The following is a 72,089-nucleotide window of genomic DNA, read 5'->3' on the forward strand; positions in this document are numbered from 1 at the left end:
ATGTTTTGCAGGGAAACCATACTCAGGCATATGAATATGAGAGCGGTTCATCAAACCGCCATGTTCATAAGACCAAGAACTATTCTGCTTATTCTTATGAGTACTATTGTCCGCCTGCAAGACTGTTTGCTAGGGCTCCAAAGCCAAAGTTCTCAGATGCTGCACTTAGACTTATTGCTTCTAAGCCACCCTTGAAGATGTGGGTGGCTAAGAAAGCTTAACTCTCTTTTGCAGGGAAAGGTCTCCAGCAGAAAACCAAAATCGTCTGACGCTATTGCTGGGGACCTTAAACATCTTATAGGGTGCAAGATCAAATACCCGAATGGTCTTACTATGTACTTCATTCCTGAATCGCTTGCTACTCTCCCTATTAGTCCTAATCTAGATCTAAGCTTTCATAACCCACTGGTTCGTCAAATGTTTTTGCTTCACAATGCTCTTCGTGAAGCCTATCCCCCTAACTGCACTGTAGGGTACGACACCAGCGTCTTCAGAATGGATTATTGATAGTGGGTGTACAAATCACATGACTGGCAAAAGAAGCCTTCTTATGGACTCAACCTTACATCCATCCGACAAGAGCCACATCACATTTGCTGACACTGGTAAAAGTAAGGTATTGGGTCTAGGTAGAGTTGCAATCTCAAGGGATCAACACATGGATAAAGTCATGCTTGTTGAATCCCTTGGCTTCAACTTAATGTCTGTCTCAATGCTTTGCGATTTAAACACGATCGTAATATTTGGAAAATATCGTTGCCTTGTTCTAATGGAATCTGACAAGTCTCTAGTATTTGAAGGGTATCGAAAAGATGATTTGTACGTGGTAGATTTCTTAGCAGGACCACAGCTTGCCGTATGTCTTCTAGCAAAAGCTTTAGAATGTTGGCTCTGGCATCGGAGGCTTGGGCATGCTGGCATGAGGAACCTCCACACCCTGGCAAAGAACAAGCATGTCATAGGCATCAAGGGCGTCAAGTTCAAGAAAGATCACTTATGCGGTGCCTGTGAGGCAGGAAAGATGACGAGGGCCAAACATCCCTCGAAAACAATCATGACCACTACTCGACCCTTCGAACTGCTTCACATGGATCTTTTCGGTCCCACTCATTACTCAACTCTTACTACTACTGCTTGTCTCTATGGCTTTGTCATTGTTGATGATTATTCTAGATATACTTGGGTGCACATAATCCTTTACAAGACTGAAGTGCAGGATGTCTTCAGACGCTTCGCTAATCGAGCAATGAACAACTATGGTGCCAAGATAAAGCATATCAGAAGTGACAATGGCACTGAATTCAAGAACACTGGCCTTGATACATATCTTGATACCTTGGGCATCACACATGAATTCTCATCCCCGTACACGCCACAGCATAATGGGGTCGTCGAACACAAGAACAGAACACTCATTGAGATGGCCAGAACGATGCTAGATGAATACAAGACTCCAAGAAAATTCTGGCCTGAAGCCATTGATACTGCATGCCATACAATCAATCGTGTTTATCTTCACAAGCTTCTGAACAAGACATCTTATGAGCTCCTTACTGGCAAGAAGCCAAATGTCAGTTACTTCAGAGTATTTGGCGCCAGGTGCTGGATCAAGGACCCACATCACACCTCAAAGTTTGCACCAAAGGCACATGAGGGTTTTATGCTTGGATATGGAAAGGATTCGCACTCCTACAGAGTCTTCAATCTCTTTCATTACAAAGTGGTTGAAACAGTGGATGTGCGGTTCGATGAGACCAACGGTTCACAAAGAGAGCAACTGCCAAATGTGCTAGATGAAGTTCCATCCAGTGAATCAATCAAGCTAATGGGAACTGGAGAAATTGTACCTTCTGAAGCTCATCCTGAAGAAGATCTTATCATCTCAGCACCTGATCAACATGAAAACACTGCTCAGTCTGAAGACATTCCTTCTAACAACGACAATGATCAGCAAGAGCAAAATCTTCGCCCTGTACATCCTCGCATTGCCAATGAAGTGCAGATTGAAAGAATAATTGATAGCATCAATGCACCCGGTCCACTCACTCGTTCAAGGGCAACTCAGCTAGCAAATTTCTATGGGCACTTCGCCAAGAAAGTTGAAGAAGCCTTCATGGAACCTGAATGGATTCAAGCTATGCAAGACGAGCTTCAACAGTTTGAGCTGAATAATGTATGGGAACTGGTCAAGCGTCCCGATCCTCGGAAGCACAACATAATAGGCACCAAATGGATATACCGCAACAAGCAAGATGAGCATGGTCAAGTTGTCAGAAACAAAGCTCGTCTCGTTGCTCAAGGATATACTCAAGTGGAAGGCATTAACTTCGATGAAACATTTGCTCCTGTGGCTAGACTTGAAGCCATACGCATACTGCTGGCCTATGCAAATCATCACAACATACTTCTTTATCAAATGGATGTGAAGTGCGCCTTCCTCAATGGCAAGATTGAAGAAGAAGTGTATGTTGCACAACCTCCTGGCTTTGAAGATCCAAAACATCCTGACATGGTATACAAGCTCAACAAGGCACTGTATGGCCTCAAACAAGCCCCTCGGGCCTGGTATGACACACTCAAATACTTCCTGAAGAGCAAAGGCTTCATACCTGGTTCTCTTGACCCCACTCTCTTCACGAAAACATATGATGGTGAACTATTTGTGTGCCAAATATATGTGGATGACATTATCTTCGGCTGCACCAATCAGAAGTATAGTGAAGAGTTTGGATATATGATGCAAGAGCAATATCAAATGTCTATGATGGGAGAGCTGAAGTTCTTTCTCGGTCTTCAAATACGACAGCAATGCAACGGCATCTTCATATCTCAAGAGAAGTATCTCAAAGATTGCCTGAAGAAGTTCGGTATGCAAGACTGCAAAGGGTTCACGACGCCAATGCTAGCCAAGCATCATCTGGGTCCTGACGACAATGGTAAAGAGTTCGATCAAAAGGTATACCGCTCCATGATTGGTTCTTTACTTTATCTATGTGCATCTAGGCCAGATATTATGCTTAGTGTTTACATGTATGCTCGATTTCAAGCGGCACCAAAGGAGTCGCATCACTTAGCTGTGAAGCGAATTCTTCGATATTTGGCTCACACCCCAACTCTAGGATTATGGTATCCAAAGGGCTCAGAGTTTGATCTGGTTGGATTCTCGGATGCTGATTATGCTGGTGACAAAGTTGATCGCAAGTCTACATCAGGCACATGTCACTTTCTGGGATGATCACTTGTATGTTGGTCTTCAAAGAAGCAGAACTGTGTATCTCTCTCCACTACTGAATCTGAATACATTGCTGCTGGATCTTGCTGCGCTCAGCTTCTGTGGATGAAGCAAACGCTCAAAGACTATGGCATTCATCTGAAGCAAGTGCCACTCTACTGCGACAACGAAAGCGCCATCAAGATTGCCAACAACCCAGTTCAGCACTCGAAGGCAAAGCACATTGAAATTCATCATCACTTTCTCAGAGATCATGTTGTGAAGGAAGATATTGATATCATACACGTCAACACTGAAGAGCAATTGGCAGATATCTTCACCAAGCCCTTGGATCAGAAGAGATTTTGCAAGTTACGGTGTGAGCTAAATATCCTGGAATCCTCAAATGTCCTGTGATCAGGCACACATCCTAACCCTTACGCATATTGATGACTTAGATGTGCAACACACGAAGTAAAGTATATCTTCAATTAATGAAGACATACATTCTAAGTGTGAATACATTAATGTGGAATTTGACTTCGGAGCGCCACGATAATTGTGCGCCGTGTCTGGGTCTAATACTTCCTATACGATGGGTAACGCCACCACCAAATGTTCTATTTTGAAGTGTTTCACTGATGGCGTTACCTTGCTATGTCTTCACATTTGGTTTGGCTTCAATCCCAACATGTCTTCATGATTATCTTCACTATGTTGATTATATATATATACTAGTGTTCTGTCCTCTACACCATTCACTTATAGCTATGTCTTCTAGTTGAATCTTCTGAACTAAGTGAATGTGATCGGACCCTAACCTCTCTATGCTATCTATCTCAAACTCTATCTCTCCAAATCATATGCATTCTATTGAAACTGTCGAATGTCTTCTCTGCGTCCTTGTCAGCAGAAGATACAAAGACAAACCTTAAGTCCACTTTCAATGCTCATTCCTCCACATGAAACCCGGAGAAGTAGGAACGACCACCCGACAATCCAGGCGTGTGTGGGACGTGGAACAAACCCCAAAATTCTGTATGATGGCCACGTGTTCCTCAGATGTGAATCGCCAGGGGCACCTGTGTAATAACGCAGTGCCGCCCCTGTACCTATAAATACACACTTCACGGCGGTCATTATCTCTTCTTCCACTCTCGCACGAACCCTAGCGCCACCGCTAGCCCTCGACGACGCCGGCGACGAAGCGCTTCGCTGCCACAACCTCTCCAATGCCATCTTCACGCCGACCGCGGACATCGTCCTCTCCGCCGTTGCCGTAGGTGTCCTCCGTCGCCAAGTTAGGGCACGGAAGATCGAACTGCTCGGCCTCATCTTCCACTCCGTCTAGCAGTTCTTAGTGTGGTAAATAAAACTTCCTTTTTACGGCGCCGTTGATCCTATGGCTTTGTCACTTTCTACCACAAGCAGTTTCTATTCACACAAGTTAGATCTCTCTCATACTGCATCTCATAACATGCCTAGTATATTCACTTGTACTTCACAAAGTAGTTAGATTCCTCACTTGTACTGATCTCTGGATTCGTACAAATCTGGAACCAACTCCTTATCTATGAGTGAATGTCTTCGCACAATGAGGGCAATGTCTTCTAAACTGATTTATATTCAAAATCTTCTGAGAGTGCATATGACCTCTTCCCCTTCCCTCGCACCTTAATGCTGTCACAGGTACATGTCCGTGGGAGAATCCCTTGGTTCTCATAGTCTGCATTCATTTGTAGAATTATTACAGCATCATATAAATTCTCCCGAAGCAAGTTCCTGTTTGTCCAGCAAGCGAAAATCTTTGAAGCCTTTGAACATGTTGAAGCCTTTCAGTTTAAAGTTCATGGCTTCAGAGAAATCAGCAAGGAAGGGTGGCAGAAAGCGTCGTGGAGAAACATCTAGAGATCTGCCAGATGACCTCTCAGAACTGTACAAGACAGATCCTGAAGAGGATTACAATCAGCGCAAGACCCGAATCCAATGGATTCGAAGATATTGGGCAGAACAATGGTTCAAATACCGATTTGTAACCCAGGAATATGCTGAGAAAAATGCCATCAAGAGACCGTGGGGAGACATCCTATACAAGAATCTTCAACCCAGGTCCAGAGATGAAGCCATTGAACAAGGCTTCTATCCCTGCATGGTCCGTGGGCCACAACCTGTTGATGCACACCCATCGTCACTACTATGGTGTCGTGATGACATTCTGTTCAAGCGCAACTTCCAGTTTGCCCAGAACTCAGCGAAGCAAAACAAGAAGACATTGGGACTAGACTTCAACCCTGGTCCCTCAGCTCCAAGGGCTGATGGCACACGAGATGCAGAACCCAATGTTGTCGATCCTTTCTACAACCTTGAAGGCCTCATCACCCATATCTTGGTTCAAGGGACTGTAGTGAATGAGCCTGCAGCTGACGCTGAATCAGATGAAGCGCCTGCAGCACCGAAGCCAAAGAAGCAGCCAAAAGCTTTAAAGCCTGCCTCTGCTCCAAAACTCTCACGAGCGAAGCCACTGGCAACTGCACCTCATGAAGACAGTGCGCAGTCTGAAGATTTGTCACGCATCTCCAAGCCCCAGAAGGTCAAGATGCCTCTGCCACACACCGGCCAAGAGCTAACAGTTGCTGCCATTCCGCGCAATGATGCCATTGATCTGTCAAGTGATGAAGATCTTGCAGATGACGCTCTTGAGCAACTCATCAAGAGCAAAGAAGAAGCAGAAATCTTCAACGATCTGCCTCTCTTTGATGTAACAATCATCCACAACTTCATTGATGAATGGTTTGACACGCCAAACATCAGCTTCGAAGATCTGCAACTACCCATTGGCCTCAGTGTTGCCTTCCATGGCGCCATTGCTTTAGAGTTAGCTATCGCCCAGCGCATTGTTGAACTGAAGCAAAAGATTGACTATGAAAAGGCTCAGTTCAAGAAGCATATGGCCAAGCTCAGCGTGCAAGAGGTAAAGAACTTCAAGATTATGCTGCACGAGCTCAAGGAAGCCTTTCTAAAGAAACGTGCAGAAGCTCAGGGTTCGCGTGAGCGCATGAAGGTTCTGGCTGACAGATGTGTGCAAGCCTACAATGAGGCTGAGAAGCGCAACGCCCTTGGGCGTCCTGGCATCGACCCCAGGATGGCAGCAAAGAAGATGAAGAAACCCGCTACGGCTGAACCTGATGCACCAAGGCAGGAAGCAGATCCCATTGTCTTCCCAACTAGAATGACTGGCTCGAAGCCAAAAAGCCGGTCAACCGCTTCAGAGCTCAAGAAGACAAGGACTGCTAAGGCTGAAGCCAGGAAGAGGAAACATCCTGAAGCCTCTCCTATTGCCCCCTCCAAGAAGAAGAGGAAGACCAAAAAAGATCGGGCTGCTCCCACAGAGCCTTTGATAGTTGAACCCATTTCCATGGTTCGTCCTGACGCTGAACGCCAACTGACAATCCATGAGCCTGCTTTCACAGAGGCTCATGAAGCTGAAGACTTTCCAGCAGCTGATCCCATCGCTGCTGAAGACATTGGTCAACATGACCATGTTGAAGATGATGCGGCCCTTCCTCAGCTAGAACACCAACAGGTATCATCGCCTGTGCTAACGCACAATGAACTCATCAGCATTGGTCGTCCACTGACGCCAATTGCACAGGATGCTTCATGGGCGGATCACCCACAAGCACAAGAGGAAGATGACTTTGAGGCCCAGCCAACTCCAACTCCACAAGCGTCGCCTGCGTTGCGCAGGCTTCGCAAAGGACCAAGGCCTCCAGTCTCTGCGTCTGAAGCTGAATCTGCTGAAGACATTCCGGCTGCATCAGCCGATGAAGAAGAAGTCCCACAAGCTGCTACTCCCCTGTCCCACCAAGAAGCGGTTCTCAAGGAGAACGTGATTGTGACCGACCCTCCAGCTCGTTAAGTGGAGGTTGAAAATCTTGAGGCTGCCACCGCCAACACCACTGAAGCCACTGACGCTGTCATGGCTGAAGCTAATGTGGAGACCTCACCAACAAAAGCACCAGAAGTCAGCGAAGCCACTGATCCCACTGCTTTTGTTCCTGCGCCTGCTGCCGGTCCTCAGTTCGACTATCATGTTGAGCACAGGCCTCAGGCACAGAAGCCAATCCCAAGATTGCCAAGGTTCCCAGGTCCTGCATCAGCACCTGGCTCCTTCAATATCAATGGCTTCAGAGCAGACAACACATTCTTCAACAGCTCCAGGAACCCCTACTCCAGGGAAAGAATATCATCTGATCGGTTCTGGAGTTATCCGCAGCGAAGCTATTACTCATGCGTTCTTTACAACCAAGGTCGCATCTTCCCACATAAGAGCCTTGACATTGAAGCAATAGCTGGTCTGCCCTGTCTGGAAGAAGCTCTGGATTGCTTCAAAGAGGTTGGACTGCTGCCGTTCGTCACTGACCAAGAGCATTGGAATGAAGAGTTGCTGCTCCAATTCTATGCCACACTTCACATCCGCGGGTATAGTAGAGATCCAAAGACTTGGGTCCTGGAGTGGATGACAGGAAACGTTCATCACGAAGCCAAAGCCTTTGACATCATTGAGCTCACTAGTTTGCCCACTCCTGGCGATCTCTATGAGCATGGCTGTCAGCTTCATAGTCAAGCTATTGAGAGCATCTTTCAGAAGACTGAACCTAATATGAGTCAGATTCTCAGTATGATGAAGCCATTGCCCCAAGACGCTGCTTATCCCACGGAGTTCTTCGTTGAAGACCTTGAGTATCTGCCAAGAACCATTTATCACATCATAAGGCGAACTCTCTGGCCAATCAAAGGACATTCTCCCCATGCCAAGCTGGAAGGTGCAATGAAGACTTTGGTCTTCTACATTCTTCAAGGAAAATGCTTCAATACACAGGATTTCTTCCTTCGCCAACTTGCTGCATCTGGCTCTGATCTATTTGGTTTGAAGTTCTACGCCCCTTGGGTGATGCGTCTGATCAAACTTCACTCCGCTATCTCATATCAGCCCTCGGCCCGCAACCATCAGATCTTTTTGCCTGATGTGGATATGTCTATTGAAGCCATCTATCCTGAGCCTGCCAAGGAACCTCTCAGTCTTCAGAATGCAGAGCATCAAAGTTTCACTCAGAACGTTGAAGGCGTGGAAGCCGTAGCTCGTGTGTATCCTTTGGCTGGCACTACACGTGCACCGCATCCTGCTCTCACTGAAGCCACTGACAGTACAACTGCTCCACGACCCAAGAAGCGCACTCGTGTTCTCAACGACCGAGAGCTTCTTGTGGCTCTTCATCAGAAACAGGATAGGCATCATGACTGGCTGAAGCGTCAGATGCAAAGCCTCTTGGTGGATGTTAATCGCATTCGCAGTCTTGCCACCAAGAATGCTTTTGTTGCCCATGAAACCTCTCGCCGCACATGGAAAGGGCTAACGCTAATGTGTTCTAAAGATGATCTTCAAGAGGATGGCTTCACTGAGCGATTCAAGTTTGACTCCACACCTCCTCGAAGGGCAGTGCTGCGACGAACTCCATCTCTTGAAGACTCTGAGTTCTCTTCCTGTGCTGCAACTGTGAATGCCAGAGTGATCGAGGATGAAGACGATGCTACTTCACCGCCACCTCCTTCAGCACACTTCGACTCTGCTCCAAGCTCTTCAGCACCGCCAAACACCACCAACGACCCTGCTGCTTCACCTACTCCTCATGGGAACGAGTAGATGCTCTATGTCTTCAAACCTTTTTGGTCCTTACTGACAAAAGGGGGAGAAGCATATGAGGTTGATAGTCTTCAAGCGGGTCCATATGGGCGGGTGCTTTATATTTTGCTTCGTGCTTACAACTCTTGTTTTGCTACATTTGGTTCTTCGAGTTGTAACACTTAAACTCGATGGTCGTCTGCTACTTATCTGCCACCTTGTGTTGCGATGATAAATTCCGCATATGCGACGATAAATTCTGCACTTAGATCATTCTGCAGACGTCCATTTTCCATTATGCATGTCATTATCTTCATATACTTTCACATGCATAGTGGACTGTCATCATAAGTTGAAGTGGATCTCCACAAGTACAACCTGCCATGTGCATTTGCATTCCAAAAGCAAATTACTTATATGCACATCTTCAGGGGGAGCCCTTGCAACTTATGAAGACAATTCCTTATCCTTTACAATTTCACAGATTATATTCCCCGTTGAAAACTTCAACTAGTTTATCATCAATCACCAAAAAGGGGGAGATTGTAAGTGCATCTAGTGCCACCCCTAGTTGGTTTTGGAGTATTGACGACAAACCTAGTTGAGGGACTAATGTGTTTGTGAGAATTGCAGGATAACACAGGTAGAAGTCCCTCATTGATTCGGTTTTCCTACCAGAGATGACCCCTAAAAATGTATGAAGACATTGAAGTTAAAGGTGGTATATGAAGATATTCACATTGAAGACTATGACAAGAGAAGACACTGCATGAAGCCTATGGAGCTCGAAGACTTAGATTGTTCGTAGTTCTTTTTCTTCTGTGTTGAGTCATAGGAACCACCGTACTGTTAAGTGGGGTCCAAGAGAACCAGTCAGAATGACTGAAGTGATGCTTAAACAAAACCTATGTCTTCGGGTGAAGACTTTGAGAGCGAATCTTATCCAGAGTCGGACAAGTCAGCTTTGCTTGTAGCCCAAGTAAAGTTGCCATGTGAGTTTGAAATCTGACCATTGGAACACGTGTCAATTCCTTAGTGACCTAGGGTCATTTCGGACAAATCAGGTCGGGTTGCCAAGTGGCTATAAATAGCCCACCCCCTACAACCATAAACGGTTGGCTGCTCAGATTCAGAGTACGGCTTTTGTCGTTTGAGAGCAACCCACCTCGAAGCCTTTGAGAGAGAATTCCTTGCGAGGATAAAGCCCTAACCACCCAGAGCCAAAGAGAATTAGGCATCACTTAAGTCTTCTTGTCTGTGATCTAAAGACTTATTACACTTGAGGACTGTGCATCCTCCAGTTGGTTAGGCGTCGCGTTCTGAGCATCCAAGAGACATTGTGGATTGCCGGTGAACGAAGTCTGTGAAGGTTTGGGAGTCTACCTTGAAGACTTACCAGAGTGATTGGGCGAGGTCTGTGTGACCTTAGCTCAAGGGGAATACGGTGAGGACTGGGTGTCCTGAGCTGCGTGTTCAGGACTGGGTGTCCGGGACTGTGTGTCCTAAGGTTTAAATACCTAGCCGCCCTAACCAGACGTACAGTTGTCACAGCAACTGGAACTGGTCCAACAAATCATTGTCTTCAGCGAGTCACTAGTTTCATCTTCCCTTCCCTTTACTTATTGTTACTCCTTGTGAAGTCATTGTATGTTCGCACTATCTTTTGTCTTCACTGAGTGACTGCGTGTTCTGTGTGGCTTCACAATATCTTCCTACCTGATCCTTACTACATTGCTGCTATTAGTCATTGTGCTTTCACTCTGTTGAATACTTGACTATGGCTTGCCTAGTGTAGTCTACCTTCCGCTGCAGGGTAATAGGTTTATTTCTATCGTTTGTCTTCATAACTTCCACGTTTTGAAGACTTTCATAAAAATCGCCTATTCACCCCCTCTAGTCGATATAACGCACTTTCATCTTGTTTAGGCAGATTGCTGTTATGTTTGCATTGTTTGCATATGTTTGCTTCTTTAATGATTCTATTTGAGGATAGGACTATTAAATATGCAGAGGCATTTAGTATGCAATGTTGAATAATAATTTTAGTGATTTGCTACAGTAGAGTATGATAAGGTTTTGGCAATGGTTTATACTAACTTATCTCACGAGTCCTTGTTGAGTTTTGTGTGGAATTAAGGAGACAAAAAAACTCAAGCTTGGGGATGCCCAAGGCACCCCAAGATAATATTTCAAGAAGTCTCAAGCGTCTAAGCTTGGGGGTGCCCCGGTTGGCATCCCACCTTTCTTCTTCAACAATTATCTATTAGTTTCGGTTGATCCTAAGTTTTTGCTTCTTCACATGATGTTTGCTATTCTTAGAATGTCATTTTCTTTTGCTTTGCTTTCTGTTTGAATAGAGTACCAAGATCTGTAATTATTAAATGCTAGAGAGTCTTCACATAGTTGCATAATTATTCGACTACTCATTGATCTTCACTTATATCTTTCGGAGTAGTTTGTCATTTGCTCTAGTGCTTCACTTATATCTTTTAGAGCATGGTGGTAGTTTTATTTTGAAGAAATAGATGAACTCTCATGCTTCACTTATATTATTTTGAGAGTCTTAAATAGCATGGTAATTTGCTTAAAATCCTAATATGCTAGGTATTCAAGAATAATAAAATTCTCTTATGAGTGTGTTGAATACTATGAGAAGTTTGATACTTGATAATTGTTTTGAGATATGGAGATGGTGATATTAGAGTCATGCTAGTTGAGTAGTTGGGAATTTGAGAGATGCTTGTGTTGAAGTTTGTGATTCCCGTAGCATGCACGTATGGTGAACCGTTATGTGATGAAGTCGGAGCATGATTTATTTATTGATTGTCTTCCTTATGAGTGGCGGTCGGGGACGAGCGATGGTCTTTTCCTACCAATCTATCCCCCTAGGAGCATGTGCGTAGTACTTTGTCTCGATAACTAATAGATTTTTGCAATAAGTATGTGAGTTCTTTATGACTAATGTTGAGTCCATGGATTATACGCACTCTCACCCTACCACCATTGCTAGCCTCTCTAGTACCGTGCAACTTTCGCCGGTACCTTAAACCCACCATATACCTTCCTCAAAACAGCCACCATACCTACCTATAATGGCATTTCCATAGCCATTCTGAGATATAATGCCATGCAACTTCCATCATCATCATATACATGACTTGAGCATTCATTGTCATATTTGCTTTGCATGATCGTAAGATAGCTAGCATGATGTTTTCATGGCTTGTCCGTTTTTTGATGTCATTGCTACGCTAGATCATTGCACATCCCGGTACACCGCCGGAGGCATTCACATAGAGACATATTTTGTTCTAAGTATCGAGTTGTAAATCTTGAGTTGTAAGAAAATAGAAGTGTGATGATCATCATTATTAGAGCATTGTCCTAGTGAGGAAAGGATGATGGAGACTATGATTCCCCCATAAGTCGGGATGAGACTCCAGACGAAAAATAAATAAAAGAGGCCAAAGAAGCCCAAATAAAAAAAGAGGCCAAAAAAAGAGAAAAGGCCCAAATATATATATATATATATATATATATATATATAAAATAGAGAAAAAGAGAGAAGGGACAATGCTACTATCCTTTTACCAGACTGGTGCTTCAAAGTAGCACCATGATCTTCATGATAGAGAGTCTCCTATGTTGTCACTTTCATATACTAGTGGGAATATTTCATTATAGAACTTGGCTTGTATATTCCAATGATAGGCTTCCTCAAAACGCCCTAGGTCTTCGTGAGCAAGCGAGTTGGATGCACACCCACTAGTTTCTTTTGTTGAGCTTTCATACACTTATAGCTCTAGTGCATCCGTTGCATGGCAACCCCTACTCACTCACATTGATATCTATTGATGGGCATCTCCATAGCCCGTTGATACGCCTAGTTGATGTGAGACTATCTTCTCCCTTTTTGTCTTCTCCACAACCACCACTCTATTCCACCTATAGTGCTATGTCCATGGCTCACGCTCATGTATTGCGTGAAGATTGAAAAAGTTTGAGAACATCAAAAGTATGAAACAATTGCTTGGCTTGTCATCGGGGTTGTGCATGATTTAAATATGTTGTGTGGTGAAGATGGAGCATAGCCAGACTATATGATTTTGTAGGGATAACTTTCTTTGGCCATGATATTTTGAAGAGACATGATTGCTTAGTTGGTATGCTTGAAGTATTATTATTTTTTATGTCAATATGAACTTTTGTCTTGAATCTTTCGGATCTGAATATTCATATCACAAGTAAGAATAATTGCATTGAAATTATGCCAACTAGCATTCCACATCAAAAATTATCTTTTTTATCATTTACCTACTCGAGGACGAGCAGGAATTAAGCTTGGGGATGCTTGATACGTCTCCAACGTATCTATAATTTTTGATTGCTCCATGCTATATTATATACTGTTTTAGGCAATATTGGACTTTATTATCCACTTTTATATTACTTTTGGGACTAACCTATTAACCGGAGGCCCAACCCAGATTTGTTGTTTTATGCCTATTTTAGTGTTTTGAAGAAAAGGAATATCAGACGGAGTCAAAACGGAACGAAATCAACTGGAGAAATTATTTTTGGAAGGAAACACACCTGATGGACTTGGACCCCACGTCAAGGAAGGAACGAGGTGCTCATGAGGGTGGGGGCGCCCCCCTAGGGCGCGCCCCCCTGTCTCATGGGGCCCTCGTGCTTCCCCTGACGTGCTTCTTCCGCCTATATAACTCCACGTACCCTAAAACTTCCAGAACGCACAATAGATCGGGAGTTCCGCCGCCAGAAGCCTCCGTAGCCACCGAAAACCAATCTAGACCCGCTCTGGCACCCTGCCGGAGGGGGTAATCCCTCTCCGGTGGCCATCTTCATCATCCCGGTGCTCTCCATGACGAGGAGGGAGTAGTTCTCCCTCGGGGCTGAGGGTATGTACCAGTAGCTATGTGTTTGATCTCTCTCTCTTTCTCGTGTTCTTGAGATGATACGATCTTGATGTATCGCGAGCTTTGCTATTATATTTTGGATCCTATGATGTTTCTTCCCCCCTCTTCTCTCTTGTAATGAATTGAGTTTCCCCTTTGAAGTAATCTTATCGGATTGAGTCTTTAAAGACTTGAGAACACTTGATGTATGTCTTGCCGTGGATATCTGTGGTGAGAATGGGATACCACGTGCCACTTGATGTATGTTAAGGTGATCAACTTGCGGGTTTCGTGACATTGGGAACCTATGCATAGGGGTTGGCACACGTTTTCGTCGTGATTCTCTGGTAGAACTTTGGGGCACTCTTTGAGGTCCTTTGTGTTGGTTGAATAGATGAATCTGAGATTGTGTGACGCATATCGTATAATCATACCCACGGATACTTGAGGTGACATTGGAGTATCTAGGTGACATTAGGGTTTTGGTTGATTTGTGTCTTAAGGTGTTATTCTAGTACGAACTCTAGGGCTGTTTGTGACACTTATAGGAATAGCCCAACGGATTGATTGGAAAGAATAACTTTGAGGTGGTTTCGTACCCTACCATAATCTCTTCGTTCGTTCTCCGCTATTAGTGACTTTGGAGTGACTCTTTGTTGCATATTGAGGGATAGTTATGCGATCCAATTATGTTAGTATTGTTGAGGGAACTTACACTAGCGAAAGTATGAACCCTAGGCCTTGTTTCAACGCATTGCAATACCATTTACGCTCACTTTTATCACTTGCTACCTTGCTGTTTTTATATTTTCAGATTACAAAAACTATTATCTACTATCCATATTGCACCTATATCACCATCTCTTTGCCGAACTAGTGCACCTATACAATTTACCATTGTATTGGGTGTGTTGGGGACACAAGAGACTCTTTGTTATTTGGTTGCAGGGTTGCTTGAGAGAGACCATCTTCATCCTACGCCTCCTACGGATTGATAAACCTTAGGTCATCCACTTGAGGGAAATTTGCTACTGTCCTACAAACCTCTGCACTTGGAGGCCCAACAACGTCTACAAGAAAAAGGTTGTGTAGTAGACATCAGCTGGCTTCTCCATCCTCCTGCTCTAAATCTTGCTGGAGGGGATTGTTGTCGCCTTCGGCACTGTCCGGAGTGCTATTATCTCCTGTGCCGGTGTCACCGCTTTTGCTTTGGCGAGACTTAGAGCGGCGCCACTGATGTCGGCGCTTGGGTTGCTTCTTGGAGGGGTCATCCTCCGCTGTCCCGTCGTCATTGCCTTCTTTGGGTGTGTCCACCATGTATATATCATATGATGAGGTGGATGTCCAGTGCCCTGTGGGCAATGGTTCCTCTTCGTCTCCCGCATCGTCGTCCATACCGTCGATGTCTTCAGAGTCGAAGTCGAGCATGTCGGTCAAATTGTCTATAGTGGCTACTAAGTGGGTGGTGGGTGGGCGGCGAATTTCTTCGTGATCCGCATCCCAATCCTGCCGAACATAGTTCGGCCAGGACTCTCCTGACAGGGAGAGAGACCTTAATGAGTTCAGCATGTCGTCGAAGGGCGAGTGCCGAAAGATATCCGCGGAGGTGAACTCCATGATCGGCGCCCAGTCGGATTCGATAGGCACGGGCGCAGGCGGTTCGGAGTCCGTGGCCGGGGAAGAATCTGGCAGTTTGGCGCCACGACTCTCGTGAAGGGTAAGGTCGATACTCGGCTCAATCGCCGCTGAGAATGCGGCCTCCATGGCGGGGTCTATCCCCTCATTCGTGGATGGCGCAATCGGCTCCGAATTGAGGGTCGGGGCGGTTGCCGGTGCGATCTCCTACACACTGTCCGACAGTAGAGCTAAATCATGCTCACCGTGACCGTGCAGCGTACTCGGCAGGGGCTCGAATCCGTCGAAGATCAAGTCTCTGCGGATGTCGGCCGTGTAATTTAAGCTTACTAACCTGACCTGGTGGCCAGGGGCGTAACTCTCGATCTGCTCCAGATGGCCAAGCGAGTTGGCCCGCAGTGCGAAGCTGCCGAATACAAAGATCTGTCCGGGGAGAAAAGTCTCACCCTGGACTGCATCGCTATCAATGATCGAAGGAGCCATCAAGCCTAATGATGACGACACAGAGGAACTCTCAATGAAAGCACCAATGTCGGTGTCAAAACCGTCGGATCTCGAGTAGGGGGTCCCGAAATGTGTGCCTAAGGCGGATGGTAATAGGAGGTAGGGGACACGATGTTTTACCCAGGTTCGGGCCCTCTTGATGGAGGTAAAACCCTACGTCCTGCTTGATTATTCTTGATAATATGAGTAGTACAAGAGTTGACCTACCACGATATCAGAGAGGCTAAACCCTAGAAGCTAGCCCGTGGTATGATTGTATGTTGTCCTACGGACTAAAACCCTCCGGTTTATATAGACACCGGAGGGGGCTAGGGTTACAAAGAGTCGGTTACAAGGAAGGAGATCTACATATCCATATTGCCAAGCTTGCCTTCCACGCCAAGGAGAGTCCCATCCGGACACGGGACGAAGTCTTCAATCTTGTATCTTCACAGTCCAACAGTCCGGCCAAAGGATATAGTTCGGCTGTCCGGATACCCCCTAATCCAGGACTCCCTCAGTGAGCATGAGAATTTGTAGCTTAACCAACAAATATGCCCTCATAAGCTCTAGCCTCAAATTTAGACAATCGAACACCTTTCTTGAGAATGAAACACTTACACTCGAATACCTGGAAGTACTTGAGGTTAGGCTTGTTACTGGTGAGTATCTCATATGGAGTCTTGTTCAAGCCTTTGCGAAGGTAGAGTCGGTTGGATGCATGACACGCGGTGTTGATGGCTTCGGCCCAAAAGTTGTATGGAGACTTGAACTCCGCCATCATGGTCCTTGCCGCATCCATCAACGTCCGGTTCTTCCTCTCCGCTACACCATTTTGTTGAGGGGTGTAAGGTGCGAAATATTGATGCTTCATCCACTCATCACTAAGAAATTCATCCAAGGTGTAGTCCTTGGACTCGGTGCCATTGTCACTTCTTATTGTCAAGATCTTTGCATTGTGTTGACGTTGAGATTCATTTACAAAGTCAATGACGGTTTGTTGGGGTCTCACTCTTCCTATTGAAGAAATATACCCAAATGTATCTTGAATAATCATCCACAATCACCAAGCAATATTTCTTACCCCCAAGACTATCAAAATATGGAGGCCCAAAGAGATCCATGTGAAGGAGCTCTAAAGGCCTGTTCGAGTAAATTATAGTCGTGGGAGGGTGAGCCTTTTCATGTAGCTTTCCTTCAATACAAGCACTGCAAGCACGATCTTTAGCAAAACTAATATTTGTTAGTCCACGGACATGGCCCCCCCTGAGAAGACTTTGCAAAGATCTCATATTGACATGGGCTAAACGGCGATGCCAAAGCCATCCCACGTCAACTTTAGCCATTAGGCATGTCGCGGTCTTAGTGAGTCGCTCCGAAAAGTTAATCACATAGAGACCGTTTTTGACATGCCCAACAAAGGCTACTTTAAGAGTCTTGCTCCACAAGAGGGCCACGGTATCAACATAAAAGAAAGTGGCAAAGCCCATGAGTGCAAGTTGACGAACGGAAAGTAAATTGTATGCAAGGGACTCAACAAGCATGACCTTCTCGATCGTGAGATCATGAGAAATGACAACCTTGCTGAGTCCCAATACCTTAGAGGATGAGGCGTCACCCCACTCAACGTTGGTGGGCATGGATGGAGTCTTTTGCACTTCCACCACCAAGTCCTTGCTTTCGGTCATATGATTAGTAGCTCCACTATCGAGCAACCATGATCCCCCACCGGAAGCAAACACCTACAAGAGATCAATGCTTGGTTTTAGGTACCCATTTTGTAATGGGTCCTTTGATGTTAGTAACAAGGGTCTTAGGAACCCAAATAGACCATTCAATGTACTCATAAGGAGAACCAACAAATTTGACATGAACATGCCCATCACTAGCACGACACAACACATAAGAAGGGTTAAAGTCGCTGGCTTTGTTGGGAAGGGAAGTGTTGCCCTTCTTGGCATCACTACCATTCATGGTGTTCTTCTTCTTCTTCTCCTTAGTAGCACCCTCTCCCTCCTTCACAAAGGTTTGCTTGAGAGGGGGAGGTCATTTGGCCTTGTCATTCTTCTTCTTGCTCTTGGACTTGGGCGCGTACCAAATCCCTTCCTTGGCCACAACTTCCTTTTGATTGCTTAAAAGGTCGTTGAGGTTCTTCTCGCCTTGTATGCAAGACACAAGACCTTTCTCAAGTTGCTCCTTCAACTTAGCATTCTCCTCAACAAGATGCACATGCTCACAACACAGGTTAGTAGCATTTGCATTATCAATTAACATCATATGAGGAAATGTGGCTTTCTCCTTGGTTAGCTTTACTTGAAGTTGATCATGAGACTCTTTGAGGCTAGCATGAGCACCCTTCAAGACCTTGTGAGACTTGTCAAGTAAGTCAAACTCCTCTTCGAGTCTAGCAAGATCAACCCCAAGCTTGGCCTTCTCGGAGTTTAGCACACGAGAAACAACAAGAGCATGATCAAGATCTTTCTTTAACTTAGCGTGATCATCGTTGTGCGACTCCTCAAGAGCCAAACAAAGACTACGCTCTTCCTCAAGAGCATTGGAAAGATCCAAAATCTCATCGGCATAGTCACGACTATGCCCCTCCATCTTAGAGATAGTATCTTCGTGAGCCTCGATCATGTCATTGGCTTCACCAAGTTGTGCCAAGAGAGCAACGAAGTGCTTCTTGGATTTACCCTTAAGTTTACCCATAAAAGACTCAAACTCATTCTCCTCCACATTAGATCCCTCATATTCATCAATGCAATCCGTCAAAGAAGGATTATTAATGATGGTAGTTTTGATGTTGGGGGTTACCTTGTTGGTGGCTTTAGCCATGAGGCACTTGGCAGTGATGCTCTCATTGGGTGAGTCAAAGAGTGACACCCGTGGAGTTGTCGCAATGGCAACGGAGGGAATGGCAACCGACTCACCATCTTCATCATCATCATCATCATCATTGTACTCTTCTTGTACCACCAACGCCTTGGGAGGAGTCTTCTTGGTGAAGTTGCTCTTGTTGGGGAAAGACTTGGCTTTGTACTTTCGGATGAGCTTGCCACCATTGTATTCCCTCTTCTCATAAGGGCATTCCTCAATGAAATGACTCACATTGCCACAATTATAGCAAGTCCTCACACATTGCTTGACCTTCATGCCACTTGAGTTGTTCTTGTTGAAGTTGGGCCTTGAGTTCTTCTTGCTCCAAAATTGCCTTGAAGCAAGAGCCATGTGTTCATGATAGGCATACTTTGTATCTTCGGGGTTGCTCTCCTCTTCTTCCTCTTCGTCCTCTTCTTCCACACTAACCTTGGCTTTTAATGCAAGGTTGTGCTTCTTTGCTCTTTGAGAACACAACATCGCGTTGTCGGCGGTCTTGTCCAAGATGCTCATAGCCACAAACTCATCCAACACTTCACTTGAGGACAAGGTGTGGAAGTCCGGCCTTTGACGAATGATGGAGGACATGGCCTTGTGGTAAGCCATCATTGCCTTGAGGAATTTGCGCTTGATCCAATTTTCATCCATGTCCTTGCTCCCATGATCTCGGAGTGAGACCGCGAGCTTGGTTACTCTTCGATAAAGCTCACGAGGTTCTTCATCTTCTTTCATTGCAAACTCATCGGCTTCATCTTGCACCACTTCATAGTTGGAGCATTGAATGCTTACGCTTCCCTTGTAGAGGGAAACAACTTGGTGCCATGCATCTTTGTCCATGGTGAAGGGCCGGAGGTGAGGAAGATCTTCGGGTGGAATTGCATCTTGGATGATGAAGAGAGCATTCTCATTGAATTGATTATCCGCGGCTTCTCTAGGAGTGAAGTTGCTTCGGTCATGCGGATAGAAACCTTCTTCAATGATTCTACAAAGATTAGTATTCACATGATTTAAATGACGCTTAAAACGATAGACCCAAGAATCAAAGTCCTCATTTTTCACAATCTTAGGGGGAGGACCGGCATGATTCAAATGAGTGGAAGGAATCGGTCCACTATAAACAAGTGGAGGTTCCACATGGGCAAAGATGTCGATGCCATTTTTACCACTAGAAGAAGGAGCCTTTTCACTAGTAGCTTCCCCCATGTCGGAGTTAGCATCCATCACCTTGTTAGTGGGATCACCCACTTTCAACGGTGCGGTGGATAGTTTAAGCCCTTATAGGAATTTATTAAACATGCTTTCAACCTCGGTCGTCATGGAGGTTTTCAATGTGTCCAAAGCCACATTGAATTCCTCACGAGAGACCGCGGTTCCCCCAACGCCCGTAGACGAGATCAGATTCACACTGAAGTGCTCCTCCACACTGTCTACAATGTCAACCATACTCTTCGGACGACAAAGTCCTTAGTAAAGAGACAAGGCTCTGATACCAATTGAAAGGATCGATATAGTTGACTAGAGGGGGGGGGGGTGAATAGGCAACTAACAATTTTTAGCTTTTCTTTACCAAATTAAACAAACATCCCTGGCAACTTCCGTTGAGTTTCAAACAATGCAAAAATCTGACACGGTACTACCGCACAAGGCACGCAGTACTACCGCGCAGACAGCGGATGTAAAAAATTACATCCGCCCCTACTTCCGCTCATGTTGTTGTTCCCTCGTAAACCGTAAGCGGAAACGTTATGAGAACGCGGTTGATGTAGTCGAACGTCTTCACGATCCGACCTATCCAAGTACCGAACGCACAGCACCTCCGAGTTCAGCACACGTTCAGCTTGATGACGTCCCACGAAGTACGATCCAACAGAACTTCACGGGAGAGTTCCGTCAGCATGATGGCATGATGACGGTGATGATGTTGCTACTGACGCAGGGCTTCGCCTAAGCCCGCTACGATATGATCGAGGTGGATTATGGTGAAGGGGGGCACCGCACACGGCTTGGAACAATCAAATTGTGTGTGCTAGGGTGCCCCTGCCCCCGTATATAAAGGAGCAAGGGGGGAGGCCGGTCGGCCCCTGTAGGGCACGCCAGGAGGAGGAGTCCTCCTCCTAGGAGGAGTAGGACTCCCCTTTCCTACTCCTGCTAGGAGGAGGTAAGGAAGGAGGAGAGGGATAAGGAAGGAGAGGGAGGAAAGGAGGAAAGGGGGCCCGACCCCCTAGTCCAATTCTGTTTGGGATAGGGGGGGCCGCGCGCCCTGCTTCCTCTCTTCCACCACTTGGCCCATGAGGCCCAATACTTCTTCCCCGTATTCCCGTAACTCCCCGGTACTCCGAAAAATACCCGAATCACTCGAAACCTTTCCGATGTCTGAATATAGTCGTCCAATATATCGATCTTTACGTCTCGACCATTTCGAGACTCCTCGTCATGTCCCCGATCTCACCAGGGACTCCGAACTACCTTCGGTACATCAAATCACATAAACTCATAATATCGATCATCCCGAACGTTAAGCATGCGGACCCTATGGGTTCGAGAACTATGTAGACATGACCGAGACACGTCTCCGGTCAATAACCAATAGCGGAACCTGGATGCTCATATTGGCTCCCACATATTCTACAAAGATCTTTATCGGTCAAACCGCATAACAACATACGTTGTTCCCTTTGTCATCGGTATGTTACTTGCCCGAGATTCGATCGTTGGTATCTCAATACCTAGTTCAATCTCGTTACCGACAAGTCTCTTTACTCGTTTTGTAATGCATCATCCCGCAACTAACTCATTAGTTGCATTGCTTGCAAAGATTATAGTGATGTGCATTACCGAGAGGGCCCAGAGATACCTCTCCGACAATCGGAGTGACAAATCCTAATCTCGATCTATGCCAACTCAACAGGTACCATCGGAGACACCTATAGAGCACCTTTATAATCACCCAGTTATGTTGTGACGTTTGGTAGCACACAAAGTGTTCCTCCGGTAATCGGGAGTTGCATAATCTCATAGACATAGGAACATGTATAAGTCATGAAGAAAGCAATGGCAATATACTAAATGATCAAATGCTAAGCTAACGGAATGGGTCAAATCAATCACATCATTCTCTAATGATGTGATCACGTTAATCAAATGAAAACTCATGTCCATGGCTAGGAAACTTAACCATGTTTGATTCAACGAGCTAGTCAAGTAGAGGCATACTAGTGACGTTCTGTTTGTCTATATATTCACACATGTACTAAGTTTTCGGTTAATATAATTCTAGCATGAATAATAAACATTTATCATGATACAAGGAAATATAAATAACAACCTTATTATTGGCTCTAGGGCATATTTCCTTCATGAACTTGCTCCAAGGTTCATCTTTCTTGTCCAAGCTAGGCCCTTCATTTGTAAGCAAAACAAATGTATCCAATTTAGGCAGCATCATATTCTCATGAACAGTAGAATCGTTACCAAGAAGCGAAAGTACCTGGTAATTTAATTGGCGTGCGCGAGCTCTAGTAATTGGTCCAGTATGTATAGCAGCAGGGGCTATGGGTGTAACAATGGTATTGATGTCCTCATCATCCTCCCCTTCTTGAAATGAAGTCATCCTCGACGGAAGCTCATCTTCCTCACCCAAATAAGGCTTCAAATCTGTAATGTTAAAAGTGGGACTAACCCCAAAATCTGCAGGCAGCTCAAGTTTATATGCATTATCATTTATTTTCTCTAACACCTTAAAAGGACCATCAGCACGTGGCATTAGCTTTGATTTGCGCAAATTAGGAAATCTATCCTTACGTAAATGTAACCAAACCAGATCTCCAGGTGCAAACACAACATGTTTTCTACCCTTATCTCTAGCAAGTTTATATTTAGCATTCATACGCTCAATGTTTTCCTTAGTTAACTCATGCATTTTTAAAATCAATTCATCATGTTCTTTAGCCTCAAAATTAACCTTCTCCGAAGATGGAAGAGGCAACAAATCAATAGGTGCACGAGGTAGGAAACCATACACAATTTCAAAAGGGCACATCTTAGTAGTAGAATGCAATGAACGATTATAAGCAAATTCAATATGAGGCAAACATTCTTCCCACATTTTCTTATTATTCTTCAAAACAGCCCTAAGCATAGTAGACAATGTTCTATTGACTACTTCAGTTTGTCCATCAGTTTGGGGTGACAAGTAGTACTAAAAAGCAGTTTACTCCCCAATTTAGCCCATAAACATCTCCAAAAGTGGCTAAGAAATTTAGTATCACGATCTGAAACAATAGTATTTGGCACACCATGCAAGCGAATAATTTCACGAAAGAACAAATCAGCAACATTAATAGCATCATCGCTTTTATGACATGGTATAAAGTGTGCCATTTTCGAGAATCTATCCACGATAACAAATATGCTATCCCTCCCCTTCTTTGTTCAAGGTAAACCTAAAACAAAGTCCATATATATGTCCTCCCAAGGAACACTAGGTGTAGGCAAAGACATATATAAACATAAGGATTGAGTCGTGACTTACCTTTTTGACATGTAGTGCAGCGAGCAACAAAATGCTCAACATCCCGTCTCATCTTTGGCCAAAAGAAATGTGTAGCAAGTATATCCTCCGTCTTCTTGACGCCAAAGTGTCCCATTAATCCTCCTCCATGCGCCTCCTGCAATAACAAAAGACGAACAGAGCTAGCTGGAATGCATAGCTTGTTAGCACGAAACACAAATCCATCGTTAAGAACGAATTTTTTTCCAAGTTCTCACTTCCTTACAATTATGCAATACATCTTTAAATTCAGCATCATGCACATATTGATCTTTGATGGTCTCCAAACCAAATATTTTAAATTCAAGTTGTGAAAGCATAGTATAACGAGGAGACAATGCATCAGCAATAACATTTTCTTTACCCTTCTTGTGTTTAATGATATAAGGGAAAGTCTCAATGAATTCAACCCATTTAGCATGTCTACGGTCAGTTTTGCTTGACTTTTAATGTGTTTCAAAGATTCATGATCAGAATGTATAACAAATTCCTTGGGCCATAAATAATGTTGCCATGTTTCTAAGGTCCGAACAAGAGCATATAATTCTTTATCATAAGTAGAATAGTTCAGACTAGGCCCACTCATTTTTTCAGAAAAGTATGCAACAGGTTTGCCATCTTGTAATAACACACCTCCTAATCCAATTCCACTAGCATCACATTCAAGCTCAAAAAGTCTTATTAAAATCAGGAAGTTGGAGTAAAGGAGCATGTGTCAACTTATCTTTCAATACCGTGAAGGATTCTTCCTGTGCGGTATCCAAACAAAAGGCACATCCTTCTTTGTAAGCTCATTGAGAGGTGCAGCAATGGTGCTAAAATCTCTCACAAAAAGCCTATAGAAACCAACAAGTCTAAGAAAACTCCTCACTTGTGTGACCGTTTTGGGTTGCGGCCAACTCTCAATAGCTTGAATCTTGGCTTTATCAACTTCAATTCCCTATGGAGTAACAACATAGCCAAGAAAATATACTCGGTCGGTGTAGAAGGTGCACTTCCCAAGGTTACCAAACAAACGTGCATCACGTAGAGCAATAAAAACAACACATAAATGTTCTAAATGTTCCTCCAAAGATCTGCTATAAAGAGTATATCATCAAAATAAACTACCACAAATCATCCAATGAAAGCACGTAAAACTTCGTTCATTGATCTCATGAAAGTACTAGGTGCATTAGTTAACCCAAAAATCATGACTAACCACTCATATAATCCAAACTTAGTTTTAAATGTTGTTTTCCATTCATCTCCCAATTTCATGCGAATTTGATGGTATCCACTACGCAGATCAACTTTGGAGAATATTGTAGAGCCACTCAATTCATCAAGCATGTCATCTAGACTAGGAATAGGATGACGATGATGAATAATAATATTATTAATGCCTCTGCAATCAACACACATACGCGACGTACCATCCTTTTTAGGCACTAGCATAATAGGAATAGCACAAGGACTAACAGATTCACGTATATAACCTTTGTCGAGCAGCTCCTGTACTTGACGCATAATATCCTTCGTCTCCTCTGGATTGGTACGGTATGGTGCACGGTTGGGTAGCGATGCACCGGGAATTAAGTCAATTTGATGCTCAATCCCTCGAATAGGTGGTAATCCCGGTGGCACGTCTTGTGGGAAGACATCAACAAACTCCTGCAAAATGTTAGTGACAGCAGGGGGCAAAGAGGAAGGCACGTCCTCGAATGAAAATAATGCCTCTTTGCACACAAAAGCATAGCAAACAGATTTGCTAAAATCTAGATCATCAATATCAGATTTGGTGGCAAGTAAACATGCGCTTTTCAATTTAATTTCAGAAACAACACTAGATGATTTATTATTAGGCTTCATTTGTTGCTCAAATTCTTTTGCCACAATCTGATTTTCACTCCTATGTTTTTCCTGTTTTACTTTATTAGCTCTATTAGTACCATCTTTCAAAATGGAATTAGGAGTCATAGGAAGCAAAGTAATATTTTTGTCCTTATGAACAAGAGTATACTCATTGTTTCTATCATGGTGTATGATGTCTACTACACAACCTTCTTCTTGTAGACGTTGCTGGGCCTCCAAGTGCAGAGGTTTGTAGGACAATAGCAAATTTCCCTCAAGTGGATGACCTAAGGTTTATCAATCTGTAGGAGGCATAGGATGAAGATGGTCTCTCTCAGGCAACCCTGCAACCAAATAACAAAGAGTCTCTTGTGTCCCCAACACACCCAATACAATGGTAAATTGTATAGGTGCACTAGTTCGGCGAAGAGATGGTGATACAAGTGGTATATGGATAGTAGATAAAGGTTTTTGTAATCTGAAAATATAAAAAGAGCAAGGTAACTAATGATAAAAGTGAGCGTAAACGGTATTTCAATGCGTTGAAACAAGGCCTAGGGTTCATACTTTCACAAGTGCAAGTCCTCTCAACAATAATACATAATTGGATCATATAACTATCCCTCAACATGCAACAAAGAGTCACTCCAAAGTCACTAATAGCGGAGAACAAACAAAGAGATTATGGTAGGGTACGAAACCACCTCAAAGTTATTCTTTCCAATCAATCCGTTGGGCTATTCCTATAAGTCTCACAAACAACCCTAGAGTTCATACTAGAATAACACCTTAAGACACAAATCAACCAAAACCCTAATGTCACCTAGATACTCCAGTGTCACCTCAAGTATCCGTGGGTATGATTATACGATATGCATCACACAATCTCAGATTCATCTATTCAACCAACACATAGAACCTCAAAGAGTGCCCCAAAGTTTCTACCGGAGAATCACGATGAAAACATGTGCCAACCCCCATGCATAGGTTCATGGGCGGAACCCACAAGTTGATCACCAAAACATACATCAAGTGAATCACGTGATATCCCATTGTCACCACAGATACGCACAGCAAGACATACATCAAGTGTTCTCAAATCTTTAAAGACTCAATCCGATAAGATAACTTCAAAGGGAAAACTCAATCCATTACAAGAGAGTAGAGGGGGATGAAACATCATAGGATCCAAATATAATAGCAAAGCTCGCGATACATTAAGATCGTATCACCTCAAGAACACGAGAGAGAGAGAGAGGGAGAGAGAGATCAAACACATAGCTACTGGTACATACCCTCAGCCCTGAGGAAGAACTACTCCCTCCTCGTCATGGAGAGCACCGAGATGATGAAGATGGCCACTGGAGAGGGATTCCCCCTCCGACAGGGTGCCCGAACAGGTCTAGATTGGCTTTCGGTGGCTACGGAGGCTTCTGGCGGCGGAACTCCCGATCTATTGTGCTTCCCGATCGTTTTAGGGTATATGGATATATATAGGCGAAAGAAATACATCAAGGGAGCAACGAGGGGCCCACGAGGGTGGAGGGCGCCCCCCTTGCCTCGTGGCTTCCTCATTGATCCCCTGATGTGCACTCCAAGTCTCCTGGGTTGCTTTCCTTCCATAAATAAGTTCCATGAAGTTTCAGGTCAATTGGACTCCGTTTGTTTTTCCTTTTCTGCGATACTCTAAAATAAGGAAAAAACATAAACTGGCACTGGGCTCTGGGTTATGCATATAAAACATCCAAGGTTGATAATATAATAGCATGGAACAATAAAAAATTATAGATACGTTGGAGACGTATCAGTGTACATAATTTTTATCAAATTGCCATGGTCTACCAAGTAACAAGGAACATGCTTGCATAGGTACCACATCACAATCAACATAATCTGCATATGTAGAGAGACTAAAATGCACACGAACAATACGTGTTACCTTAACCTTGCCGCTGTTGTTGAATCATTGGATGTAGTAAGGATGTGGATGTGGTCTTGTGGTGAGAGATAGCTTCTCCACCATCTCCATGCTAGCCAAGTTGTTGCAGCTCCCTCCATCTATGATGACGCGAATAGAACGTTCCTTCACAACTCCCTTTGTATGGAACAAATTATGCCTCTGATTTTGCTCAGCTTGTGCAACCTGCACACTCAAAACACGTTGAGCAACTAAACATCCATACCTGTCAGCATCTTCAGCAGCCATGTATTTGCGTCTCATGATCAGAATCATCTCCACCGTGTTCTTCACTTGTAATAAGAGCCAAAGTCTCCTCATCATAGTCACTAGCGGACTCATACCCACCATCCTCAGTAACAATCATCACACACTTAGATGGACATTGTCTCGCATAATGACCTCCACACTTGCAACGACCACAAATAATATCATGTGTTTGTCATGTTGATGCCATGGATGAAGAAGAGCTCTGTGCAGGCCCAAAAGGTGTGCTTTTTGCATATAGTGGTGGTTGTGCCTGCTTTCTTGTATCATGGTTGGTGGTGGCAGCTGATGGAGGCGCCGGTGCAACAGAACGTGTGGAAGTAGAGGATGCACGCGGTGTCCATGATGAAGGTCGACCTGCAGAAAAGTTAGTTCGAGCCAATGCATGTTGATCCTGCACTTCACGTTCAACTTTGCAAGCAAGATGAAATAAACGAGTGATATTATTATATTCATTATACTCTATAATGGTCTGAATCTCTTTATTTAATCCACCCATAAAACGTGCAAGCATAGTTTCATTATCCTCAACAATACCACATCTAATCATACCGGTTTGTAATACCTGATAATATTCTTCTACAGAATTTTTTCTTTGTCTCAAACGCTGCAATTTTTGAAGCAATTCATGTTGATAATATGGTGGAACCCAGCGAGTACGCATAGCATTTTTCAAAGCAGCCCAAGTAGCTGGAATAGGATATAATCTACAATGTTCAGACCACCAAACACATGCAAAACTAGTGAAAGCACAAACAGCAGCAGGAACACGTCTCTCCTCGGGATATTGTAAACATGTAAAACATTGTTCAGTTTCTAACTCCCAAGTAAAATATATATCAGGAACGTATCTACCCTCAAATGGTGGAATATTCAAGTTCAGTTTAGGGAGATGGTCATGATCTCGTACCTGAGGGGGAGCCCTATCATTGCCATTATTTGCATGCGGACGACCTAGTGGTTGTGGTGTTGGTGGTTGCACGTAGTTCTGATTTTGATCAACCTCATCCTCGTAATCTCCCGCATAATCATCCTCCTCTGCATCATCAGCAGGAGCCACAGAAGTATCAACAGCAGCACCAACAGTTTGGCCAGGCTCAAGAGGGACACGGCTCGCTCGGCGGAGGGCTGTTTCGCAACATGGAGGTAGCCATTGTTGTTGTTGTTGTTGTTGTTGTTGTTGTTGTTGTTGTTGTTGTTGTTGTTGTTGTTGTTGTTGTTGTTGTTGTTGTTGTTGTTGTTGTTGTTGTTGTTGTTGTTGTTGTTGTTGTTGCAGAGGTGCGACAGGTGCAGCCGATGGTGGTTGTGGAAAACGCGCAAGCAATTCATTAAATTTGTTATCGAGCTTTGTTTCGAATGTCTTCTCAAAGCCAGTTATCTTATCCATGGCCTCTTCAAAATTGTTCAGTACATCTTGCACATGTTCAATCATCATTTGCTGAAACTTATCATGCAACTCCTTATTCACCATGTTCTCCTAGTCAGTCCCATCGACTTGTGATCCTGCCATGGTTAGCAGCAATAGAAACACACAAGAATATGATCCTACACACTACTAGAAAATGGCGGTGGTGGGGTGTCACAAATCCGTCAAGCAAATCTCAAATTCTTACCAGTTCTTACCCAGCAGCAGGCGGTGATCGGCAACCGTTGTAGTCAAAACTCTCAAAGATTGGACAGAGCGATTGCCAGGTGGTATCAAACGCATGATGTAGATGCATGTGGAACTGGGAAGGCTTATGATATGGTAGCAAAAATGTCAGCAATAATCAAATCAGAGATACAAAGTTGAATAAACGCTCAATGACGGTACTGTGCTGGTCCTAGGCTAGACCGTACTAGAGACGCGAGCCTAGAACACGAACAAAATCACGGCGCGGCACGTAAACAAGGGAGGAGCACTCATTGATTTTCCCCCTTTTTTCACCTTTTTGCACTTTTTTTTGCCCCACAACATTTTTTTTGAAAAAGTCTACAAATGGTCTAATAACTGCCTAGCCAGAATTTTCCAGACTTAGTTTTTTTGAGTTTGGAACTATTTTTTCTGTTGCGGATAGCACGGAAGTTGGGGAGTCCGACTTGGTCACGAATCGAAGTATCGCGTGATCTGGAACTCGAAAACAAAGCGACAAATACTGGACTCGGACTAGGACTGGCGGCGGAGATGAATCTGGTGGAACTCGGACTGGTGGTTGTATATGGCGATGGTATATCTGGACTCGGATTGGTGGTGGTATATGATGATGGTATATGTGGACTCGGATTGATGGTTGTATATGGAGATGGTATATGTGGACTCATATTGGTGGTTTTATATGGCAGCGGCGATGTATATGATGGGGTGGTGGTATATGGTAAAGATGATGACGATGGTGCGGCGACGGCGTGACAACCTGTGAACAGAACTCGAAACTCTAAGGGACTAGACGCTAAGACCAGCAACTCGACACGATGATGCAACCGCAAATTCAACAAAGCAAAAACTCTAAAAAGACTATGCAAAGGGTCGTATTGGTTCGGATATGATGACCCAACCCTATTTTTTTGGCTTTTTCGTGGACTATAGGTATGAAGAACAGACTCGACCTAAACTACGAAAAACTGTAAAATCTCACGAGCAACTTGGAAATCTGATACCACTTGATAGAGGCAAAGGTGTCCCGTCTTTCGATGAGATGGTGGCTATCGTGTTGGAGGAAGTCGACTTTGACGATCCGACTATGAACGTGCGAGGATGTCGTGCCTTAGCAATCGCTAAACCAACTCCGAGAGGTTATTGACCACACCGGAGCACGATCAACCTGACCATGAAGGTCTGTTTCCTGCAGGCAAACGAAGAACAAGTAAGAAACTAAGATTGCAATCTGGATATTGCAAATATAAGAGGAAAGCTTCATTGATCAAAGGTGGGGTTCTGTGACGCCTTTGTCTGGTCGTTGAACACAAACGAAGTACGCGAAGTTGCAGCTATGGCGAATTTTAATCTAAACAAAACCCAAAGTCTAAACGATGCCCTAAGGGTTGTATATATGGAGGAGAGAGGGGGGAATTTCATGGCCTTTGGAGGAGGGGTCCAAAACCAACCCTAACTCTTGTTTCCCCACACACACGGACTCTAAAAACAACTTATAATCAAGTATTTCGAAATTACATGGGCCCGGCCCAAAAATAAGGTGATGCAGCACCTAGGATAGCCTCTGGACGAAATTTCTGAAGTGGCATATTGTATATTTTTTCCAAGCCTTCATGCACTCATTATGGTGGCTTCAAAGTCCTGGAATCATCACTTGTAACTCTGTTCTTGTTCCCCTTGCGCACGCCATCATCTCCATGCTTGAGCTTGCTCCAAGGTTCATCTTTCTTGTCCAAGCTAGGCCCTTCATTTGTAAGCAAAACAAATGTATCCGATTTAGGCAGCATCATATTCTCATGAACAGTAGAATCGTTACCAAGAAACGAAAAGTACCTGGTAATTTAATTGGCATGCGCGAGCCCTAGTAATTGGTCCAGTATGTATAGCAGCAGGGGTTGTGAGTTTAACAATGGTATTGATGTCCTCATCATCCTTCCTAGCTCCGTCCGGCCCGGCTGTGTGTTTAGCATTATTGGAGGGCTTGTGGAAGTGTGTTCCTGGCGGATCTCATGGATTCGGTCGGTGTTGGCCTTCAATGGATCTCAGTGGTAATCTTTGTTTGTGTGTTTACAGTTTGGATCCTTCTGATCTACAGTTCTCTTCATCCGCAACGTTTGTTGTTCCGATGTGCTAGTCCTCTAGGGGCTTAGTGCGATGACTTATCGACTGTCTACAACAAGTTTTTTGCTTGGCTCTAGGGAGGGAGGGGGGAGGGGTGATGACAATTACGCATCTTCGATTTGCTCCAGTGCTTGTAGTCGTTGTTAGGTGGTCTACGAATATGAATGACAAATGATGATGGTCTTTCTGCTGCCATAATAGATGATGAATATATTAGAAGTTTTTTCCCGCAAACCCCCCCTACTAGTTTCAGGTTTTACTAACAATATTAGAGATGTCTTAATATGGAAGCATGCTCCTCTATCCAACCATAGTAATAGAGCATTTATGATGAGTTACAAAAATAAGATCATGTACAACAATACAAGCGGCTTGTCATCTGACTGTGTTCATCTAAAAATACAAAATCACCATACGTCACCTACAAAGATAGTGTGCCAATGATGGGGTAAAGAAAATTGCATGCTATACAACTTATTTCTTTGGTAACTTCCATTTTAAAATGATTGGTGTGCACTGCCCGGGCAGTTTAATTAGCTTTGGAGGCGATTTGAAATTAACTACAAGGGCATAAGGTGCCAATCAAGTTTTTTGCAATGAGACGTAAGTGTTTCCATATAGCCAAGAATGTCTTGTGTCGGTAGTGTGGATATTCGAAAAATGGTCTCATTCATGGTTAGTAAAAATAATTAAATCAAAGAACATTAACTAAGAGCAACCCAATAGCTTCCCTTAAAATCATTTTGTAAAAGTTGTTTTACGGGATGTTTGTATAATTCAGGGCAAGTTGTCTGATAACTATTTTTTTAAGCTTCCGTGAAACTTCTTCCGCTAAACTTTTCCCCCCCAATTTCCCATTAATCAAGTCAATGACATGTGCGACAGTGGCCAGCGAGGTGCAGCAGGGGGGCGGTGCAGCAGTGGCTCGGCACGTCAGCGCTAGCAGTTGCCCGGGGTGGCGTTGGCACGGGGGCGGTGTCAAATCTCCTCTCGTGAAAGTTTAGACAGTTTTCTGCCCATCAAAATATATTGGAAGGGTAACTTCCCGAAAAGGTGATGAGAGTTGGGGGAGGGGGGATTCCGAGACTATATGGAATCATTGGCGGATCTAGGGATGGGGTCATGGGGGCCATGACCCCCTACAAAAATTACAAATTCTATTTTACTAGTGCAATGTTTGTCCATCATACTGATTTTGGTGTAGTGTAGTATATATTAATTTTCTAGACAATGTAATGTTGTTCATTGTTTCCCCCATATTGTCAAATTCTAAATCCGTCACTGTATGGAATCCCGTAAAATAACTGGACTTACAGAAGCTGCTGGAGGGCTATTTTTGTCTCAACTCCTCATAAAATGTTTTTTTGCGGTCAAGGAAGCTATTGCGATTGCTCTAATATAGTACTGCCTTTTACCTCCTCCGTTCCTAAATATTTGTCTTTTTAGAGATTTCAAATGGACTACCACATACGGATGTATATAGACAATTTTAGAGTGTAGATTCACTCATTTTGCTTTGTATGTAGTCACTTGTTGAAATCTCTAGAAAGACAAATATTTAGGAACGGAGGGAGTAGTGCTTTGTATTTTTTTTTGCACCAGTCACAAAATATATACTCTTCGCTTATTTTTTGCAGTTCCACGTACCTAATTGGCATGTCGAATATATGTATACTAGAGCCAAGTCGTACTGAAAAAGTGTGGCTGGATCACCTCTTTTTATTGTTCAATGCGGGCATATATATATAAATGTGAATTCGAATGTCCACCGTACACAAACATACGATTTTCGCACCATTTCCCCCTGCTGATTCCTCCGAGTAATTCAGAGAATTTTATGTACCCGTTCTAGTCTTGGGTGGCATTGAGGGGCACAGCTCCGTTTTGGTTTCCTTTGTTCCTTGTTCGGTAGGAGAGCTCTCTCTCTCTCGAGAAGGCACGGATTCCGTGTCCCTGCCCTGTCAACGGAAACCGGGCATCCATGTCCCCGCGTTGCCTCCCGCGGATCGCGCGAGCGGGAAGAGCGTGTGCGTGCCAGAGGAAAGCGGGTCGACGCCGAGGGTTCACACACTCCATCTCCTGCGCTGCCACGGCACACGGTGACTCCGAACGAGCGACGGATCATACTGCCACGGCGCGACCACGAGTGATGGTACGCAACTGGACACGCACCCTGCGCCGCGATCCGGTGCTTCCTCGTGGCACGGCGCTGAACGGGAAGAGTGGCCATCCTTGGTCCTGAACCGTCGTCCACCACGCGTGCGTGCTCGGTCGCCGTAGGTTCGGAAGCCCAGGTCCGTTCTTGAAAAACCTTCTAGAGCTCGGCAACGCCTTTACTGCTAAAATTATTGCCGTGTGAATGTTCTGCAAAGCATGCTGGTGGCAACAGAACGGGCTGGGTAGCGGGATATCCTGTCAAGTTGCTGTTGCTGTTGGCCTGTTGCTGCTGCCCTGCCCGCCTTGAGAAAACAAGTCCGCTCCATGATTGAAGTGGATGAGGGCAGTGTGGACGTGGTCAGGCGGCAGGGAAGGAGGAGAGGATGCGGATGCCCGAGCGCGACGGTCATGCATGCGGTGGTGGTTGCTTCAAATCAAGATTACTGGGAGGGCGACGCTTCCATTCGTGTGTAATCATAAGAAACAAGCACACGGGGTGGGACTCCGGGTGCTAAGAGTAGTTGATAGTCGTCGAGGCTACCTGATTGCCGAGTCGCGGTCAAACGATCCGAAGGAAGTTGCAGCGGCAGCTGCTGCTACTATTATCATATCCGACTTGCGGACGCAGCAGCCAAGCAAATGAGCACGTTTGGAATAGACAATGGTCATGGCGAAGAGTTGGAGACGAGGCTTCTTATCGGACCGCTTCGTCGCCATATGATCAGAAGCATTGCAAATCCTTACTGGCCGCTGCGTACTACTATGGAAAGTTTCCAAAATTGAAACTAAATAGCGTTAAGATGTGGTTAGGTCTTAATCAACTGGACTTAAGAGCATCTACAGCCGGAGACAAATCCGAGCCGCTATACGCCCGGGCACTCCCGTGGATGCATACCCTCATATTTCCGTCCTGACAGCCACATATCTAAATCCGGACTCTCAAATCCATGCAAATACATGCACATTGATCATACAATCCAATGTCGCACGTAAATAACAAATATTGATACGAAGCATAGATAGTATTTACATAAAAAAATTTAAGTGCTAAACTCAAGCATTGGCTCATTTGTTGCCATTGTGGGTTCACATGTGCTCCACAAAGATCATTAAGTAGTTGCGTGTGCACCTGCTGATCTCGAAGGTTCTAATGCATCTGCATATGGTTCATAAGCTTAGCCGAATCTTGATCTTCTGTGATTTCAACTTATTCTCCAGGTGCTTCGAAATCATGAGTTTGGGATACACCATCACCCTCATCCTTAACAATCATATTGTGTAAAATAACACAACATGTCATCAGCTCCCACAAAAGTTTCTGATTCCCACATCATTGCAGCGCTCTGCACAATTCTCCAACGAGCCTAAAGCACACCAAATGCCCTCTCCACATCCTTCCTAGCCGGTTCCTGCATTGTTGCAAAGTGGCTCTGTTTATTGCCGTGCGGTTCGGATATGGTTTTCACAAACTTCGCCCACTGAGGATAGATACCATCGATAAGATAGTATCCTATGTTGTACTCTCGGTCGTTGACGGTGTAGTTGCACGGCAGTGATTCCCCATTGCAAAGCCTCCTAAATACCGGAGATCGTTGAAGCACGTTGATATCGCTGTGAGAACCCGGCATTCCAAAGAAAGCATGCCAAATCCATAAGTCATGTGATGCCAGCGCTTCTAGTATGATGGCGGCTTCTCTGATGTGACCTTGATACATTCCCTGCAAACCTTTGGGGCAGTTCTTTCATTCCCAATGCATGCAATCAATTGATCCGAGCATTACTGAAAACCCCCTTGCCTCTTCAATAGCCAACAACTTCTTTGTGTCCTGCGCATTTGGTTCTTTGAGATACTCAAGTCCAAACACCTCCACCACGGCGCGAGCAAACTTGACAGTAGTCTTCAAGCACATGTTCTACCCCATCCTGACTATCTCACCAATGACATCTGCAGCAGTATAAAGTGCAAGCATCCTCAGAGCAACCGTGCACTTCTGCTTGGCCCAGAAAGAGAGTTGGCTAGAGTTGGCCGCGACAATCCCTTGTGAGCTTAAAGTAGTCGTCATGTGCCTTCACTCCCCCCACAATGCGCAAAACAATGGTTTTCGCATGCGAAAACGGTGACGAAACAATGGATCATCCACGAAAGTAGGTTTGAGAGTAAAGTAGTCCATGTGCAGTAGCTTTGCTCCGGACACCCTATCCCGCTTGATCACTCTTCTCCCTTTGATTGAGCTCTTGAAGTTGAGAATATGCTCCACTTGCATGTCCATTTCCTCTTGCATGCTCATGAGCATAATCATGTCCACCTCTACATCTGAATCCGATGAATCGAAGAACTCATCTTGAATCAATTAGTCAAGCTCCGTCGGTCCATACTCCTCGAAACATCAGAATCCATCGTTTTCCCTAACAAAATTATAAAAAAAATCGGTCGGATAATGTGTCGAACACATCAAGCGCAAGGCGGAGCCAGAGAGTTGTCAGACGTACCACGGTGGCGTCCGGGCCGGCGACGACATCCCCCGCAACGAGGACGGGAGAGAGGACTGTTCTTCCGGAGGAGAGCCTGGGAACGGTTGCGGAGCGGGCATGGCGACGGAGCGCGAGACGGACGTCGCGGAGGAGGAAGAATAGAGGAGATAGCAAATGGATCCGGCTGGTCTTAGGGGTGGATTTGGTGCAATTTGGTGTGGGGGCGGGCTGTCGGGTCCGACGTGGCGAGCGCGTCCGGGCGCCCCCATATCCGTCCCATATTTGGGCTGGATATGAAGGTGCCGGTCAGCCCGGGCGTTTGAGGGTCATTTGAGGGGTCCGTCTGGGTCAAAAAATTGTGACCGACGATGACTGGACGGCCCGCCCGGGCGTATGAGACAGGTTCGAGGCGTCGGCTATAGATGCTCTAACCAAGTCTAAGTCAAGTGACATAAGATGTAAGCAAGAAAAAAAATAATATTTTTGCACGGATCTTCATGTGAGATCGCACGAATTAAGTCTCGGTCGACTGAGACTTAGCAATCTCATAGTGCAAACTACATATGATTTGCCATTACAGTTGTGCTAATTCTCAGTTGAATTAGCTATGTCTCAGTGAACGAGTTTTATTTGTACAATTCAATTGATTTGTGATTTGTCCAAATCGCTGATTAAGCAAAGATCACTTCCATCTCTCTAAGCTGCGACAAGTGGCGCACTACAACCAAGAAGTTTTTTCTTTTCTCATAGATCTGTTTATTAAAAAAATATTTCTTAAACCATGTGTTCAAATCTCAAACCATTTTCACCCATGAATTCGTCGCGTCGAGATCTTCAAAACTAGATCCCATGTTAATAGGTTTGACGATTTTTTTATTGAAAAAACCAAACCGGAAGCATATTTTATTTTTCTTTTCAAAAAAGGCACGACCGTGCCTCTCGCGAAAGCAAATCCGTGGCTCTACAAGAAGTAAACCCATACCTCTCGCGATTTCCACTTTCGAGAGGCGCGTCCCTGCTTCTCGTAGAAGGGGAGGCACGGTCGTGCCTCTCGCGAAGGAAAAAAAGAAAACACGTTTTTTTTTTCATTTACGAGAGGCACAAAGCAAAATTCACGCCTCTCACGAAAGTAAATTCGTGCCACTTTGTTTTCCAAGTGACATAGTCGTGCCTCTCGTGGAAGGAAAAAAAACACATATCTTTTTCGTTTTCGAAAGAGAAATCCGTGCCTCTCGCGAAAGAAGAAAAACATATGTTTTTTTTGTTTTGCGAGAGGAACAACAGTGCCTCTTGCGAAAATTAAAATAAATATGTTTTTACGTTTTCTAGAAAAAACTTCTTTCGCGCAAATTTTTTCCTGAATTTGTTTTAAGTTCAAATCATCAAATGCAAAGAAAGACAGGTGGAAAACTGAAAAGTCAAAAACCCTTGAAAAGAATCATCTAAAAATCTGACAACGCGTGGGAAAAAATAGAAAAAATGAGATTCGAAAAAAACATCTAAAGCGTGATACATGGCGGTGGTTAAAAACGCGCCAAGTGACTTGCTCTCTGCCTACCCCAAATATCGTTGGGGAGACTGCTGAAAGAGCGCTCGTCCAAAAACATATTGCGCTTTGTTCCAGCCGGCAGAGCGTGCCTTCTACGGGCTTTGCTTTTGTATCTGGCCGTGGGCTGCGGCTTGAGGTCCTTTCCTGTTTCATTTTTTTCTCACTCATAGGTCTTTCATGTGAACATTTGTATTTTCTTTGTTTTTTGTGGGGCTTGTGTGTACAGTAGGATCTCACTGGTGCAGCTCACTTTGCGTACACATATACTTTTTTCTTTTTGTATTTCCTTTTCTGGTTTGTATTTTACTGTATTTATTTACCATTTTATTTTTATAAAACTGTTTTTCCCTTGTATTTATTTTTTTATTTTCTTATTTATTAAAATAGAAAATCTAATTCTTTTTAGAATAGACATTTTGACATGCATTTTGTAAAAAATATATTTTTGATACTGCTAAATCTCAGTCAACTGAGACTTCCCAAAGTCAAAGTCCACGCTGAACCGTCAGCGTTACTTGCTTCAAGAATTGCGCTGGAGTGTGAGTTTTCTCGTTTCAGCCTACTAAGGTGGGTGACTAGGAGACCTCCAATGTGATGCTTCGCTATAGAGCATGACTTCTTGCAAACTAAGCTAGCTGTCGTAGCTGATGAAATAGCTAGCATCAAACTTTAAGAACAAACAAGCTGCGCAGATCCGAATTAATTTAAGAATTTCGGAAGCAATATTTTTTTTAAAAATGGAATGTTGTGTGAAACGCAAAAACTTAAAGAACAAACAAGCTGCGCAGATCCGAATTAATATTTTTTTAAACGGAATGCTGTCGTAGCTGTGAACAACTTTTAAAAAGCTATAATTTTTTTGAAAAACAAGAACATTTTTTGAAAATCTTGAACATTTTTTTGGAACCAGAACATTTTTACATATTTCAGAACAAAATTTGGAAAGGTGAACATATTTTCAAATTCCTGAACAAAATTTGGAAAGGTGAACATATTTTCAAATTCCTGAACAAAATTTCCAAACACGATTTTTTAAAACCTTGTGAACAATTTTTAAAACTGGAACATTTTTTGAAACTTCTGAAAAATGAAAACATGAACAATTTTTAAAAACTGGAACAGTTTTTGAAACTTCTGAAAAAATGAAAACATCGACAACTTTTAAAACAGAAACATTTTCTAAAAAATGTGAAATTTTTTGAACAAAAACATTGAGAATAATTTTTGTAAACACAAGAACATTTTTTGAAATGCCTGAACAATTTTGAAAAAAACAAACATTTTTTAGAATTTTGAACAATTTTTTTAAACACGAACTTTTTTGAATTTGAAACTTTTTTTAGAAACACGAACAAATTTTGGACTTTCTGAACAATTTTCGAAAGAAACGAAAAAAGGAAAAAAAACGGAAACCAGAAAAAGAAGAAGAAAACGAAACAGAAAAACAGAGAAAAGAAAAACGAAAAAACCCAAGAAGAAACAGGAAAAACGGTAAAAACAAGAAAAAACGGTTAGGGGAACCTTCTAGAGGCTTCCCAAAACCGGATGTCTAGCTCTGGTTTAATGGGCCAGCCCATTGCTAGCGATGCGGGGTATTGCCTGTGCGTTCTGTCGACATTTTGACGCAGTGAGCGGCGCATAGGATTTTCCGGTGACTAGCTCATTTATTTTCCTCTGTTTCTTTTCACGTTGGGCTCTTTCCTTTTGTTCTTCTAGATTTTTCTCTATTGGGCCTGTTGTTGGTCGCGGCATGCTGGACGGGCCGGAGGTTTAGAGTTGTTTGACCGCAAGTGGTTATGGGGTTGAGGGTTGAATATATGGATTCTTTTAAAATCTGCAATATTTTTAACATATACATAGACTTTTTAAATGGACAACTTTTGTGCATAATTTATTTTAAATACAGGATGACCATATTTCTTTGACACTCATGTACGTATATATGCAAATATATTTTTGATTTTTGTATGACTTTTTTTAGTTTGTTTGGTTTATGTCGTTTGACATGGTATTTTTCAAAATATAAGTTTTTAGATTTAAACTTTTTTTGTGTTACCTATGGTATTTTTTGCATATGTCTTATCACCTTTACTTGTTTATTAATGATATTTTTAAACATTTTTCTTGCTAACGATAATATTCTTGCTATCCATTTTGTTTAAGTTTTATTAAATAACAATTTTTATTTTTGGAATTTGAAAATATTTGTCACCTTGTACATTTTTTCAGACTACAACTACATGTCTTCAAAGTGATTGCAACTTAGTGATGTTTTTTGGTGTGTGTGTGTGTGAGGGGGGGGCATTTGCATATTTGCAACTGCATGTCTTCAACGCGATCACAACTTGGTGTTGACTTCTTGAGGGAGGGGCAATTGCATGTTTGCCACCAACACACAACTGCAATTGTTGCCAATTGCATGTCTTCAACGCACCGCAACTTGGTGTTGTTTTGTCGAGGGAGGGGCAATTGCATATGTGCCACCAACACGCAACTACAAGTGTCACTCCGATTGCAACTGGATGTCTTTAATGTGACCGCACTTTAGTGTTGTTTTGTCGAGGGAGGGGCAATTGAATCTCTTCCACCAACACGCAATTGCAAGTGTCGCTGGCGACTGCAACTACATGTCAACAACGAGACAACAACTTTCTGTTCTTTGTTGGGGGAGGGGTGTGATACGTCTCCATCGTATCTACTTTTCTAAACTCTTTTGCTCTTGTTTTGAACTCTAATTTACATGATTTGAATGAAACTAACCCGGACCGACGCTGTTTTCAGCAGAATTACCATGGTATTATTTTGGTGCAGAAATAAAAGTTCTCGGATTGACCTAAAAATTCAGGGAGAATATTTTTGAAATATATAAAAAATATTGGCACAAGAATTATCTAGAGGGGGTACATCCAGAGGCCACAAGCCTGGGGGGCGCCCCCTGGGGCGCGCCTAGAGGGCTTGTGGGCCCCATGGACCTCCTCCGACCTCAACTCCAACTCTATATAACCCTATCCTGAGAGAACAAAATTAGAGAGAAGGATTCATCACGTTTTACGATATGAAGCCGTCGCCATCTCCTGTTCTTCATCGGGGGAGAAGATTTGGAGTCCGTTCGGGGCTCCGGAGAGGGGGATTCATCGCCATCATCATCATCAACCTTCCTCCATCATCAATTTCATGATACTCACCGCCGGGAGTGAGTAATTCCATCGTAGGCTTGCTGGACGGTGATGGTTGGATGATATTTATCATGTAATCGAGTTAGTGTTAGGGTTTGATCCCTAGTATTGTAACATCCCAAAATTCCAAATTTTAGAATGTTATATTAAATAGATAGTTTTGATTGATTGTTTGATTGCTTGAGTGAAATTTGAAACTTTTGAAAGTTAAATGAGAGGGAATAAAAGGACTTTCCCAAACTTTCATTTTGCATTTTATGATCTCCATGAATTCAAATCCATTTCATCACAAAACCCTAGAGAGAAGATGATATGACTTCTTCCATTTATTTAAATGAAAAAGGGTTTTTGAAAAATATTTGAATTTCATTGGAAAATATTTCAAACTCAGAAACTTCAAGCAACTCAATGATTTTCATGAGAGAAGATAAAACGGCTTCTTCAAATTATATGAAATATGAGTTGGGAGTTTTAAAGAATCAAATTTAGAATCCTTTTGGTAATTATTTTCAATTTGGAGTTATTTGACTTTTATTCAAATTATTTTTCTCCAAAAATAAAATAAATGGAAAATAGGGTAAAATGATTCCCTACATCAGAGAATTGGAGAGAAATAAATTTAAAATCATCTTGGTATTTTTTTTAAAATGATTTTTATTAGGTTTTATTGCACCAGTAGCACTCTTTGATTTATTTTAATTTCTTTGGATTTTATTTGATGCTAGAAAAATGTTCATGTTGTAGAAAATCCTTTTCTGAAAATTTTAATATATTATATGCCTATATAATATTCTTATTTATTCTGTTATTATTATTTTTGTTTGTTTGAAAAATGTTTTTTTTAACTTCTAGGCCACCGACTGGGCCGGCCCAGCACTAGGCCAGGCCATGGCCTAGCGCCCGCGCCGCCGCCTCCAACTTCGGGAGGAGTCCGCCGCCCGCACGCCTCCCGAGCGCGCCGCCGTACTCCGCCCGGCCACCTCCCGCCGCCTTGCCCCTCCTCCACGCATCGCCCCGCCCCTCTCCTCCATTAATAGAGCCGCCCAGACCTCTCTCTCTCTCTCTCTCCTCGCGCCGCATCTTGCTGGGCCGCTGCCGCATCATGCCGCCATCGCTGCCGCTCCCCGCTGCCGCGCCGCACCTTGCTGCCGCCGCCCGCGCCTCGCCGCTGCTAGCCACACCGCCGTTGTCGCCGTTGACCCGCCGTGGACCGGTAATAACCGCCCTGGTTCACCGGTTTTTATTTAGGTTTTTTTCGGTTTTCTTTAAAAACCCGGTTTTCTTTTAGTTAGGTTATTTATTGAGCGTTCACTCGTTAGCTTCTGGTAGCGAACGATTTCGTTCTGTAGGGTTCGGCAGCGAACGTTTGCTCAGTAGAGTTTTTCTTTTTCTTTTTAATTTCGGCCAGGGTCCCATCCGTGAATATTATAGTTACAGATTAGTCCCTGTACTTCAATCGGTCACTACTTTTTGCTCGTTTATCCAAATCCAACGAAACCAATGCGCACTTCTTCGTTATGATCCCCTCTATCCATATAAACAACTTAAACATGTTTTTGAAAGTTTAAAATTTAAATTCAAACAGATTTGAATTTGAACTTCGTTTGATCATAACCTGAGTTTTATAACTCCGTTTGAGTTGATTCTTTTTGCAAATTGAAGCTCTTGACCTAAACTTTCTGATAAGGCCAAATTCACTTAATTTTGGTATTGTTAGAAATTGTTTCTGTTCTCAAGAGTTATTTGCCTGTCTTTAAAGTTTTCCAAGATCTTTTCTTCGATTATTTTGCATGAGTGCTTATGTATGCAATTGCTTGCTTACGATAGATTGACCGAAGTGTGACGAGTAGTACTATCAGGAGTTATGAGTACGAATCATGTTCATCAACAGTACAAGGCGAGTTCACACTTTGATCATACTTTTCATTACCTAGTTTTTATGCATTAGTTTCACCCTGAAACATTGCATGAGTAGGATTGATAACATGTGGGTATTGAGAAGTAGTTGATGAGGTAGGAACCTGTTGTCCTGCATTTAAACCTTGGGAGTTACTTTTACGTTATGCTCATACTGCTATGCTATGCTCGTAGACATGGGTTGGTTTGAGTGATTCATGACAGATGTGAGAGTTATTATTAATGGTTAACTTAAGGTGGCTACTTTAATACACATCTGGGTGGATTGGTTGGGGCACCCTGGAGCACCCAGTGGTTTGCCCGGGCACCTGGAGAACCCAGTGCTTGTCCAAGGGGATCCCGGAGGACCCGTGTGGTCACCCTATGGAATGCCACCCAGGCTCAAAGGGATCATAAGATTATCCATGCTATAAACTTCCGTGTGCAGCCACAAGCTATTATGGGCTCTAGCATATTTGAGTATGTTGCATGACCTATTTCAGTGGTGGGCTAGCAGATGTAGGGGAAAGTAGGTATAACTGTCCACCCAGAGTAAAGAGTTAATGTTTCTGAAAGAATGTGTCTCAGTCATCCGTTTCTCAAGCACCCTGTAGTGCGATAAATCCAACGGAGGAGATCGAGTCTTGTGGGAAAAAGTGTGCAAACCTTTGTAGAGTGTACAAACTAATCATTGTTAGCCGTGTCCCCGGTTATGGACATCTTGAGTATCTGGTTCTTGAATTATCATGTTGATCTCATCACTTTATTTAATTAACCGGTTGGGTTAATGACTACTTTAATTGGGATTGAGTTGGAGGAACCTTCTCAATGTTTTCAACAAACTTTGTAGTAAATAAAATATATTCCTTTGTTGTAGGGGAAAATTGGCTTTTCGCAAAAACATTATAACCATAGAGCTTCCACCAGCCTAATATGCATGTAGTGATAGCTATTATTCATCCTTGTCCTATGGTGTGAATTTGCCAGTACATTCAATGTACTGACCATTTGTGGCTGCAACGTCTCATGTTGCAGGATTCTTACGACGAGTAAGCGATACGTTAGGGTTACGATTTCTACACTCAACTTTGCCGTTGGTGTTGACGGGAATCCACAACCTTTTTGTTGTTGGGGAACATAGTAATTTCAAAAAAAAAATCCTACGCACACGCAAGATCATGGTGATGTATAGCAACGAGAGGGGAGAGTGTGATCTACGTACCCTTGTAGACCGACAGCGGAAGCGTTAGCACAACGCGGTTGATGTAGTCGTATGTCTTCACGGCCCGACCGATCAAGCACCGAAACTACGGCACCTCCGAGTTCTAGCACACGTTCAGCTCGATGACGATCCCCGGACTCCGATCCAGCAAAGTGTCGGGGAAGAGTTCCGTTAGCACGACGGCGTGGTGACGATCTTGATGTACTACCGTCACAGGGCTTCGCCTAAGCACCGCTACAATATTATCGAGGATTATGGTGGAAGGGGGCACCGCACACGGCTAAGAATATGATCACGTGGATCAACTTGTGTCTAGAGGTGCCCCTGCCCCCGTATATAAAGGAGCAAGGGAGGAGGAGGCCGGCCCTAGGAGGGGGCGCGCCAGTGTGGAGTCCTAGGACTCCCTAGTCCTAGTAGGATTCCACCTTCCCATATGGAATAGGAAAAGAGGAAGGGGAAAAGGAGAAGAGAAGGAAGGGGGGCGCCCCCTTCCCTAGTCCAATTCGGACCAGACCAAGGGGAGGGGTGCGGCCACCCTTGAGACCCTTTTTCTTCTTTCCCATATGGCCCAATAAGGCCCAATACGTATTCCCGTAACTCTCCGGTACTCCGAAAAATACCCGAATCACTCGGAACCTTTCCGATGTCCGAATATAGTCGTCCAATATATCGATCTTGACGTCTCGACCATTTCGAGACTCCTCGACATGTCCTCGATCTCATCCGGGACTCCGAACTCCTTCGGTACATCAAAACTCATAAACTCATAATATATCTGTCATTGAAACCTTAAGCGTGCGGACCCTACGGGTTTAAGAACAATGTAGACATGACCGAGATACGTCTCCAGTCAATAACCAAAACGGAACCTAGATGCTCATATTGGCTCCCACATATTCTACGAAGATCTTTATCGGTCAGACCGCATAACAACATACGTTGTTCCCTTTGTCATCGGTATGTTACTTGCCCGAATTCGATCGTCGGTATCTTAATACCTAGTTCAATCTCGTTACCAGCAAGTCTCTTTACTCGTTCCGTAATACATCATCTCACAACTAACTCATTAGTTGCAATGCTTGCAAGGCTTATGTGATGTGCATTACTGAGAGGGCCCAGAGATACCTCTCCGACAATCGGAGTGACAAATCCTAATCTCGAAATACGCCAACCCAACATGTACCTTTGGAGACACCTGTAGAGCTCCTTTATAATCACCCAGTTACGTTGTGACGTTTGGTAGCACACAAAGTGTTCCTCCGACAAACGGGAGTTGCATAATCTCATAGTCATAGGAACATGTATAAGTCATGAAGAAAGCAATAGCAACATACTAAACGATCGGGTGCTAAGCTAATGGAATGGGTCATGTCAATCACATCATTCTCCTAATGATGTGATCCCGTTAATCAAATAACAACTCTTTTGTTTATGGTTAGGAAACATAACCATCTTCGATTAACGAGCTAGTCAAGTAGAGGCATACTAGTGACACTCTGTTTGTCTATGTATTCACACATGTATTATGTTTCCGGTTAATACAATTCTAGCATGAATAATAAACATTTATCATGATATAAGGAAATAAATAATAACTTTATTATTGCCTCTAGGGCATATTTCCTTCAGTCTCCCACTTGCACTAGAGTCAATAATCTAGTTCACATCGCCATGTGATTCAACACTAAGAGTTCACATCACCATGTGATTAACACCCATAGTTCACATCGTCATGTGACCTATACCCAAAGGGTTTACTAGAGTCAATAATCTAGTTCACATCATTTATGTGATTAACACCCAAAGAGTACTAAGGTGTGATCATGTTTTGCTTGTGAGATAATTTTAGTCAACGGGTCTGTCACATACAGATCCGTAAGTATTTTGCGAATTCTATGTCTACAATGCTCTGCACGGAGCTACTCTAGCTAATTGCTCCCACTTTCAATATGTATCTAGATCGAGACTTAGAGTCATCCAGATCTGTGTCAAAACTTGCATCGACGTAACTTTTTACGACGAACCTTTTGTCACCTCCATAATCGAGAAATATTTCCTTATTCCACTAAGGATAATTTTGACCAATGTCCAGTGATCTACTCTTAGATCACTATTGTACTCCCTTGCTTAACACAGTGTAGGGTATACAATAGATCTGGTACACATCATGGCATACTTTATAGAACCTATGGCTGAGGCATAGGGAATGACTTTCATTCTCTTTCTATCTTCTGCCGTGGTCGGGCTTTGAGTCTTACTCAATTTCATACCTTGTAACACAGCCAAGAACTCTTTCTTTGACTGTTCCATTTTTGAACTACTTCAAAATATTGTCAAGGTATGTACTCATTGAAAAAACTTATCAAGCGTCTTGATCTATCTCTATAGATTTTGATGCTTAATATGTAAGCAGCTTCACCGAGGTCTTTCTTTGAAAAACTTCTTTAAAAACACTCCTTTATGCTTTGCAGAATAATTCTACATTATTTCCGATCAACAATATGTCATTCACATATACTTATCAGAAATGTTGTAGTGCTCCCACTCACTTTCTTGTAAATACAGGCTTCACCGCAAGTCTGTATAAAACTATATGCTTTGATCATACTATCAAAGCGTTTATTCCAACTCCGAGAGGCTTGCACCAGTCCATAAATGGATCGCTGGAGCTTGCACACTTTGTTAGCTCCTTTTGGATCGACAAAACCTTCCGGCTGCATCATATACAACTCTTCTTCCAGAAATCCATTCAGGAATGCAGTTTTGACATCCATTTGCTGGATTTCATAAAATGCGGCAATTGCTAACATGATTCGGACAGACTTAAGCATAGATACGAGTGAGAAACTCTCATCATAGTCAACGCCTTGAACTTGTCGAAAACCTTTTTGCGACAATTCTAGCTTTGTAGATAGTAACACTACTATCAGCGTCCGTCTTCCTCTTGAAGATCCATTTAATCTCAATGGCTCGCCGATCATTGGGCAAGTCAATCAAAGTCCATACTTTGTTCTCATACATGGATCTCATCTCAGATTTCATGGCCTCAAGCCATTTCGCGGAATCTAGGCTCATCATCGCTTCCTCATAGTTCGCAAGTTCGTCATGGTCTAGTAACATGACTTCCAAAACAGGATACCGTACCACTTTGGTGCGGATCTCACTCTGGTTTACCTACGAGATTCGGTATTAACTTGATCTGAAGTTACATGATCATCATCATTAGTATTCCTCACTAATTGGTGTAGTAGTCACAGGAACAGATTTCTTGTGATGAACTACTTTTCAATAAGGGAGAAGGTACAATTACCTTATCAAGTTCTACTTTCCTCCCACTCACTTCTTTCAAGAGAAACTCCTTCTCTAGAAAGGATCCATTCTTAGCAACAAATGTCTTGCCTTCGGATCTGTGATAGAAGGTGTACCCAATAGTCTCCTTTGGGTATCCTATGAAGACATATTTCTCCGATTTGGGTTTGAGCTTATCAGGATGAAACTTTTTCATATAAGCATCACAATCCCAAACTTTAAGAAATGACAACTTTGGTTTCTTGCCAAACCACAGTTCAGATTGTGTCGTCTCAACGGACTTAGATGGTGCCCTTTTAAACGTGAATGCAACTGTCTTTAATGCATAACCCCAAAACGATAGTGGTAGATCGATAAGAGACATCATAGATCACACCATATATAATAAAGTACGGTTATGATGTTCAGACACACCATTATGCTGTGGTGTTCCAGGTGGCGTGAGTAGTGAAACTATTTCACATTGTTTTAACTGAAGGCCAGACTCATAACTCAAATATTTTACCTCTGCGATCATATCGTAGAAACTTTTATTTTCTTGTTACAATGATTCTCCACTTCACTCTGAAATTCTTTGAACTTTTCAAATATTTCAGACTTGTGTTTCATTAAGTAGATATACCCATATCTGCTCAAATCATCTGTGAAGGTCAGAAAATAATGATACCCGCCACGAGCCTTAACACTCATCGGATCTCATACATCAGTATGTATTATTTCCAATAAGTCAGTTGCTCGCTCCATAGTTCCGGAGAACGGCGTTTTAGTCATCTTGCCCATGAGGCATGGTTCGCAAGCATCAACTGATTCATAATCAAGTGATTCCAAAAACCCATTAGCATGGAGTTTCTTCATGCGCTTTACACCAATATGACCTAAACGGCAGTGCCACAAATAAGTTGCACTATCATTATTAACTTTGCATCTTTTGGTTTCAATATTATGATTATGTGTATCACTACGATCGAGATCCAACGAACTATTTTCATTGGGTGTGTAACCATATAAGGTTTTATTCATGTAAACAGAACAACAATTTATTCTCTTACTTAAATGAATAACCGTATTACAATAAACATGATCAAATCATATTCATGCTCAACGCAAACACCAAATAACACTTATTCAGGTTCAACACTAATCCCGAAAGTATAGGGAGTGTGCGATGATGATCATATCAATCTTGGAACCACTTCCAACACACATCGTCACTTCACCCTTAACTAGTCTCTGTTTATTCTGCAACTCCCGTTTCGAGTTACTAATCTTAGCAACTGAACTAGTATCAAATACTGAGGGGTTGCTATAAACACTAGTAAAGTACACATCAATAACATGTATATCAAATATACTTATGTTCACTTTGCCATCCTTCTTATCTGCCAATCACTTGGGGTAGTTCCGCTTCCAGTGACCAGTCCCTTTGCAGTAGAAACACTTAGTCTCAGGCTTAGGACCAGACTTGGGCTTCTTCACTTGAGCAGCAACTTGCTTGCTGTTCTTCTTGAAGTTCCCCTTCTTCCCTCTGCCCTTTTCTTGAAACTAGTGGTCTTGTCTACCATCAACACTTGATGTTTTTCTCGATTTCTACCTTCGTCAATTTCCGCATTACGAAGAGCTTGGGAATCGTTTCCGTTATCCCTTGCATATCATAGTTCATCACGAAGTTCTACTAACTTGGTGATGGTGACTAGAGAATTCTGTCAATCACTATCTTATCTGGAAGATTAACTCCCACTTGATTCAAGCGATTGTAGTACTCAGACAATCTGAGCACATGCTCACTAGTTGAGCGATTCTCCTCCATCTTTTAGCTATAGAACTTGTTGGAGACTTCATATCTCTCAACTCGGGTATTTGCTTGAAATATTAACTTCAACTCCTGGAACATCTCATATGCTCCATGACATTCAAAACGTCTTTGAAGTCCCGATTCTAAGCCATTAAGCATGGTGCACTAAACTATCAAGTAGTCATCATATTGAGCTAACCAAACGTTCATAACGTCTGCATCTGCTCCTGCAATAGGTCCGTCACCTAGCGGTGCATCAAGGACATAATTCTTTTGTGCAGCAATGAGGATAAACCTCAGATCACGGATCCAATCCGCATCATTGCTACTAACATCTTTCAACACAATTTTCTCTAGGAACATATCAAAATAAACACAGGGAAGCAACAACACGAGCTATTGATCTACAACATAATTTGCAAAATACTACCAGGACTAAGTTTCATGTTAAATTTAAGTTCAATTAATCATATTACTTAAGAACTCCCACTTAGATAGACATCCCTGAACATGAGATGGAGTAGTTTCATTGGTGAACATCGTTATGTTGATCATATCTGCTATATGATTCACGCTCGACCTTTCGGTCTCCGTGTTCCGAGGCCATATCTGTATATGCTTGGCTCGTCAAGTATAACCTAAGTATTCTGCGTGTGCAACTGTTTTGCACCCGTTGTATTTGAACGTAGAGCCTATCACACCCGATCATCACGTGGTGTCTTAGCACGAAGAACTTTCGCAACGGTGCATACTCAGGGAGAACACTTCTTGATAATTAGTGAGAGATCATCTTATAATGCTACCGTCAATCAAAGCAAGATAAGATGCATAAAAGATAAACATCACATGCAATCAATATAAGTGATATGATATGGCCACCATCATCTTGTGCTTGTGATCTCCATCTTCGAAGCACCGTCATGATCACCATCGTCACCGGCGCGACACCTTGATCTCCATCGTAGCATCGTTGTCGTCTCGCCAATCTTATGCTTCCACGACTATCGCTACCGCTTAGTGATAAAGTAAAGCATTACAGCGCGATTGCATTGCATACAATAAAGCGACAACCATATGGCTCCTGCCAGTTGCCGATAACTCGGTTACAAAACATGATCATCTCATTCAATAAAATTTAGCATCATGTCTTGACCATATCACATCACAACATGCCGTGCAAAAACAAGTTAGACGTCCTCTACTTTGTTGTTGCAAGTTTTACGTGGCTGCTACGGGCTTAAGCAAGAACCAATCTTACCTACGCATCAAAACCACAATGATAGTTTGTCAAGTTGGTGCTGCTTTAACCTTCGCAAGGACCGGGCGTAGCCACACTCGGTTCAACTAAAGTTGGAGAAACTGTCACCCGCTAGCCACCTTTGTGCAAAGCACGTCGGGAGAACCGGTCTCGCGTAAGCATACGCGTAATGTCGGTCCGGGCCGCTTCGTCCAACAATACTGCCGAACCAAAGTATGACATGCTGGTAAGCAGTATGACTTATATCGCCCACAACTCACTTGTGTTCTACTCGTGCATATAACATCAACACATAAAACCTAGGCTCGGATGCCACTGTTGGGGAACGTAGTAATTTCAAAAAAAAATCCTACGCACACGCAAGATCATGGTGATGTATAGCAACGAGAGGGGAGAGTGTGATCTACGTACCCTTGTAGACCGACAGCGGAAGCGTTAGCACAACGCGGTTGATGTAGTCGTGCGTCTTCACGGCCCGACCAATCAAGCACCGAAACTACGGCACCTCTGAGTTCTAGCACACGTTCAGCTCGATGACGATCCCCGGACTCCGATCCAGCGAAGTGTCGGGGAAGAGTTCCGACGATCTTGATGTACTACCGTCACAGAGCTTCGCCTAAGCACCGCTACAATATTATCGAGGATTATGGTGGAAGGGGGACCGCACACGGCTAAGAATATGATCACGTGGATCAACTTGTGTCTAGAGGTGCCCCCTGCCCCCGTATATAAAGGAGCAAGGGAGGAGGAGGCCGGCCCTAGGAGGGGGCGCGCCAAGTGTGGAGTCCTACTAGGACTCCCTAGTCCTAGTAGGATTCCACCTCCCATATGGAATAGGAAAAGAGGAAGGGAAAAGGAGAAGGAAGGAAGGGGCGCCCCCCTTCCCTAGTCCAATTCGGACCAGACCAAGGGGAGGGGTGCGGCCACCCTTGAGGCCCTTTTTCTTCTTTCCCGTATGGCCCAATAAGGCCCAATACGTATTCCCGTAACTCTCCGGTACTCCGAAAAATACCCGAATCACTCGGAACCTTTCCGATGTCCGAATATAGTCGTCCAATATATCGATCTTTACGTCTCGACCATTTCGAGACTCCTCGTCATGTCCCCGATCTCATCCGGGACTCCGAACTCCTTCGGTACATCAAAACTCATAAACTCATAATACAACTATCATTGAAACCTTAAGCGTGCGGACCCTACAGGTTCGAGAACAATGTAGACATGACCGAGACACGTCTCCGGTCAATAACCAATAGCGGAACCTGGATGCTCATATTGGCTCCCACATATTCTACGAAGATCTTTATCGGTCAGACCGCATAACAACATACGTTGTTCCCTTTGTCATCGGTATGTTACTTGCCCGAGATTCGATCGTCGGTATCTTAATACCTAGTTCAATCTCGTTACCGGCAAGTCTCTTTACTCGTTCCGTAATACATCATCTCACAACTAACTCATTAGTTGCAATGCTTGCAAGGCTTATGTGATGTGCATTACCGAGAGGGCCCAGAGATACCTCTCCGACAATCGGAGTGACAAATCCTAATCTCGAAATACGCCAACCCAACATGTACCTTTGGAGACACCTGTAGAGCTCCTTTATAATCACCCAGTTACGTTGTGACGTTTGGTAGCACACAAAGTGTTCCTCCGGCAAACGGGAGTTGCATAATCTCATAGTCATAGGAACATGTATAAGTCATGAAGAAAGCAATAGCAACATACTAAACGATCGGGTGCTAAGCTAATGGAATGGGTCATGTCAATCACATCATTCTCCTAATGATGTGATCCCGTTAATCAAATAACAACTCTTTTGTTTATGGTTAGGAAACATAACCATCTTCGATTAACGAGCTAGTCAAGTAGAGGCATACTAGTGACACTCTGTTTGTCTATGTATTCACACATGTATTATGTTTCCGGTTAATACAATTCTAGCATGAATAATAAACATTTATCATGATATAAGGAAATAAATAATAACTTTATTATTGCCTCTAGGGCATATTTCCTTCAGTCTCCCACTTGCACTAGAGTCAATAATCTAGTTCACATCGCCATGTGATTCAACACTAAGAGTTCACATCACCATGTGATTAACACCCATAGTTCACATCGTCATGTGACCTATACCCAAAGGGTTTACTAGAGTCAATAATCTAGTTCACATCATTTATGTGATTAACACCCAAAGAGTACTAAGGTGTGATCATGTTTTGCTTGTGAGATAATTTTAGTCAACGGGTCTGTCACATACAGATCCGTAAGTATTTTGCGAATTCTATGTCTACAATGCTCTGCACGGAGCTACTCTAGCTAATTGCTCCCACTTTCAATATGTATCTAGATCGAGACTTAGAGTCATCCAGATCTGTGTCAAAACTTGCATCGACGTAACTTTTTACGACGAACCTTTTGTCACCTCCATAATCGAGAAATATTTCCTTATTCCACTAAGGATAATTTTGACCAATGTCCAGTGATCTACTCTTAGATCACTATTGTACTCCCTTGCTTAACACAGTGTAGGGTATACAATAGATCTGGTACACATCATGGCATACTTTATAGAACCTATGGCTGAGGCATAGGGAATGACTTTCATTCTCTTTCTATCTTCTGCCGTGGTCGGGCTTTGAGTCTTACTCAATTTCATACCTTGTAACACAGCCAAGAACTCTTTCTTTGACTGTTCCATTTTTGAACTACTTCAAAATATTGTCAAGGTATGTACTCATTGAAAAAACTTATCAAGCGTCTTGATCTATCTCTATAGATTTTGATGCTTAATATGTAAGCAGCTTCACCGAGGTCTTTCTTTGAAAAACTTCTTTAAAAACACTCCTTTATGCTTTGCAGAATAATTCTACATTATTTCCGATCAACAATATGTCATTCACATATACTTATCAGAAATGCTGTAGTGCTCCCACTCACTTTCTTGTAAATACAGGCTTCACCGCAAGTCTGTATAAAACTATATGCTTTGATCATACTATCAAAGCGTTTATTCCAACTCCGAGAGGCTTGCACCAGTCCATAAATGGATCGCTGGAGCTTGCACACTTTGTTAGCTCCTTTTGGATCGACAAAACCTTCCGGCTGCATCATATACAACTCTTCTTCCAGAAATCCATTCAGGAATGCAGTTTTGACATCCATTTGCTGGATTTCATAAAATGCGGCAATTGCTAACATGATTCGGACAGACTTAAGCATAGATACGAGTGAGAAACTCTCATCATAGTCAACACCTTGAACTTGTCGAAAACCTTTTTGCGACAATTCTAGCTTTGTAGATAGTAACACTACTATCAGCGTCCGTCTTCCTCTTGAAGATCCATTTAATCTCAATGGCTCGCCGATCATTGGGCAAGTCAATCAAAGTCCATACTTTGTTCTCATACATGGATCTCATCTCAGATTTCATGGCCTCAAGCCATTTCGCGGAATCTAGGCTCATCATCGCTTCCTCATAGTTCGCAAGTTCGTCATGGTCTAGTAACATGACTTCCAGAACAGGATTACCGTACCACTTTGGTGCGGATCTCACTCTGGTTTACCTACGAGATTCGGTATTAACTTGATCTGAAGTTACATGATCATCATCATTAGTCTTCCTCACTAATTGGTGTAGTAGTCACAGGAACAGATTTCTTGTGATGAACTACTTTTCAATAAGGGAGAAGGTACAATTACCTTATCAAGTTCTACTTTCCTCCCACTCACTTCTTTCAAGAGAAACTCCTTCTCTAGAAAGGATCCATTCTTAGCAACGAATGTCTTGCCTTCGGATCTGTGATAGAAGGTGTACCCAATAGTCTCCTTTGGGTATCCTATGAAGACATATTTCTCCGATTTGGGTTTGAGCTTATCAGGATGAAACTTTTTCATATAAGCATCACAATCCCAAACTTTAAGAAACGACAACTTTGGTTTCTTGCCAAACCACAGTTCAGATTGTGTCGTCTCAACGGACTTAGATGGTGCCCTTTTAAACGTGAATGCAGCTGTCTTTAATGCATAACCCCAAAACGATAGTGGTAGATCGGTAAGAGACATCATAGATCGCACCATATCTAATAAAGTACGGTTATGATGTTCGGACACACCATTATGCTGTGGTGTTCCAGGTGGCGTGAGTAGTGAAACTATTTCACATTGTTTTAACTGAAGGCCAGACTCGTAACTCAAATATTTTACCTCTGCGATCATATCGTAGAAACTTTTATTTTCTTGTTACGATGATTCTCCACTTCACTCTGAAATTCTTTGAACTTTTCAAATATTTCAGACTTGTGTTTCATTAAGTAGATATACCCATATCTGCTCAAATCATCTGTGAAGGTCAGAAAATAATGATACCCGCCACGAGCCTTAACACTCATCGGATCTCATACATCAGTATGTATTATTTCCAATAAGTCAGTTGCTCGCTCCATAGTTCCGGAGAACGGCGTTTTAGTCATCTTGCCCATGAGGCATGGTTCGCAAGCATCAACTGATTCATAATCAAGTGATTCCAAAAACCCATTAGCATGGAGTTTCTTCATGCGCTTTACACCAATATGACCTAAACGGCAGTGCCACAAATAAGTTGCACTATCATTATTAACTTTGCATCTTTTGGTTTCAATATTATGATTATGTGTATCACTACGATCGAGATCCAATGAACTATTTTCATTGGGTGTGTAACCATATAAGGTTTTATTCATGTAAACAGAACAACAATTTATTCTCTTACTTAAATGAATAACCGTATTACAATAAACATGATCAAATCATATTCATGCTCAACGCAAACACCAAATAACACTTATTCAGGTTCAACACTAATCCCGAAAGTATAGGGAGTGTGCGATGATGATCATATCAATCTTGGAACCACTTCCAACACACATCGTCACTTCACCCTTAACTAGTCTCTGTTTATTCTGCAACTCCCGTTTCGAGTTACTAATCTTAGCAACTGAACTAGTATCAAATACTGAGGGGTTGCTATAAACACTAGTAAAGTACACATCAATAACATGTATATCAAATATACTTATGTTCACTTTGCCATCCTTCTTATCTGCCAATCACTTGGGGTAGTTCCGCTTCCAGTGACCAGTCCCTTTGCAGTAGAAACACTTAGTCTCAGGCTTAGGACCAGACTTGGGCTTCTTCACTTGAGCAGCAACTTGCTTGCTGTTCTTCTTGAAGTTCCCCTTCTTCCCTCTGCCCTTTTCTTGAAACTAGTGGTCTTGTCTACCATCAACACTTGATGTTTTTCTCGATTTCTACCTTCGTCAATTTCCGCATTACGAAGAGCTTGGGAATCGTTTCCGTTATCCCTTGCATATCATAGTTCATCACGAAGTTCTACTAACTTGGTGATGGTGACTAGAGAATTCTGTCAATCACTATCTTATCTGGAAGATTAACTCCCACTTGATTCAAGCGATTGTAGTACTCAGACAATCTGAGCACATGCTCACTAGTTGAGCGATTCTCCTCCATCTTTTAGCTATAGAACTTGTTGGAGACTTCATATCTCTCAACTCGGGTATTTGCTTGAAATATTAACTTCAACTCCTGGAACATCTCATATGCTCCATGACGTTCAAAACGTCTTTGAAGTCCCGATTCTAAGCCATTAAGCATGGTGCACTAAACTATCAAGTAGTCATCATATTGAGCTAGCCAAACGTTCATAACGTCTGCATCTGCTCCTGCAATAGGTCCGTCACCTAGCGGTGCATCAAGGACATAATTCTTCTGTGCAGCAATGAGGATAAACCTCAGATCACGGATCCAATCCGCATCATTGCTACTAACATCTTTCAACACAATTTTCTCTAGGAACATATCAAAATAAACACAGGGAAGCAACAACGCGAGCTATTGATCTACAACATAATTTGCAAAATACTACCAGGACTAAGTTCATGATAAATTTAAGTTCAATTAATCATATTACTTAAGAACTCCCACTTAGATAGACATCCCTCTAATCCTCTAAGTGATTACGTGATCCAAATCAACTAAACCATGTCCGATCATCACGTGAGATGGAGTAGTTTCATTGGTGAACATCGCTATGTTGATCATATCTGCTATATGATTCACGCTCGACCTTTCGGTCTCCGTGTTCCGAGGCCATATCTGTATATGCTTGGCTCGTCAAGTATAACCTGAGTATTCTGCGTGTGCAACTGTTTTGCACCCGTTGTATTTGAACGTAGAGCCTATCACACCCGATCATCACGTGGTGTCTCAGCACGAAGAACTTTCGCAACGGTGCATACTCAGGGAGAACACTTCTTGATAATTAGTGAGAGATCATCTTATAATGCTACCGTCAATCAAAGCAAGATAAGATGCATAAAAGATAAACATCACATGCAATCAATATAAGTGATATGATATGGCCACCATCATCTTGTGCTTGTGATCTCCATCTTCGAAGCACCGTCATGATCACCATCGTCACCGGCGCGACACCTTGATCTCCATCGTAGCATCGTTGTCGTCTCGCCAATCTTATGCTTCCACGACTATCGCTACCGCTTAGTGATAAAGTAAAGCATTACAGCGCGATTGCATTGCATACAATAAAGCGACAACCATATGGCTCCTGCCAGTTGCCGATAACTCGGTTACAAAACATGATCATCTCATACAATAAAATTTAGCATCATGTCTTGACCATATCACATCACAACATGCCCTGCAAAAACAAGTTAGACGTCCTCTACTTTGTTGTTGCAAGTTTTACGTGGCTGCTACGGGCTTAAGCAAGAACCAATCTTACCTACGCATCAAAACCACAATGATAGTTTGTCAAGTTGGTGCTGTTTTAACCTTCGCAAGGACCGGGCGTAGCCACACTCGGTTCAACTAAAGTTGGAGAAACTGTCACCCGCTAGCCACCTTTGTGCAAAGCACGTCGGGAGAACCGGTCTCGCGTAAGCGTACGCGTAATGTCGGTCCGGGCCGCTTCGTCCAACAATACCGCCGAACCAAAGTATGACATGCTGGTAAGCAGTATGACTTATATCGCCCACAACTCACTTGTGTTCTACTCGTGCATATAACATCAACACATAAAACCTAGGCTCGGATGCCACTGTTGGGGAACGTAGTAATTTCAAAAAAATTCCTACGCACACGCAAGATCATGGTGATGTATAGCAACGAGAGGGGAGAGTGTGATCTACGTACCCTTGTAGACCGACAGCGGAAGCGTTAGCACAACGCGGTTGATGTAGTCGTGCGTCTTCACGGCCCGACCAATCAAGCACCGAAACTACGGCACCTCTGAGTTCTAGCACACGTTCAGCTCGATGACGATCCCCGGACTCCGATCCAGCGAAGTGTCGGGGAAGAGTTCCGACGATCTTGATGTACTACCGTCACAGAGCTTCGCCTAAGCACCGCTACAATATTATCGAGGATTATGGTGGAAGGGGGAACCGCACACGGCTAAGAATATGATCACGTGGATCAACTTGTGTCTAGAGGTGCCTCCCTGCCCCCGTATATAAAGGAGCAAGGGAGTAGGAGGCCGGCCCTAGGAGGGGGCGCGCCAAGTGTGGAGTCCTACTAGGACTCCCTAGTCCTAGTAGGATTCCACCTCCCATATGGAATAGGAAAAGAGGAAGGGAAAAGGAGAAGGAAGGAAGGGGACGCCCCCTTCCCTAGTCCAATTCGGACCAGACCAAGGGGAGGGGTGCGGCCACCCTTGAGGCCCTTTTTCTTCTTTCCCGTATGGCCCAATAAGGCCCAATACGTATTCCCGTAACTCTCCGGTACTCCGAAAAATACCCGAATCACTCGGAACCTTTCCGATGTCCGAATATAGTCGTCCAATATATCGATCTTTACGTCTCGACCATTTCGAGACTCCTCATCATGTCCCTGATCTCATCCGGGACTCCGAACTCCTTCGGTACATCAAAACTCATAAACTCATAATATAACTGTCATTGAAACCTTAAGCGTGCGGACCCTACAGGTTCGAGAATAATGTAGACATGACCGAGATACGTCTCCAGTCAATAACCAATAGCGGAACCTGGATGCTCATATTGGCTCCCACATATTCTACGAAGATCTTTATCGGTCAGACCGCATAACAACATACGTTGTTCCCTTTGTCATCGGTATGTTACTTGCCCGAGATTCGATCGTCGGTATCTTAATACCTAGTTCAATCTCGTTACCGGCAAGTCTCTTTACTCGTTCCATAATACATCATCTCACAACTAACTCATTAGTTGCAATGCTTGCAAGGCTTATGTGATGTGCATTACCGAGAGGGCCCAGAGATACCTCTCCGACAATCGGAGTGACAAATCCTAATCTCGAAATACGCCAACCCAACATGTACCTTTGGAGACACCTGTAGAGCTCCTTTATAATCACCCAGTTACGTTGTGATGTTTGGTAGCACACAAAGTGTTCCTCCGGCAAACGGGAGTTGCATAATCTCATAGTCATAGGAACATGTATAAGTCATGAAGAAAGCAATAGCAACATACTAAACGATCGGGTGCTAAGCTAATGGAATGGGTCATGTCAATCACATCATTCTCCTAATGATGTGATCCCGTTAATCAAATAACAACTCTTTTGTTTGTGGTTAGGAAACATAACCATTTTCGATTAACGAGCTAGTCAAGTAGAGGTATACTAGTGACACTCTGTTTGTCTATGTATTCACACATGTATTATGTTTCCGATTAATACAATTCTAGCATGAATAATAAACATTTATCATGATATAAGGAAATAAATAATAACTTTATTATTGCCTCTAGGGCATATTTCCTTCAGTTGTTACTTCTGCTATTTGGATTGAGGTAATAGTATTTATGTTAATTTATACATGTGATTTACCTCTGTTATAAATCCTCGAGTACTGTGTGTGTCAGCATACCGATCCAGGGATGACACTTAAGCACAGAGACTTGACCGTCTGAGGTCGGGTCGCTACAAGTATCCACTATGTTCTGAGATTGATGTTGCTATGACTTTGCTATGCTTAATGCTTGTCACTAGGGCCGAGTGCCATGATTTCAGATCTGAACCTATTATGTTTTCATGAATATATTTGTGTTCTTGATCCTATCTTGCAAGTTGTAGACACGTATTACGAGTCATGATCCGCATACCCCAAGGTGACAATGATTGGGATTCTTTTCGGTGATTACTGTAGTTTGAGGAGTTCATATATTCACTAAGTGCTAATGCTTTGTTCTGGTTCTCTATTAAAAAGAGGCCTTAATATCCCTTAGTTTCCATTAGGACCCCGCTGCAATGGGAGGGTAGGACAAAAGATGCCATGCAAGTTCTTTTCCATAAGCACGTATGACTATATACGGAATACATGCCTACGTTATATTGATGAATTGGAGCTAGTTCCGTGTCACCCTAGGTTATAACTGTTGCATGATGAATGCCATCCGACATAATTATCCATCACTTATCCTATGCCTACGAGCTTTTCACATATTGATCTTCGCTAAGTTACTTTGCCGTTGCTACTATGACAATCACTACAAAACTGCTATTGTTACTTTAGTCACTGTAGCCGGTACTTCCATACTACTTTGCTACAAAAAACTTCGCTGCAGATATTAAGTCTTTCAGGTGTGGTTGAATTGACAACTCAGCTGCTAATACTCGTGAATATTATTTGGCTCCCCTTGTGTCGAATCAATAAATTTGGGTTGAATATTCTACCCTCAAAAAATGTTGTGATCCCCTATACTTGTGGGTTATCAGGGTGGTGACCTGCAAGTGCACAGTGCTGTTGTAGCACTTTCGTGATAAGTAAAGTGTCGAACCCACGGGAAGCCAATAGGAAGGCACCACAAACCTCGCAATCACACTGTCACTTAACGCAGTTACATAGGCACCCAAATCAGAGTTTGGAAATAGCCTATTCTATAAGTTGCTAGGACACTGGATAAAAGGGCTTTACTACACTAAGAATAAGAAGGTAAAACAGTAATAAAAAGAGACTGAGTTAGTGGTGAAAGTGATTGTGTAGTAAAGTGGTCTCTAGGACTCCAAAGTCATTACCACAAATATGACATGTGTTGATGCGCATCAAGTGTAGAGCAAACACTCTCTACTGTATCCTCTATCCACTCTTCATATGCATAAGTGGGCGGTGCTGGGTACAACGCACTTTCTACTCAAGGTAGACTTCATGCCACACACGCCACCATCATAGTCTCCATCATAGGGTTACAACTCATGATAATTAAGTGTTACCCTATGGACGCGACCAGATATGGGTTAGCCTGAACTCCCCTATCAACTTGCAAAGACTAGGGATTGAGGTTTTATAGTCACCTCAAATTCTCTCAATGTCCTACCCTATGCAATGACAGTACTTCCCCCACGGCCAATCACGACAATAGTGCGAGCGAGGCCTCCTCTTAACACTCGTGGAGATACTAACTTGAACATGAACAAGAACATATTTGATCGATTGGTAATAATAATTCTAATTATAAAGTAGTTCATTTGTATCCTTGAGAAGAAATACATCTATTCAAACATAAAGGAGAGGATGAAGTTACAAGCTGGCATCGTGTCGGGGAAGGGAGGAGGTGATGATGATGATGGCGGCGGCGGTGCAATGAAGATGATGGTGATGGCGCTGACAAGGTGGACAGGGCACCGGCCCGAAGGCCGATGCTCGTGTGCTGGAGCCTCCTCCTCTTCCTGTTGATCTTGTCCCTTCCTCTATGGTGGTGATGTAGTAGCAATGGGGATGAAATTGGATGTGGTCTTGATGAATGAGATGGGATACCGGCGGCTAGGGTTGAGGAGGTGTATGCAAGGAGCCTCCCTAGCCTCCTCTCTTGATGGGCTTCATCCAAGGGCTCAAGATGAGCCTTATCCTCTCCCAATATCTTCTTTATGAGGCAAGGATCCCGTGGGATCGAACAAGGACGAAATCAGTGAAGAATCCCGTTTGGAAGGCAACTTTTGAAGCTATGTGCATGTCAAACGACTGCCAAAACGACCGCATGCGCTCGCATGAAAGGTCGTCTTTTGGTCTGACCTTCTCCGGTAAAACGATCGTCATTCTTCATATGAACTTGGAGTTTGACGTTCTTGGGATCATTGGATTCGCATGAACGACACCAATCCATTTTTGTTCTTAGATCTTGATTTGGAACACTTTAAAAATGACTTTTTCCGCCCTTCGAAATGGCTAGGTCTGACTCCCTATCGAACCCATCCTTGGTCATTTCATCATGCTTGGTCCTAGGTTGCTCCAAAACACCTGTAGACACAAGAAAACAAAGAAAACTAAGAAAAACCAACTGAAATACTAAATGTGCAATGCTCACAATGATAAGCGCAAAACCCGGTAATCATACATAATGGACAACTATTTGGTTAAGTATGACATGATATATGAAGAGAACATGCAACAAATGAGCTCTAAAAATGTGTAAAATAAAGAGCCACCAACCTCCCCATGCTTAAATCTTGATCGTCCTCGAGTAAGAAGGTTGACTACCAGAAGTTCATTGCTACCAACTCTAAAGCCTACATTGAACTAAACCCCAAAAGTGATATCCATGTTCATCATGCAAGCATACAAAACTTAACCAACAAAGGAGTAATACAAGTTATCCTCTTAGTTCCATTGCCCTGAAGGTCAAGAAAGAGGAAAATATTTTTTTGGAGCCCAAATTCCCATTGCCAAAGGTTTAGAGAGAAGGCCCATATTATGCTAGGAACACAACAACGACAATCATAGACAAAAAGAAATGTTTGCAGATTCCAGCTTAGTCCGATGCACATGCACTATTATTATTTATCCAAATCGTTCGGTCGTGCAAGTGAAAGGCAATAATGACGATATATGATGAAATGATTGAGATGAGAAAAAGCTGGTATGAACTCGAACTATCTTGTTTTTGTAAATATGATTAGTTCATCGTTCCTGATTCAGCCTATTATGAATGAAACATGTTTGCAATGACAATTAGAGATTATAGTTACTCATGCCATGCTTAATTAGCTAGGAGTTTACAATGGTTTACCTTGCATGCCAACATGGAAATTAAAATGGTTGTGATGCCGTATGATAGGATGGTATCGTCCTTTGAATGATTTGAGTGGCTTGACTTGGCACATGTTCACACATGTAGTTGAAACAAAATCAACATAGCCTCTATGATATTTATGTTCATGGTGATTTATATCCTACTCATGCTTGCATTCAATGTTGATTAATCTCAACGCATGTTTATGACTGTTGTCGCTCTCTAGTTAGTCGCTTCCCAGTCTCTTTCTGGCCTTCACTTGTACTAAGCGGGAATACCGCTTGTGCATCCACTTCCATAAACCCCAAAGTTGTTCCATACAAGTCCACCATACTTTCCTATATGTGGTATCTACCCGATGTTCCAAGTAAATTTGCATGTGCCAAACTCTAAACCTTCAAATAATAATCTGTTTTGTATGCTCGAATAGCTCATGTACCAACTAGAGTTGTCAATATCTTCCATGCTAGGTGGGTTATTCTCACGATGAGTGGACTCCGCTCATCATTCACGAGAAAATGGCTGGTAACCGGGATGCCCAGTCCCATGCTCAAAGCAAATCAAATCAAAATAATTGCAAACAAAACTCTCCAGGACTGTTGTTAGTTGGACGGTACCCATTGTTTCGGACCAGCCATGGAGTGTGCTTGTTGGTGGTGGGGGACTGGGGGAGTATAAACTTTACCATTCTGTTTGGGAACCGTCTATAATGTATGTAGCATGGAAGCTACCGAGATCTCCTAGTTGTTATGTTGACAATGAAAGCATACTGCTCAAAATATTATTCCTCTCTATTTCAAAACTCGAGCTCTAGCACCTCTGAAATCCCTGCTTCCCTCTGTGAAGGGCCTATCTATTTACTTTTATTGCTGAGTCATCATCCTCTTATAAAAAGCACGAGTTAGAGAGCACCACTGTCATTTGTATGCATTGTTATTAATTTATATTGAGTATGACTGTGTCTGGATCTCTTTTACCATGAATTACAATGTCTAGTCAGTCCTTGATCTTCAGGGGTGCTCTGCATTTATGTTTTGTGGTCTCAAAAAGGGCTAGCGAGATACCATCTTATTATAATATATCATGATTGTTTTGAGAAAAGTGTTGTCATCCGAGATTTATTATTATTTCTCGCTAGTTGATTATACAATTGATGTGGGTAAACATGAGACCTAAATGTTATTGTGAATATGGTTAGTTCATAATCTTTGCTAAAAACTTGAATGCTGGCTTTACATATTTGCAACAACAAGATCAAACAGAGTTTGTAAAAGTTTTTCTTTATCACTTTCAGTTTGTCAACTGAATTGCTTGAGGACAAGCAATGGGTTAAGCTTGGGGGAGTTGATACATCTCCGTCGTATCTACTTTTCCAAACTCTTTTGCCCTTATTTTGGACTCTAACTTGCATGATTTGAATGGAACTAACCCGGACTGACGCTGTTTTCAGCAGAATTGCCATGGTGTTATTTTTGTGTAGAATAAAAAGTTCTCGGAATGACTTGAAACTTCATGGAGATAACTTTTGGAATTAATAAAAAATATTGGCGAAAGAATCAGCACCAGGGGGCCCACACCCTAGCCACAAGGGTGGGAGGCGTGCAATCCGACCTTGTGGGCCCCTTGGACCTCCACCGGTCCTCAACTCCAACTCCATATATTCTCTTTCAGAGAGAGAAAAATCAAAGAGAAGGATTCATCGCGTTTTACGCTACGGAGCCACCGCTAAGCCCTGTTCTTCCTTGGGAGGGCAGATCTGGAGTTCGTTCGGGGCTCCGGAGAGGGGGATCCGTCGCCATCGTCATCATCAACCATCCTCCATCACCAATTTCATGATGCTCACCGCCGTGCGTGAGTAATTCCATCATAGGATTGCTGGACCTTGATGGGTTGGATGAGATTTATCATGTAATCGAGTTAGTTTTGTTAGGTTTTGATCCCGAGTATCCATTATGTTCTAAGATTGATGTTACTATGACTTTGCTATGCCTAATGCTTGTCACTAGGGCTCGAGTGCCATGATTTTAGATCTGAACCTATTATGTTTTCATGAATATATTTGTGTTCTTGATCCGACATTGCAAGTTATAGTCACCTACTACGTGTTATGATCCGGAAACCCCAGAGTGAAAATTGTCGGGACCACTCCCGGTGATGACCGTAGTTTGAGGAGTTCATGTATTCCCTAAGTGCTAATGCTTTGGTCTGGTACTCTATTAAAAGGAGGCCTTAATATCCCTTAGTTTCCATTAGGACCCCGCTGCCACGGGAGGGTAGGACAAAAGATGTCATGCAAGTTCTTTTCCATAAGCACGTATGACTATATTCGGAATACATGCCTACATTATATTGATGAATTGGAGCTAGTTCTGTGTCACTCTATGTTATAACCGTTGCATGATGAATGCCATCTGACATAATTATCCATCATTGATCCATTGCCTACGAGCTTTTTGTTGGGGAACGTAGTAATTTCAAAAAATTTCCTACGCACACGCAAGATCATGGTGATGCATAGCAACGAGGGGAGAGTGTGATCTACATACCCTTGTAGACCGACAGCGGAAGCGTTATGACAACGCGGTTGATGTAGTCGTACGTCTTCACAGCCCGACCGATCAAGCACCGAAACTACGGCACCTCCGAGTTCTAGCACACGTTCAGCTCGATGACGATCCCCGGACTCCGATCCAGCAAAGTGTCGGGGAAGAGTTCCGTCAGCACGACGGCGTGGTGACGATCTTGATGTACTACCGTCGCAGGGCTTCGCCTAAGCACCGCTACAATATTATCGAGGATTATGGTGGAAGTGGGCACCGCACACGGCTAAGAATATGATCACGTGGATCAACTTGTGTGTCTAGGGGTGCCCCTGCCCCCGTATATAAAGGAGCAAGGGGAGGAGGCCGGCCGGCCCCTATGGCGCGCCAAGGAGGAGTCCTCCTCCTAGTAGGAGTAGGACTCCTACTAGGAGGGGGAAAGAAGTGGGGAGGGAGAAGGAAAGGGGGGCGCCGCCCCCCTCTCCTAGTCCAATTCGGACCAGGGGGAGGAGGCGCGCGGCCCACCTTTGGCTGCCCCTCTCTCTCTCCACTAAGGCCCATATGGCCCATTACTTCTCCCGGGGGGGGGGTCCGGTAACCCTCCGGCTCTCCGGTTTTCTCCGAAATCACCCGGAACACTTCCGGTGTCCGAATATAGCCGTCCAATATATCAATCTTTATGTCTCGACCATTTCGAGACTCCTCGTCATGTCCGTGATCACATCCGGGACTCCGAACTAACTTCGGTACATCAAAACTCATAAACTCATAATATAACTGTCATCGAAACCTTAAGCGTGCGGACCCTACGGGTTCGAGAACAATGTAGACATGACCGAGACACGTCTCCGGTCAATAACCAATAGCGGAACCTGGATGCTCATATTGGCTCCTACATATTCTACGAAGATCTTTATCGGTCAGACCGCATAACAACATACGTTGTTCCCTTTGTCATCGGTATGTTACTTGCCCGAGATTCGATCGTCGGTATCTCAATACCTAGTTCAATCTCGTTACCGGCAAGTCTCTTTACTCGTTTCGTAATACATCATCTTGCAACTAACTCATTAGTTGTAATGCTTGCAAGGCTTATGTGATGTGCATTACCGAGAGGGCCCAGAGATACCTCTCCGACAATCGGAGTGACAAATCCTAATCTCGAAATACGCCAACCCAACATTCACCTTTGGAGACACCTGTAGAGCTCCTTTATAATCACCCAGTTACGTTGTGACGTTTGGTAGCACACAAAGTGTTCCTCCGGTAAACGGGAGTTGCATAATCTCATAGTCATAGGAACATGTATAAGTCATGAAGAAAGCAATAGCAACATACTAAACGATCGGGTGCTAAGCTAATGGAATGGGTCATGTCAATCACATCATTCTCCTAATGATGTGATCCCATTAATCAAATGACAACACATGTCTATGGTTAGGAAACATAACCATCTTCGATTAACGAGCTAGTCAAGTAGAGGCATACTAGTGACGTTTGGTTTGTCTATGTATTCACACAAGTATTATGTTTCCGGATAATACAATTCTAGCATGAATAATAAACATTTATCATGATATAAGGAAATAAAATAATAACATTATTATTGCCTCTAGGGCATATTTCCTTCAGTCTCCCACTTGCACTAGAGTCAATAATCTAGATTACACAGTAATGATTCTAACACCCATGGAGCTTTGGTGCTGATCATGTTTTGCTCGTGGAAGAGGCTTAGTCAACGGGTCTGCTACATTCAGATCCGTATGTATCTTGCAAATCTCTATGTCTCCCACCTGGACTAGATCCCGGATGGAATTGAAGCGTCTCTTGATGTGCTTGGTTCTCTTGTGAAATCTGGATTCCTTTGCCAAGGCAATTGCACCAGTATTGTCACAAAAGATTTTCATTGGACCCGATGCACTAGGTATGACACCTAGATCGGATATGAACTCCTTCATCCAGACTCCTTCGTTTGCTGCTTCCGAAGCAGCTATGTACTCCGCTTCACATGTAGATCCCGCCACAACGCTTTGTTTAGAACTGCACCAACTAACAGCTCCACCGTTTAATGTAAACACGTATCCGGTTTGCGATTTAGAATCGTCCGGATCAGTGTCAAAGCTTGCATCAACGTAACCATTTACGATGAGCTCTTTGTCACCTCCATATATGAGAAACATATCCTTAGTCCTTTTCAGGTATTTCAGGATGTTCTTGACCGCTGTCCAGTGATCCACTCCTGGATTACTTTGGTACCTCCCTGCTAGACTTATAGCAAGACACACATCAGGTCTGGTACACAGCATTGCATACATGATAGAGCCTATGGCTGAAGCATAGGGAACATCTTTCATTTTCTCTCTATCTTCTGCATTGGTCGGACTTTGAGTCTTACTCAATTTCACACCTTGTAACACAGGCAAGAATCCTTTCTTTGCTTGATCCATTTTGAACTTTTTCAAAACTTTGTCAAGGTATGTGCTTTGTGAAAGTCCAATTAAGCGTCTCGATCTGTCTCTATAGATCTTGATGCCCAATATGTAGGCAGCTTCACCGAGGTCTTTCATTGAAAAACTTTTATTCAAGTATCCTTTTATGCTATCCAGAAATTCTATATCATTTCCGATTAGTAATATGTCATCTACATATAATATCAGAAATGCTACAGAGCTCCCACTCACTTTCTTGTAAATACAGGCTTCTCCAAAAGTCTGTATAAAACCAAATGCTTTGATCACACTATCAAAGCGTTTATTCCAACTCCGAGAGGCTTGCACCAGTCCATAAATGGATCGCTGGAGCTTGCACACTTTGTTAGCTCCCTTTGGATCGACAAAACCTTCCGGCTGCATCATATACAACTCTTCTTGCAGAAATCCATTCAGGAATGCAGTTTTGACATCCATTTGCCAAATTTCATAATCATAAAATGCGGCAATTGCTAACATGATTCGGACAGACTTAAGCATCGCTACGGGTGAGAAGGTCTCATCGTAGTCAATCCCTTGAACTTGCCGAAAACCTTTTGCGACAAGTCGAGCTTTGTAGACAGTAACATTACCGTCAGCGTCAGTCTTCTTCTTGAAGATCCATTTATTCTCAATTGCTTGCCGATCATTGGGCAAGTCAACCAAAGTCCATACTTTGTTCTCATACATGGATCCCATCTCAGATTTCATGGCTTCAAGCCATTTTGCGGAATCTGGGCTCACCATCGCTTCTTCATAGTTCGTAGGTTCATCATGATCTAGTAGCATGACTTCCAGAACAGGATTACCGTACCACTCTGGCGCGGATCTTACTCTGGTTGATCTACGAGGTTCAGTAGTATCTTGTTCTGAAGTTTCATGATCATTATCATTAGCTTCCTCACTAATTGGTGTAGGTGTCACAGAAACTGGTTTCTGTGATGTACTACTTTCCAATAAGGGAGCAGGTACAGTTACCTCGTCAAGTTCTACTTTCCTCCCACTCACTTCTTTCGAGAGAAACTCCTTCTCTAGAAAGTTTCCGAATTTAGCAACAAAAGTCTTGCCTTCGGATCTGTGATAGAAGGTGTATCCAATAGTTTCCTTTGGATATCCTATGAAGACACATTTCTCCGATTTGGGTTCGAGCTTATCAGGTTGAAGCTTTTTCACATAAGCATCGCAGCCCCAAACTTTCAGAAACGACAACTTTGGTTTCTTGCCAAACCACAGTTCATAAGGCGTCGTCTCAACGGATTTTGATGGTGCCCTATTTAACGTGAATGCGGCCGTCTCTAGAGCATATCCCCAAAACGATAGCGGTAAATCAGTAAGAGACATCATAGATCGCACCATATCTAGTAAAGTACGATTACGACGTTCGGACACACCATTACGCTGTGGTGTTCCGGGTGGCGTGAGTTGCGAAACTATTCCACATTGTTTCAAATGTACACCAAACTCGTAACTCAAATATTCTCCTCCACGATCAGATCGTAGGAATTTTATTTTCTTGTTACGATGATTTTCAACTTCACTCTGAAATTCTTTGAACTTTTCAAACGTTTCAGACTTATGTTTCATTAAGTAGATATACCCATATCTGCTTAAGTCATCTGTGAAGGTGAGAAAATAACGATATCCGCCACGAGCCTCAACATTCATCGGACCACATACATCTGTATGTATGATTTCCAACAAATCTGTTGCTCTCTCCATAGTACCGGAGAACGGTGTTTTTGTCATCTTACCCATAAGGCACGGTTCGCAAGTACCAAGTGATTCATAATCAAGTGGTTCCAAAAGCCCATCAGTATGGAGTTTCTTCATGCGCTTTACACCGATATGACCCAAACGGCAGTGCCACAAATAAGTTGCACTATCATTATCAACTCTGCATCTTTTGGCTTCAACATTATGAATATGTGTGTCACTACTATCGAGATTTAATAAGAATAGACCACTCTTTAAGGGTGCATGACCATAAAAGATATTACTCATATAAATAGAACAACCATTATTCTCTGATTTAAATGAATAACCGTCTCGCATCAAACAAGATCCAGATATAATGTTCATGCTTAACGCTGGCACCAAATAACAATTATTTAGGTCTAATACTAATCCCGAAGGTAGATGTAGAGGTAGCGTGCCGACTGCGATCACATCGACTTTGGAACCATTTCCCACGCGCATCGTCACCTCGTCCTTAGCCAATCTTCGCTTAATCCGTAGTCCCTGTTTCGAGTTGCAAATATTAGCAACAGAACCAGTATCAAATACCCAGGTGCTACTGCGAGCATTAGTAAGGTACACATCAATAACATGTATATCACATATACCTTTGTTCACCTTGCCATCCTTCTTATCCGCCAAATACTTGGGGCAGTTCCGCTTCCAGTGACCAGTCTGCTTGCAGTAGAAGCACTCAGTTTCAGGCTTAGGTCCAGGTTTGGGTTTCTTCTCTTGAGTAGCAACTTGCTTGCTGTTCTTTTTGAAGTTCCCCTTCTTCTTCCCTTTGCCCTTTTTCTTGAAACTAGTGGTCTTGTTGACCATCAACACTTGATGCTCCTTCTTGATTTCTACCTCCGCAGCTTTCAGCATTGCGAAGAGCTCGGGAATAGTCTTATTCATCCCTTGCATATTATAGTTCATCACGAAGCTCTTGTAGCTTGGTGGCAGTGATTGGAGAATTCTGTCAATGACGCAATCATCTGGAAGATTAACTCCCAATTGAATCAAGTGATTATTATACCCAGACATTTTGAGTATATGCTCACTGACAGAACTGTTCTCCTCCATCTTGCAGCTATAGAACTTATTGGAGACTTCATATCTCTCAATCCGGGCATTTGCTTGAAATATTAACTTCAACTCCTGGAACATCTCATATGCTCCATGACGTTCAAAACGTCGTTGAAGTCCCGATTCTAAGCCGTAAAGCATGGCACACTGAACTATCGAGTAGTCATCAGCTTTGCTCTGCCAGACGTTCATAACATCTGGTGTTGCTCCAGCAGCAGGCCTGGCACCCAGCGGTGCTTCCAGGACGTAATTCTTCTGTGCAGCAATGAGGATAATCCTCAAGTTACGGACCCAGTCCGTGTAATTGCTACCATCATCTTTCAACTTTGCTTTCTCAAGGAACGCATTAAAATTCAACGGAACAACAGCACGGGCCATCTATCTACAATCAAACATAAACAAGCAAGATACTATCAGGTACTAAGTTCATGATAAATTTAGGTTCAATTAATCATATTACTAAAGAACTCCCACTTAGATAGACATCCCTCTAATCCTCTAAGTGATTACGTGATCCAAATCAACTAAACCATGTCCGATCATCACGTGAGATGGAGTAGTTTCATTGGTGAACATCGCTATGTTGATCATATCTACTATATGATTCACGCTCGACCTTTCGGTCTCTGTGTTCCGAGGCCATATCTGTATATGCTTGGCTCGTCAAGTATAACCTGAGTATTCTGCGTGTGCAACTGTTTTGCACCCGTTGTATTTGAACGTAGAGCCTATCACACCCGATCATCACGTGGTGTCTCAGCACGAAGAACTTTCGCAACGGTGCATACTCAGGGAGAACACTTCTTGATAATTAGTGAGAGATCATCTTAAAATGCTACCGTCAATCAAAGCAAGATAAGATGCATAAAAGATAAACATCACATGCAATCAATATAAGTGATATGATATGGCCATCATCATCTTGTGCTTGTGATCTCCATCTTCGAAGCACCGTCGTGATCACCATCGTCACCGGCGCGACACCTTGATCACCATCGTAGCATCGTTGTCGTCTCGCCAATCTTATGCTTCCACGACTATCGCTACCGTTTAGTGATAAAGTAAAGCATTACAGCGCAATTGCATTGCATACAATAAAGCGACAACCATATGGCTCCTGCCAGTTGCCGATAACTTGGTTACAAAACATGATCATCTCATACAATAAAATTTAGCATCATGTCTTGACCATATCACATCACAACATGCCCTGCAAAAACAAGTTAGACGTCCTCTACTTTGTTGTTGCAAGTTTTACGTGGCTGCTACGGGCTTAAGCAAGAACCAATCTTACCTACGCATCAAAACCACAACGATAGTTTGTCAAGTTGGTGCTGTTTTAACCTTCGCAAGGACCGGGCGTAGCCACACTCGGTTCAACTAAAGTTGGAGAAACTGTCACCCGCTAGCCACCTTTGTGCAAAGCACGTCGGGAGAACCGGTCTCGCGTAAGCGTACGCGTAATGTCGGTCCGGGCCGCTTCGTCCAACAATACCGCCGAACCAAAGTATGACATGCTGGTAAGCAGTATGACTTATATCGCCCACAACTCACTTGTGTTCTACTCGTGCATATAACATCAACACATAAAACCTAGGCTCGGATGCCACTGTTGGGGAACGTAGTAATTTCAAAAAAATTCCTACGCACACGCAAGATCATGGTGATGCATAGCAACGAGGGGAGAGTGTGATCTACGTACCCTTGTAGACCGACAGCGGAAGCGTTAGCACAACGCGGTTGATGTAGTCGTACGTCTTCACGGCCCGACCGATCAAGCACCGAAACTACGGCACCTCCGAGTTCTAGCACACGTTCAGCTCGATGACGATCCCCGGACTCCGATCCAGCAAAGTGTCGGGGAAGAGTTTCGTCAGCACGACGGCGTGGTGACGATCTTGATGTACTACCGTCGCAGGGCTTCGCCTAAGCACCGCTACAATATTATCGAGGATTATGGTGGAAGGGGGCACCGCACACGGCTAAGAATATGATCACGTGGATCAACTTGTGTGTCTAGGGGTGCCCCCTGCCCCCGTATATAAAGGAGCAAGGGGAGGAGGCCGGCCGGCCCCTATGGCGCGCCAAGGAGGAGTCCTCCTCCTAGTAGGAGTAGGACTCCTACTAGGAGGGGGAAAGAAGTGGGGAGGGAGAAGGAAAGGGGGGCGCCGCCCCCCTCTCCTAGTCCAATTCGGACCAGGGGGGAGGA

Source organism: Triticum aestivum, chromosome 2A, assembly GCF_018294505.1.
Source record: "Triticum aestivum cultivar Chinese Spring chromosome 2A, IWGSC CS RefSeq v2.1, whole genome shotgun sequence".
In the NCBI taxonomy this organism is placed as follows: domain Eukaryota; kingdom Viridiplantae; phylum Streptophyta; class Magnoliopsida; order Poales; family Poaceae; genus Triticum; species Triticum aestivum.